This window comes from Humulus lupulus, chromosome 1 (assembly GCF_963169125.1).
Source record: "Humulus lupulus chromosome 1, drHumLupu1.1, whole genome shotgun sequence".
In the NCBI taxonomy this organism is placed as follows: Eukaryota; Viridiplantae; Streptophyta; class Magnoliopsida; order Rosales; family Cannabaceae; genus Humulus; species Humulus lupulus.
In genome coordinates this window covers 77307581-77379669 of record NC_084793.1, presented here as the reverse complement: position 1 = coordinate 77379669, position 72089 = coordinate 77307581, and the positions used below count along the sequence as shown (strand labels likewise).

General features: G+C 40.4%; 2 protein-coding genes across 2 annotated transcripts; both read left to right on the top strand.

Annotated features, from left to right (window-relative positions):
• Window positions 1-34140: 34140 nt before the first annotated feature.
• LOC133794837 (bifunctional protein FolD 2) lies at window positions 34141-43835 on the top strand. Its single transcript, XM_062232267.1, has 5 exons — window positions 34141-34322; window positions 34450-34633; window positions 35855-36012; window positions 36238-36450; window positions 43404-43835. The coding sequence occupies exons 1-5, from the start codon at window positions 34203-34205 to the stop codon at window positions 43632-43634; spliced, it is 906 nt and encodes a 301-aa protein (XP_062088251.1). The 5' UTR covers window positions 34141-34202; the 3' UTR covers window positions 43635-43835.
• A 1273-nt stretch (window positions 43836-45108) lies between these two features.
• On the top strand, window positions 45109-46801 carry LOC133794832 (ferritin-like catalase Nec2). Its single transcript, XM_062232260.1, has 3 exons — window positions 45109-45548; window positions 45672-45897; window positions 46016-46801. Exons 1-3 carry the CDS (start codon window positions 45238-45240, stop codon window positions 46397-46399), a joined length of 921 nt encoding a protein of 306 aa, XP_062088244.1. The 5' UTR covers window positions 45109-45237; the 3' UTR covers window positions 46400-46801.
• The last annotated feature ends 25288 nt before the right edge of the window (window positions 46802-72089 follow it).

The window sequence follows — 72089 nt, the reverse complement described above, 5'->3', positions numbered from 1 at the left end:
ATATAACCAGGTCCTAAAACTTAGAAGTTAGTTCAAATTGATTGATCGATGTTTTTCTTAAAAAGCACGAGATATCGATAAAGGATTAACACGAACTAAGTTTTTAAAATTAATGTCTGGGATATAACCAGGTCTTAAGACTTAGAAGTTGGTTCAAATTGATTAACGGATGTTTTTTCCTAAAAAGCATAAGATGTCAATCACAACACCAACAAAAACTAAGTTCTCACCAAAAATATGTAAATAGATTAAAATAAATCTGGGGATGCCAATTGTTTCGAGGATAAAAAAAATCCTCGTAATGTAAAGTTACAAATAAAAAAAATATAAAAAGAAAAGGAGCAAAAGTCCTAAGCCCCGCCAGGCCGCTCTGATGAAGTCACCCCCTCGCCATCCTGCTCAGTGGCAGTGGAAGTCTCCCCAGTCTCGGAGGGCGCCTCTTGTTGAAGGCGAGCTTTAAACTTCTCCAAGAAGGACCCCCCACATGCCCGGCCCCAGGAAGGAAAAGTCACCATCCTGGTTGAAGGCCCAGCAATGGTACAGCATGGCCTCCATGGAGGAACTGGAAGCTGCACTCTCCGCCACAAGGGTGGCCTTGGCCTCTTCAAGTTTGACCTTCGCGGCGTCCTGGGCAACCTTGGCAGCCTCGGCCTCCAGCAGCTTGGCCCGAGATGCCTCCAGCTCGACCTGCACAGTGACCAAGGTAGCCTACGCAACCCTCTCGCTTTCCCGGGCAGTCGCCAGGGCAGCTTTGGCATCCTGCTCTTGTTGTCGACCAAACGCGAAGGCGGCCTGGCCAGCCTAGTGCTCGCTCCGAATCTCGTCAATCCTGGCCCTGGACCGGGATATGCTCCGGTGGAGAGCCAAAGCCGCCTGCAAGACAAAAAGATAATAAGGCAAGTGCTTTAAAAGAAAAACAACAGAAAGAACCAGCGGTAAAGCGAACTTACAGTGAGGGTCATCCCCAGTGAAGACTCCATCACATTCTCGGGGCTCTTCGTCTCGATCTCCCGCAAGTCCCTCGAGCTGGCGTTGTAGCAGTGGTCCACCATGTAGGTCGTGATTTCGTAAACCGTCCCCCTAAAGACCTCGAGGATTTTCTCCAAGGCCTGAGGGTTGACTGGGACGCGCACGCCAGGAATCGAGGCTGGCAAGGTCCCGGTTGGTACATCCTGTTCCTGATTAGGGACAGGAGGTCGCGGGGGAGGTGGAGCCATCTTCTCCACTGTAGGAGGGGGTGGAGGCCCCTTCTCTATGGCAGGAGGACCCTGGTTTTTCCCCTTGGCAGGAGACTTGGAAGAAGTCCCAGGGGTTTTCTTGGCCAACCGGAGCCTCTTCATCAAGGGCCCGGAAGACCCGGAGGAGGGATTTCCCCCCTGGAACATAGACCGCAGAACATTGTCCCCGGGCTGGGACATCTCCTCGTCTGAAACAAAGTCAACGAATCATTAGAATGCATGTAAAAATATTTGATTGGAAAACAAAAAAAAAAGCTAAAGTATGTATTGAAAAGGGTCCTACCCTCCGAGCTAGAGAGGAATCTATTGTCAAGACCTCCGACCCCGGAGCTTCTACGGGGGAGTCTAAGATAATGACTTCACGAGTGAGAGGAGGCTCTAGGTCCGGATCTGCCTCAAGACTGGACTCCTTTACATACTGCCTAAGACCCGGAGCTACACACCTTCCAGAAGGGAGGGCCACGACCTAAGGTTGGTCCCGTACTCCTCAAAGAAGGACGACCTAAAGGCCAGGGTATCATCTACTACTACAGTACCCCTAGGGCGGCCCATGTCATGACGCAACACGAGCTGATCAACACACTAGAGTAGAGTGATGTTGCGGTCTGGGTCATTTTGGTGGCGGTGAACGAGTTGGCTGGGCTTAAACCTAGCAAGTCGTAGGTCTGCGGCGGCCCTGTCTACGTCCCTAAATAAGTAAGGGTTACCTTGGCCAGAAGGGCCGGCTGCTGCCCCGGACTAGGTCCGCTCTGCATTGACCTCCTGGGCGACCTCAAGAGCCCGCTTCCGGCGCACGAAGGGCACCTCGTCCTCGTCCTCGTCCTCATCCGCAGCCTCCTCCTCGGGGATGGGCGCCATCTCGCGAGCTGCTGGGATGGTCCGCGGCCTCCTCAAGGCCAGAGTCTGGCCCAGAGAAATTAACTTACATGCTAGCATCGCTCATCAGACACGAGCTGGCGGTAGTCTTTTTCACTTGGGGGGAGCCCCGCCAAGGTTTCGTATTGACCCCCAAGGGTCACCGACTTAGCCGTCCTTGCGAAAATAGTTGCACGATGGTTTTCAAGTCAATAATGAATGGAAAGAAACTAGTCAGCGACGATCTTGTGAGCTAAAGTTAGAAGGAACTTATGAGGACAGTTGAAATAATGGTATTCGCAGTCGCGAAACCCCGTTGACATGAAGAATTGATCCTTGAAGTCATTGGGGTGGCTGGGTAGCTCGATGACCACAGCCGAATTGGGAAAATGGGTCAGGTAATAGAACTCGTCACCTCGCCCCCGTTGCTCCAGGCTGGCTTTGAGGCAGAAGAAGTAGAGGATGTCCGCCGGCGTGGGGACCTCCCATTCCTGCTTCGGGGAACAAGTACTTCAACCCCACTAACAGACGGTAGGAGTTAGGGGGAGCTGAAAGGGGGCCAGCTTCAAGAAATTTAGGAAGTCCGTGAAGTACTGGTCTAAGGGGAGAAAGGCCCCAGCCTTGAGGTGTTCGTCGCTCCAGGCCGCGAACTCCTCATTGAGCGGTGCGCAGCTCCGCTCGCCCTCCAGGGGAGGACGGACGACCAGGGCGCCCTTCCCTATCTCGATGTTATGGGAGAGCATGATTTTATTGACTTTCCCCTGGGTTGTGACCTTTGAGGCAATCCTCTCGGCCTCAAAGAAGGCATCAGGTCCCACCTCGACCTCCTTCTCCACGGTGGGACCGAAGTGGGGAAAAGGGGAGTCTGTTGCCACCTTTTTTCCTTTGCTGGCCTGCTGGGATGACGAACTGGCGACACTTTTCTTGGACATATTCTTCTTGGGTCCCATCTGGTCGCCTAACGAACAAAGATGAAGAAAGTTTAGAAAAGGTGACCTAAGCATAAGAAAGAATCTAACACGAAGAATGGTTTCCTTTACACGGGCTGAGGTAATCTCAGCCCGCGGCGAGTGAGACCACGCGGTTCTATGAACGCGCGCCTATGCTCCCAACGGGTCCCCGATTGCTCGGGATCCATGTGTCAGGAGGGTTAGGATAAAGTTTTCCTTGGAAGGAAATTTTCAAAAGGCAAAACCACCTGTGAAGCGTGTCCCCTAAGCTACCCGGTTTTTGCACTCCAGAAACTTGTTGTTCCAAATAGGCCTAAAAAAATTTTACCCAGAAAATTTTCCTATGAGTCATGTTCCTAAGCATTCTCTTTCCTACGGTCGATACCCCTAGGATAAAAACCTACGCACAAAATACCAGCAAAGAAAAACAATCTACTGCATGCGGCTAAGAAGAAAATTTACCTAAGCAAAGAAAAATGGAAACGTTTAAAGCATACAGCAGGCAGAGGACTTACAGAAGTGTTTTGCTGCGTGGAGGTTGAAAAGAGCGTAGGAGTTGGAATATTGGTGGAATCTCTGGAACCGGAGTCACGAAAGAACCCTCGTGTCTGAAACTCAGGAATGTTTGGAACAGTGACCGGAAGAAAGAAAGGGTTTTGATACTAAGAAGAGAAAAGAAAGAAGATGAGTAAAAATTTCAAAAAAAATGTGGCTCATGCGAAAGGTGGCCAACCTTATATATACGGCAAAAGAATGAGGGTCGTTCGATTGTCTTGATGTGGGATACGAGGATCACAACTCGAAAGATGAAACAACGGCCGAAGATAGGCTAGGCCATTTAATGCAGTTCTCGGAAGATGGACCGTCACCAACCACGATGCTCCATGTATCCAATACCAGCGCAATGGGCAGGACATGAAGAGTCGACAAGGAATTCTAAAAGCCCCCACAGGTGATGTCATATGCCACGATCAGGGGCTTGGGGGGCAAATGTACGCCCTAAATATCCATGGGTTATTAGCGAGCTGGAAAAGGGCATAATCATATCAGCCACGTGGAAGCCACCTACCCAGAGCTGCTGTTACAAGTCTCTACCTCTTTCGCTCGAGGTAGCCAAAGGTTTAGTAAGAATACTCAAAGGCATCGGGTCAGAAGTGTGGACACCACGAGCTGAGATTACATCAAGCTCAAGGTACGACCTGGAGCTGACACCTCCGACCCTTTATAAAGTCAACCACACAATGTAAACGTCCGCATATCAGACATCACGTGTCTACTCCATTCCTGAATTCTTGGACACTCAGCATAAATGTGCGTGTTCAGGCACCCCACGACTAGTTTGGGCCATGCGGCCCATTATCCACCTTACCTATTGATTAGACCACACTTCATTGTCACGTTTTAGGAATTAATCATAAATGTCACAGAAGTGACATGATGGGTAAGAAGGTCACGGGATGACCTCCTTTTCCAACACCCAGGTGTCCTCTCCCTATAAATATGGAGACCCTGGGTGTTGCAAAGGGTTGGCTTCTAATTTGTAAGGAAATACCCTGTAAGGAATATCAGAGATATATCAATAATATTTACTGGTGGACTAGAGGGATTTTAACCTTCGAACTACCTAAAAAATTAGACGAGTTATAATCTTCCTTCGAGATTATTCATATACTGCGGTTCATCATTTAGCACTAATCCATCTCTTTATTCATATAATTATCTATTGCCGAAGAACCGCGTCAACACCCTCCCACTTATAACTAAACTTTTAAACATCTTAAGGGCATTTTAGTCATTACACCCAATTCCTGCTAATTCCTCGAATGTCCCTAATATTTACTGCTTACTTCCCGACACCTAACTAATCACCAATTATGTTCCTGAATATCAAAATAAATTCCAATATATTTCCTAAATTCTCATAATTACCCCCAGGCTCGCCCCGAGCCGGGTATAAATCCCCGCCGTGACTTTTTCGCTAAATCGCTCACTAAGATCGCCTCGAGTCACAAATTACAAATATATCCACATAATAATGTGGTCTCAACAATTTATTACAATTATTTACATTTATGCCCTCAACGAGCTAAAATTACGAATATGCCCTTCTAACCTAATTAGGGCCTACATGCATACTAATACACATAGTCATGCATCGCAGATATTCAAATAATCATATAACATGCTTTTAATCATTAAATCACATATAATCTAGTTATGCCCTCCCGGCACACTAATTAAGGCCCTTAAGCCTTATTAGTAAATTTGGGTCGTTACATAGCTGGTCCTAGAAATATTATTTATTATAACCTAGGGTTTAGATAGAATAACTAAGAATGTGACACTTGTCACATGTATGATTATGAAGGATTTAAGGATTTTAGATGAATAAATTAATAAAAGATAGATCTAGAAGCTCTAGAATCTTCCAACATCTGTTAGAATCACGTTTTACTCAGTCAAAGTGGTTTAAACAAATTCAAGTTTGTTGAAAGTGTGCAAAAACGTGTTTAAAATATCAGTGTATGCCGATATATCACAGCTTTAGGGGCCAATATATTGCCTATGTTGATACAGAAAACACGCTGATTTCGCACGAACGAAACTACAGGCCCTCGGGATTATGGTGTAGGCGATATATCGCCTGTAGGAGGTGATATATCGACTCCAGTAGCCATTTTTTAATTTTTGTGGAATCCGAAACTAGAAACAATCCTCAACAACTTTGACTCATTCCTAAACGTTTTTGACCAAGTTTTAGGCATCTGTTGAACTGAAAATTCAAATTTATTCAATTTATATTCATTTATTTATTCATTTTAAAAGGGGTTAGTTTCACTCCTTGAACTCTATAAATAGGACCTTTCACTCAGCCATTCTCTTCATCATTCAAGCACATTTTAGAGCCTTCAAGCTGCTAAGTTCGTTCTAGAGAGAAACACTAGGATTTTAGGGTTAAAAGCTTTCAAATCTAAGCTTTTCTAAACACTTGGGAAGTAAGCTTTTGTGTGATTTCAGTGTTTGAGGTATAGATCGAAGCTCTAAGTATCTAAGGTGCTGTTCATCTTCAGGTTTAGTCCATTTCCATTCTTCTTATTCTTTCCTTTTATTTCAAAACCTAACTTGTTGTAATGACTTTTGGTTAAGTGTTCAAACCTAAGGTTTTTGGTAAGTCTTTTTCTGATGGTTTAGATCTTTTCTTCATCTTCTTTTCTCTAGAGGACTTATGGTTTCTTTATGTTTGGTTTTAGGAGTTTCCAATCCCACTCTTGTCTCCAATATCCCAGTTTTTGGTAAGGAAAATTAGATAGTTTAGTTTATGATCTAGGCTATGTTTTTTTTGTATAACCTAACATTTCAGGTACAATAAAGGAGTGAGTGTGTCTAGACCTAAGGTGTCCAATGATGGACGACGGACTTATGTCCGGTAGGCTCGGTTGCCAAAACTTTATGACGGACCTAAGTTGATGTCCGGTGTATGACGGACTATTGTCCGAGGCTTAATTGCCACCCCTATATAATAAGCACTTATCTTTTTATTATATTTGACTTGTTATTATGACCTATAGTTATGATTATGATCTATGACCTATAGTTACGATTATGACTTATGACCTATGATTTATGACTATGATTATGACTTAGATGATGATTTATGATTATGACTTAGGCTATGATATCACCTATGGTTTTTTGATGTGATATGATTAGTATAAATAAGTTTTTGTTATGACTCTTGTGTAATTTAGGATATGTTGATTAAACAATTATATGACTAACTCTTGTTTGTATTTTCCTTACTGGGCTTAGAAGCTCACCCCTTATGATGTTGTTGTACAAAAAAATGATGATAGAAAGGCCGGTGACGAGTGGGATCTAGGAGCTTCGTGATGTACTCGTGGGGACCATATAGTCGAGGAAGATCAAGCGGGCCTATTTTTTTTTAATTAAAGCATGTTTATTTTAAATTTTTATTTAAATGTTTCTCATTTTTATGTTAAAGACAATTATTTTATTTTTGTAAAACCATGGATCCATGTATTTATTTTTAAGTTTTTATTCAATAAAAGAGCAATATTTATGATTATAATCCAATGATGTGTTCTCAGTAATTAATGAGAAATTAGGGCGTTACAATCGCCCATCATCCACCCCGATATCCTTTACAAGGGTAGACCCTCTTCCTGACCTCGTTTACCAACAAGGACTTGAACAGGTGGATTCAGGGGGATCCTACCTCGGCTTACATTTGTTCTAATCCATCCATATTGACCAGGCTATCCTCTAGACACATTAACAGTTTGCTCATTCTTCTTAATGTGTTCAGGTCGGTCGTTTTTGGAAATTTTCCTTGACAGCACAGTGCTCGGAGTGGAAGTCCAAATTGAACGGCTCATGGACCTTCCTTCATGATATACTCCCTCGAGATCTCATCAATGCGCCTGGTTACATGAGCGAGTTGACCTCTGAGCTCAGCATTCCTTTGTTCAACCAATCCTATATAATAAGAATTTTCATGATGGTGTTGTGACGATGAACTGCCTGTTTCCTAGTTATTTCCGGGATGAAACTAAGGTTTTTATCCTGGATGCCTAGGCATCGAAGTGCCTTCCCTAGTAGGACTGACCACTCAAACATCTCTCTGGTCTCCAGGCCTTTCTAACTCTCCTTCACAAGCAGACTTTCGGCTTCGGGCTACCACTATGATTGCAGAGAAAGCTTTTGGATGAAAAAGTCGCAAGCCTAATTTTTCCTCTTAATGAAAGCACTAATTTGTTGACATTGTTTTTCACCAACGGTGAACTAAGAAGTTCGAAAATGAGGAATTAGGCTTTATCTAAACTGTAAGTAAAAATACTCGGAAGTTTACGTGGTTCATTGATTAAAATTCACCTAGTCCACAAGTCTACATTATTGCCTTGTGATCTCGGGGAAAATTGTTTACGAGAATTTTAGCAGATTTTTGACATACAAAAGTTCAGTCCCTTTTTTGGTCCATTCCCCCTCTATTTATAGTGGTTCAACAGAAAAAATTTAGTGACATTTGACATATGAGTAACGTTCAAGTTTAAGTAACTCACCAAATGTAAAAATAAATGTAATAAAAATATTGACTACCTGGTCTCATACGTTTATCAGTCAGGGGTTACAACAGTTACAACATGCGCTCCTCGGAGAAGAAGAAGAATAAGAGATGCCAACATGGTGGCCTACAAGCTGATCAAAGACAGCCAATAACTTGCATTCTGACCTCGAGGTCCTACCAAAATGAGGACCTTGGCCATTTTGGAGGAGGTCCAAGAAGAAGAAGAGGCCGTACCCTTAGTGCATAGACGCCCTTCTCAAAGCGGTCTGAATGATGACTTAGGTCGGACTCAGTCGAAGGCCAACACCTCTGTGCAAGGTAATGATGGAAATGATATTGACCAGGCTACTGATAGATCAATGTTAGCTCAGCATGACCCGAGGGCAATCGTGACTAGACATCCAGAGGATCTAGACAAAAATGTCACCATCCAACAGTGTGTCGACCTATTAGTTCCCCATTACGACCGGGGTCTCCCTGTTAAGAAAATAATTGTATGTAATACCCTACACATTAGGAGCGCCACTTTTCAACAATATGGCACATTTATTCATCTTGGAATAATTTTAGCCCCTGGTCACTCTTTCCTATCTCCACGCACCTAGAGTATGATTTGAGCTCATAAAATGAACACGAGATCCTACCTGATGTCGTGCCTGAGATCATTATGTTAGATTATCCCCCAGATCCAGTCATTGAAGAAGTAGCCAATCCTCCCTTACTTATCTCAGTCCCCATTCCAAATTCGGTTATTATAGTTTCCTCCTCTAGCTCAAAGGGTAGGAGTTTCTGTTAGGAATTGTTCCTTGTGCGCAGCAGAAATTGCGGTAATGGTCGTATTGTATACAACAACAAAATTCATATAAACAACTTTATATGAGGATCCTTTAATATGCAGTATGTTAATCAACAAAAATATGTATACGTAAAAATTAATACGATATGATTTACCTCTTGTAGCCTATCAAGAATCCTTGAATATTTTCGTATATAATTTGATCTTCTTATACTCGCTAGAGTGCTCACATCAAGATCTTCCAAGACGTTCTCTACACCTTAAGATGTGGGTGGGCACATAGAGAAAAAGAATCAAATTTGTGAATCAAAATTATTCTCAACACATGAGACTCTTGATTATATGCTAGAGAGAAAGGTTTTTCTTTTGTGAGAAAAATATGAATTCTTTTTCTGATGCTTCTTGTTTTTATTAAACTTATTCTCCTATTTTCTGTCATATTGAATATATAGGTATTATTATCATAATAATAATCAAATAAAATTGATCATCTAAATAATAAAAAAAATAAATGATAATTAAAGAAAACTCTTACATTCCTTTTTAAAACTATTTTCAAAATATTTTATTAATTAAATAAATAAATGAAATAAGCAATAATTCATCATTATAAGTAGTGGTACATGCATAGGGCAGTCCAGGAAGCCCTATGTGTGTAACACCTCCCTAAAATAAAGGGATTTAATTTTTCATGCATATTTATTTTAATTAATTAATAATTATAAATTCATATAAGGTATCATCTTTTTAAGGAAAAGATAACAACTTAAATTTCAAAATTCAAAATTCAAAATTTGAATTTTCATTATCATCTTATTATTAATTAAATAAATATAATAATCAAAACCAATTTTGAATATTCATATTTATCATTTCTCACTTAAATAAAATAATTAATTAAAATCAATTTCTTTTATTTCTACACAATTTTGAAAATTGCATTAATGAAATAATAAATTATGCAACTTCAATTATCACATAATTGTATATTTATCCTGAAGAATAAATATTCTCTCAAATAGCACATTCATATTTTGACCATTGTATCAACTCTTACCTTGAATAGTGTTGATAGAGTCGCCTCGAGGACCTATGGACCAATAATTCCAAGCTCCAATAAATAATAGATTATTAACCAAAACCCTTTGATTCAATAATCATATTTATTAATCTCATGATTATTCCACTATAAATCTGAGACTGGACTCTTGAGAATTAAAGACATATATTTACTGAGTACTTTATTGTAACTATAAATTATGCAACCATTGATATTGTCGTTTTACCTTTTTAATTATATCTCGATTCCTACTGTACCATTGACTTTACTAGTGAAGGTTAATTCATAATCTGATGACGTCAATAACTTTTTCAATTCTAAAAGCTAACCCAATAGGGAACCACTATTCAATCTATAAGAAGGTATAGATTCCATATCTGTTAAGTTATGTCCCTAGCCATATACATCATTGAGTCCCCAAAACAATAGTTCTTAGTGTTGGTTTTTATTGATCAAATCAGAGATTATGCACAGCGGAACAACAATCAAATTGTCAGATTAATCCCATAAGATTTCTAGATCTACTTCTTCACACTCATATATATATTGAATCAAGGACAAGAATAGAAAAATTACCTCAGGTCATTCCTTGCTGCTATCTTTTCGTATGGCTGAATCCTTGAGATCTCACACCAAGATCTACCAAAATGTTCTCAGGCACACAAAGAACGAGTGTGGGCTCGCTATACAAATAATAGGCAATAACTATTTGTCAGATGTTCTCAACACATGAAATCTGATAAAGTTTGGACCTAGGTTTTGTGAAGAACAATGACCTTTGTTTTTGTCACTGTTCTCTTTTCTCTGAGAGAATCCTAAATATTTTTCTATCCCTGAAAAATTACGTTCTGTGAAAATTGATATCCAATATTTAATAATATCCAATATATTAAAATATTTGTTATTTTAAACAAATTCAAAATAACTGATTAGTTATCAGATTTTTGTTTAAATAATAATATTTTAATCATATTAAAATATCTCATTATTTATCTAATATTTAAATAACTAAAATTGTGGAATCAAGAGACTATGTCCATCTCTTATGCTTGTAGCACAGTGCCTGTGCACTGTGCCACACGTGTACCACATGCCTGTGCAGGCATGTGATTTTTCCCAATTTTTATTATTATTTAAATACCAAAAATCCCAAAAATAAATTAATTCAAAATTAATTATATTTTTGTTAAATCAAATAATTAATTAATTCTTAATTAATTAATTACACATAATTAAACAATAATTATGTTTGATATATAGAAAAATATTTTACTTATCACATGAGTCCTTTTTGCCCATTTTTTGTATTTGCCTTTGACAATGATTGTTTGAGACATTTCGGGGACTATGGACCTATAACATTAAGCTCCAATAAATTGAAACTAAATAATTAAACTCTTTAATTATAATAGTTAATTTATTAATTTTGATATTACTCCACTATAAATTCAGAATTGCACTCTTTATGTTATAGATATACTTTTACATAAATCTTTTTCTTAAGTCGTCCATTGATATAACCATCTTACAATAGTTCAACCCTCTAATTAATTAGTTCATAAATTAGAATGGGAGAATTACCATTTAACCTTTCTAATTTACTTCTTATTCCTTAAGTACCATTAATTCACTAGTGAATAATTAATCTATAATCTAATTATAGATTTGAGCTCAAAATCATTCAGTTCCAGAATTAACCCTTAAGGGAACTAATATACGATCTGTTAGGAAAGATTAGATTCCGTATTGTTGATACATGTTCCCAGCCATCCATGATATTAAATCTCCAAAACAAAAGTCATTAGCCTCATTCTTTGAAGAGACCTTAACGAATGAATCAAAAGATTTAATAAACATGAACAGGAGTTCATGAACACTCAGGATTTAGGTTGATCTATAAATGATCATCAGTTATGATATGAATTACAAGTCTTTATTGTTAAATGGTTTTTGGATAAAGACTTTAATTCATATCGGTCCATGTCATATATAATCATATTATATAAAGCACCTTTACCGAGATGTCTTACCACATCAATAATCTGAATCTAGATTATTTGTATCATTATGATACTCAGTAAACCGTACGTACAACTCCAATTAAAGAATTCCATAACTTTAATCTGTCATTGTTGACTACTTTTATTCATTCATGTGATCTTAATTCTTTCGTACTAATACAAGATCACATCCTCAATAATGAATATGGAATTTTTCTGATATTTACAAAATTATTCAAACAATAATTTAACAATCTAAATATGACAATAATAATAAACCATTGTATTTATTTATTCACAGAAAAAAAAATGTCTTTATATGCTTTTAGGACACACTCCTAACACTTAGCTTGATCATTCTAACAAACCGTAACACATGAATCAAATGATCAAGTGACATATGTAGGAGTTCATAGTAACTTCAGGATTAAGATAAGTTTGTATATGATCATCAGTTGATGTGTTTTATAATACTACTAAACGGTATTTAAACAAGTATTATAAAATCACATCTAGTCCAGTTCTACATACTCTCAGTATGCAAAGTACCTCCACTAAAATGTCCTACTACACTAGTAACCCGGATTCCAAAACTTTATCTTACTGCGAACTATTTAAGTCCATTATCGCAATCTTGATCCTCTCATATCAATATGAGACTGAGACCACATAGATGAACTTGAGAATTTTTCGATATTTACTTATTATTAACAATAATATAGTACATAAGCTACATATACACAATAATTCAATTCATTAAAACCATTGTCAATTATAATTGCTTTAAGGGCACAATTCCCAACAATTTCTTCTTTACCTTTTATTTTTCAAGTTTGAATAAAGTTTATCTGACTCACACTTGGCTATTTTGTAGAGGAAAACATGAATGATTTAACGGCCGCCATCACCAGCTCTCGTCCAACCATAAGAATCCAGAAGTTGATAAAGAAGAGCATAGTTGGGGCTAGAGGTTCTTCTTCAAGGGTCCAAACTAAAGGCAAAGAATTGCCCTCTTCCTAACTCCGACCTTAAAAGGAAACTATGGTCACGGTCTAAGATGCTCCACCTCCAGCTCCCCGAGTTGATCCTCCAACTCCTCAAGTTAACCCTCTAGAGGCTCCTCCAAGCCTCTTCCCATCTCCTTGTGTGTATGTAGGCAAATTCCCAACTCGTCTCCGAGGCTCGATCTAGGTCTTGGCCAGTGACATGATGGGCCACGTCAACCAACTCACCGATCGCGAGGTGGTGAAAGTAGAGGATTAAGCTCCTGAGGACGTGATGGACTCAATCTTGGGGATGCAACTGACCATAAGTTTTAGCCTCAAATGATTTTTCTTTTGCTTATTCCATACTTGGCATAACCTTTGACTGTTTCTGTTGAAAGCCATTCTTGGTCCAGATCCGAGCAGGGGCCAAGATCATGGACAAATGCAAGCATCTCGAGGACGTTAACTCCCTGCTAGTGGAGGCCAAGGATAAGTGAAAGCAGCTCGAGGACGCTAACTCCTAGCTTGGAGAGTCGTGCCCCAAACTTCAGGCATAGCTTGAAACAACTCGAGCCAATGAGAAGAGAGCAAAAGAGCAAGCCCTCAAAGTGATCAAAGCTTTGAACCAGCTTTAGGCCAGAGTTGACGATCTCCAGACTAAATTTGATGCCAACAAAGCCAAGATAAACTCAATTGTAGATGATTTATTCTACAAATTTTGGTGCTTCAACCAGGAGAGCGACTTCTCATTCTTGGGGGCAGAGCTTTGGGATCGCTATTGTAACGTCCCAAATTTGCTAAAAAGGCTTAGTGCCTTGATTAGTGTACCAGGAGGGCATAATTGGATTTTTATGTGTTAATATGATTTATGTGTGATAATATGTGAAATTATGTGAATTATATGATTATATTATGATATGGTTGCTTATGCATGTGTTAAGTGTGTTAAATATGCTCGTGGGCCCATTTCTGTTAGAAAATATATTTTTTTATAATTTTGACCTGTTGAGGGTATATTGGTAAATTTTATATGTTATATGATTGTGACCACATTATTATGTGGATATATTTGTGATACAAGGCACGAGGCGATTCTAGTGAGCAATTTAGCAGAAAAGTCACAAATGGGACTTATACTCAACTTGGGGCAAGCCAAGGGGTATTTTGGTAATTTCTGTATGTTGGGGATTATTGGAATATTATGGGGAAAATATTGGTGATTTGAAGATTTGAGAATTTAATTGGGAATTTTAGGTGAATTTCGAGGTTTAGTGGGAATTAACGCCAAATGACTAAATTACCCTTAGTGCTAAGCTTTGAGGGCTAGTGGGGCAATGGATAATCTAGTTGTTATCCCTGTTTTCCACCCGTAACATGTGGCATCATCCAAGGGGTCCGTGGGCCCTCTTAAGGAGGTCTGAGTCCATCCTGAGCCCAATGAACAGGGAAGGAAGAAATCCTGATAGCCTAATCATTATCGAGCCCAACAACGTTCGATGGGTGTGACCATAATAAGGGAACCGAGACTAAGATGCAGGCCCGACTCATCTTCCCGGTCCCAACCTACCTGTATCCTCCGAGATACCAATTAAGGTGGCAGACTAACTAGTCGTATCAAGAATCCAAGAGAGTATTCAGTGTCACAATGTTCATCTTGGTGAATGAACCCGAGTCCTGGTGAACAAACTAGGACTCTGGTAAATAAACCGGGACATTAGTAAACGAACCTGGGCCATACGTCTGGATAGAGTAAACCTGATCTTCCCTGATGCTGACATGTCCCCGAGAAATCTGAAAGTTGGTCTCCTCAACTAACCTGCAGAAGAGTGTACGCACGGAACGTACACTATTCCTAGGAAACGATACTGCCATTACTCTGACAGATCTTGTCCCCATGATCCCCTTAGAAGCCTACGTAGACCAGTCCGAGCTAACATACAATGGGTAGCTGTAAGGCTTGGCCACGCCTGAGCCGGCCCAATGGGCCCAGATTAACTATATTTTACTATGTAGCATTCTTTGTATTATGACTCCATTAGCAAGCAAAGTGTGATTACATCCCTATTGGGCCCGGATTAGTCCGGCCCAAGCCTACATCCCTTGACTGCCTATAAATAGGGCCAGTTGTGCACTGTAGCGAGGATCCCATATTTTCTCTCGTAAGCAATTACTCTACTAAAACTTGCAGAAAACTCCATTGTCAAAAGCTCTCTAAAGTTTAATACAATAGACTCGTGGACTAAGGCTCATTAATGCCCCAACCACATAAAAACTCAGTTTGTTCATCTTTTATCCTTTCTTTCCAGATCTTATTTCTTTATCTATTTATAGTTTCTAAAAATCTTTGTAAACAATTTGGTGCTTTCATTGAGAGCTGAAGGAAGCATGAATCAAACTTGATCATCTACAAAAATGGTGAACACTAGGCACACTGTGTTTGATCCTACTCACTAGCAACAACAAGACAATGGAGAACCATTGCCCAACCCAAACATTTCCTCAAGCCTAACCCAAGGATACGCCTTATCAGGGCCCTCTGCCCGACGATTCCTAGAACTTTGGGGATGGGGGTGACTACGATGAAGGCTATTACGAGGAAGACGAAGGGGAATATGAGGATCACGAGGCCGAAAATCCCGTTGATCCTGACGAGAAGGATGTAGATCCCGAACAGGAGGATCTGGAGGTGATCTGCCTGAGACAATAGGTCCTGGATCAAGAAGCCAGGATAACTGAACAAAAAGAGGCTACCCGCCAAATGCAAGAGTCCCTCTTGGCTCTTCAGGCCTTCATTGTTTCCCAAGGATTGGCAGCCAATCCTTCAGTCGTTCCACCTCTAGGAACGCAGCCGCTTGTCCCACCTATCAGGACTAGAGTACCCAACAATGCTAGCCTTACTCTTCCTTTGGGATCACATCTCAAGGCCTGCCAGTCGAATCCTGCTCATGAGAAAGGAAAAGCAAAAATGGCCGATCCTATGGGAAAAGCGAACCCCCAGAGAAAGCTCATCCCATTCCAAAAACCGAGGCTAACCAAGGGAAATTCCCTAGGAAAGAATGGATGAATCCTATCCCAAGACGGGATCATCCGAACGATCCGCAGGGGAAGCGCCCGCAGGGTATTAAGCCCTGAAACGTCCCAAGACAGGACGAACAGGAACGACGCTTTTATCTCAGCGCCTCCGTGAACAAGGATCACGGAGGGCACAAACGTGAAGAAGAACCAGAAGCCATCAGTTCAGAAGATGATACTTCCCGAGTAGACTTGTTTGATGGCCTTAATGCTCAAAAGAAAGGGGCCCGCAAAGAAAAGATTCGCCCCCGAGGAGGCGACTTGAGGAATAACCTCAATGATAGGAGGAACGAGAGAGTCCCCCTAGATGATGGAATGGCCAAACAGTTCGTGGAACAGTGGCCGCTCTTAAGAAGGTCATGAATCGCTTGGTCTAGAAACAAGAAAGCGGAGGTTCCGACTTCGAAGAAGAGGAAAATGATCCATGCACCAAACACATACTAGATGTTGTACTACTAAAGGGGTTCAAGGTGCCGAACCTACACGCCTACATCAGACAGCGCCTTGTGGCTCTCCAATTCGAGATCAGAGATGGATCCGCTCTCTGGGACAACATGCAGTAGCAAGGCAGCCACCCTTGAAGAATTCATCAAGAGGGCACAAGGTTTCATCAACTGGGAGGAGCCCCGAATCCAAGCCTTTGGGTGGCAGCCAGTGACCCAGTCGACCGCCCAAACCTTCCCCAGATACGGAGTGTAGTATCTGAAAAATCTCTATCTGGCACCCCCAGCGGCGTTCGGATCTGCTAAACCCATGGGATGCCATTCATGACCTCGATGGTCTATGGGCCCACTTCGACAGGGTACGTTCTATTTCCGCCGACCCCATTTTTCAGGTACGAAGTGGCACCCGCCGGCTACAGTGTCGCACTTGGTGGTATCCAACCGCTTCAATTCGGAGGAGCTGAGGCAAGTATAAACCCTTCCCAAGGAAAGAGATTGGGCAAAGGTCAAAACCGATTTGAGCCCTCGAAGAAGGGAAAAACAGCTTACGAACCCCAATACACGGAGTATACCAACCTGGTTGACACCCGGGAAAACATTTATCTAGCAATGGGCAACGTAGTACATTATCGGAATCCAGCCCCCATGTTCAAAAAGGGAAAGAATTCGAGGGACACCAACAAAAGGTGCGCCTACCACAAGGACGTGGGTCACACGATCGAAGAGTGTCGTCAGCTGAAGGACGAGATTGAGAACCTAATCAATCTAGGGCATCTCCACCAAAGGGTCAAGATGCCAATAGGGGTTCCGGGACTGCCAGCAGTTCCCGGATAACCTATGGCCTCAGTTGCACCTTGATCGTACCGACCTCCTGAGGGAGGGTACGCTACAGGTTTGGAAGCACAGGCCCCCAGGGGGCCCCAATAGTGCAAGCACCTGGACCTGGAATGCCATATCCTCTTGGAACCGCGCCTCTGCGAGTAGATGGTCACGTGGCCACCATATCAGGAGGCCTGCATCTGGGAGGGCCATCCCAGAATGATAAAAAAACGATACCTCAGTGAGCTCAATCACAACCATGAGGTATGCGCCTTGGTCCAAACTCCAGCCCAGCGCCCGAAATTGATGAATCTACCCATCACGTTCACGGAAGAGGGTGCCCGAAACTTTCATTTCCCGCATCATGATCCCTTGGGCATTGATGCCCAAATCACCAACAAAAGAGTATCCTGAGTGTTGGTGGATGTCGGGAGCTCCGTCAATGTACTGTTCAAGCTGTCCTTCACAATAATTGGGTTGACCGAGGCAGATCTGAATTCATGCCCATCATAGATCTATGGCTTTAACGGGTATTCATTGCTCTCGATGGGTAAGATTCAACTACCCGCGACGTTGAGGAATGAGATTCAGAGCTCGTTCAAATATTGCACTTTCGTAGTGGTGGACTGCCCCACTGCGTACAACGTTATTTTTGGGCATCCCGCATTGGTCGATTTTGGCGCCAGCACCTCCATCTGCCATCTCTGCATGAAGTTCCCATGCGATAACAGAAGAGTGGGAACCATGCAGGGAGATCATAAAAGCGCTCAAAATTGCTATCACGTCTCTGCCCGACCAATCTACATGGTCCATGAAAAACCTCTTGAAGAGGAAAACGCTGATCCAATCCCACCACCACAGCCAATGCAGAGGGTGGTCCGAGAGGAGGAATGAATTGGATCCGTGGATAGAAGCGGATAGTGTTGGGGTTTTATGCCCTAATTAAAACCCAAATTCTTTGTAATCTCATTTTATTATCAATAAAAGAATAGAAATCATTTTTGGACTTGGTCAATCACTTTGATCACATGTTTTATTTTCATGATTATTTGTTTAATATAAACTTCTATTAAATCCCGAGCATATAGCTAATCTTATTTATAGTGACGTAATCACAGTGGAATATAAATATGATTATATGTTCAAAATAAGTTAGTCCTAAGATTAGTCAGTGCCCAGGATTTACACTGACTTGCCAATCTACGATATGATCTACTTACACATTATAGTGTTATGTTCTTTCCAGAACATTAGCAAAGTAGATAAGATCGGATGTATTTGTTACATCGGACTGGACCGATATTGACAGTTGATAAGATAAGTAAACATATTGTTATTATCTATTCTAGTCATATCATATAGTTGACCATAGGTCAATTCAATCTCAATTCTGAGTGGTTAGTATTCTAACTGATTGTATTATTTGAGTTCTTTGACTTGTTCTTTACCAGCTTACCCTACGGACTAGCCCATACTTACTTCTTGGGAACTTGGTAGTATAATTAAGTGGGAGTGTTAATCATAGATATGAACATTTATAGCTTCTGATGAAGAAGTGAAACGATGGTTTTCTTTTAGTTTGGTTCAAGGTGTTAAATGATAGAGATCTCATTTCAGTAATTAAATTAGTTTACTGAAATATCATTTACAAGGAACTAAGTGTTTTAAGGATAAAATACAATGAGGGGTAAAACGGTATTTTAGTCCTATCTCATTGTAGACCGTCTATAGAGGATTGAGTGACAATTATGGTTGTAACAATGGATAATTAATAGCGTATCTATATTTGTTATAGAGCGTTCTATGAATTCAAGAGTGCAATTCTAAGTCTATAGTGCAGTCACGAGGAATTAATAAGTTAGTAAATTTATTTGTTAGATTTATGATAACTTATTGGAGCTTGATTTCATAGGCCCATGGTCCCCATTATACCTTGGATAAAATCATCTAGATATTCTCAATTAATGGATTTAATTATCAATTAGAATTATCAAAGTTGACCAGGTCAATTTTGGATAGTTTCATGGAGTTGTGTAATTTTGAGAAGAAAAGAGAAATTATGGCAGATTTAATAAATAAGTTTAAATCAATGTTCAAATTATAAATAATTAATTTGATAAAGGATTTAAATAATTATTTAATTAATTAAATCAATAGAAAATAATACAGGCCTTGATTTTAAGTCCAATGGGCTTATAATCAAATGGGAAATTTCACGGGCCTATAGCCCATGATAATTTCGACCTAGGGCTTCAAAATGGCTGTTATTTTATTGATTTTTTAATTAAATTAAATGACCTAATGGAGTCTATAAAAGGAGTGCTTAGAAAGAAATCAAAACATAAGTTTGATAAGTCACAAGTGAGATTTTCTGATAGTTTTAGATTCTCTCTAAACACAAGTCATTTTCTAAGCCTCTTTGTTATTTTCTCTTCTTCTCTCTATACCTATCTCATGTGTTGAGAATTGCCCACACTAATCTAGGTGGTTCTAAGGATACATTGGAAGATTGTGAAGAAAGTAGAAGATCGATTCAGTTTCTTGATAATACTCTGCGACAGATAGGATACAAGAGTTAGAGAAACTGAAGGAATGACTATTTAATTCCGCTGCGTATACTGTAAGTATTCTATTCTTTGCTTCTCTTTGAATTCAATTTTAGAAATATGTTTTAGGCTATCTCGTATTAATTTGTTTAATATTAGATATACATGAAAATAAATAAAGATCCTGTATAAGCTAATCCAACAACTAGTATCAGAGCATTTGGTAATCTTTATTTTCATGCATGAACATGTTTAAAATTGGATTATTTGATATGTTTGAATAATTGGATGGTTTTTCATGTTTTTATGCACATATTGATTTTATGTGAATTTTAGCAATTTAGGTTATTTTGTTGTGTTTTCTATGTTATTAATTTTTATATATGCTTTATTTTGTGTAAAACATGTTAAAAATGAATTAGAAAATGCTTTTTGTTTGAAAAATTGCTAAAAAAAAATTTGTACTGTTCATCCAGTTTTTTTTTTTTAGAATTAAAAAAAAATTAATTTGTGGAAATAAATTATTTATAATCAAAACTAAAAAAAATATCTTTTTTGTTTTATCATTTAAATTTTTTTTTTTAAATAAGATATTTTTGTTAGTTGAGATTTAAATAATTATATATTTTCTACAAAGATTCAAATTCAAATTTAAAAATAAACTAACAACTTAATTTTAAATCTTTTAATATATTAAAATATTATAATTGTGATATCAGATATTTAAGATATTTTTATTTAAATTCTTGATTTTTTTATTAAATCTTTATTTGAAAATATAAATATCTTTTTATTCTATAGTTTTTTTTTAATATTTAAATTATTTGAAATTTGAATATTGTTAGTTAGATATTTTTATGGATATTTGAATTTGTATAACTATTTTGAGATATTTTAGGATTGTTACAACTATTTATATATATTTTTTTAAATGGTTAAAATATTAGCAAATAGTTGTAACAACACAAGATATTTTGGAAAATAGTTAAGGTATTGATTTTAAAATTTAAAATTGGTTAAATTTTGAAAAATATCATTTTTTTTCAGCCAATTAATAAAATATTTTTTTTAATAAATGGGATTTAAATTAACTTTGGTTAATTGTTGATAAATCCTATTTAAATTAAATTAATATTTTTTTTATCAAATTAACCTAAAACCAAGTTGATTGTTGATAAATGAAATTTAAATTAACTATTGTTAATTGTTGATAAATTTCATTTAAATTGACTTATTTTTTGTAAAAAATTAATTAATTTGAATTTTTTGATAAATTCTAGATAATTAATTGTTGTATTTTTGCAAATAAAATAAATTGTGGTATTTTTGCATAAATTCATAGAACTGCTTATATAGTGACATGATTATACCCATCCAATTATAACATGTCTGTTTGCACTATATGTGGTATTTTTGCAATTGGGCATAGATGCATATAGTGGCCCATATGTTTGCTAGATATATGGTATTTTGCCAAATAAAATATTCATAAAATGATAGGTTTTATTTGGGCCTATTAGAAAATGTAAAGTTTAAATTCCTCTCTTGTGGGTGATTCCACTTGTGAATGCCCATTTGCTTTGCATGACTATAGTGGGCCTAATCAATTAATAACAATTAATAAAACGAAGGTTTAAATTCCTGTCTTTTGGACCTTGTATGGAAGATAGGGGGCCTTTATAATAGGAACGACATACTGGACCCAGCCCTCATCCATACAAGCCCAATTGTTAAGACTCATTTACCTAAGTTGGACTTAATTGTATAGGTTCATTATATTAGTTAAACCTAAATATTGATTAGCAACAAATTAATTATAAATTAATTGAATTTGTTTCAATGTGACATTTTAGAGTTAATAAGAAATTATAGGACTTTGGTTTTAAAAATTTTAATCTGTTTAATTTTTTTTTGGGAAAACCATAGTCATTAATTTTCTAAAAATAAATAATAAAAATACTATTGTTAATTTAATAATGAGCTTATTTTAAGATTTTTATTCGATCTCTACCGTTGGTTTAACATAGTCAATAGCTTAATGAGGCCTCGAGACGCTTTGATTCGTCCACCTACGGAAGGTGTTCATTAGCTATTTTGACAAGGTTAGATTTCGAAAGATAGATAATTATAGGTCAAATTCTACTAGACTCACCCCTACGGTGACTACTAGGACTAAATCTATGATTATTGAAACCGTGGGTCTAGCTCGTAAAATAAGAGATTTTATTTTCTTATTTTGATCGAATAGTAGGTTGTTAATAATGGTGTCCATTATTAAATAAGTTTACAACTCTATTTAACTAGTGGTATTTTTGACTCTCGCCAACCGGGACAAGGATATCATAGATTAGTTAAAAACCTAAAGAAATAGAGATATGATTGTTTTTTGTATTTTTTTCTCATATCTTACATATTTTGGTATATGTTGTGTTATTTCTTGAAATTTGTGTGAATAGAAGTTTTATTGAGCAAATGTGATTGATTTCTATTTTATTGGTAATTTGTAGTATTGAGTTATGGTTGTGTCTACTCCCATCCTTTCTCAACTTTCGATGGAGAAACTCACTGGAGAAAACTTCCTTAAATGGAAGCAAAACATCAACATTGTGTTGATAGGTGACAACTCCAAGTTTGTCATGACTAAGGAATCCCCAGAAGTTCCAGCTGAAAGAGCTACCAAGTCTGTGAGGGACAAGTATGAGCGTTGGCAGGCGGCTAACAACAAGGCGCGGTACTACATGTTGACTAGTATGGTCGACACTCTCAAGACAAAGATGGAGAATGTCGAGACAGCCTGCGAAATCATGGATCAGCTCCAAGACATGTTTGGTGCCAAGTCAGCGCAGACTCGTTTTGAGGCCACCAAGAAATATGCCAATGCTTCTCAACATGTTCGTGATCACTTGATCAAGATGACAAAATACTTTTAGGAAGCTGAACTGCACGGAGCCATAATAGATGAGGAAACTCAAGTTGGCTTAATCCTCAATAGTCTTTCTCCAGCTTTCCTTCCATTCACCACCAACTATGTGTTGAATAAACTCAACTATGGTCTGAAGCAGCTCATGAATGAGCTTCAGAATTTTGAGTCTATCATGGGTGGACCTAGTAAGGGAGGAGAAAAGAAGACAACTACTTCTACTATTGCTGATCCAGCTAAGGCTGAAGCTAACCAAGCTTCGTCTTCAAAAGCTGGAAACAAGAGGAAAGGTGGACAAAACAACAACCCCAAGCCTGCAAAGGCGAGTGCACAACCAAGTGCACAGACGCCTAAGGGGAAAAACAAGAAAGGTAAAGGTAAATGTTTTCACTGCAAAGAGAAGGGGCATTGGAAACAAGATTGCCCCAAGTTTCTAGCAAATAAAAACAAAGGTAATGATTATAGTTCATTTATCTTGGAAACATGTGTTTTAGAGAATGATAACTCTGTTTGGATTATTGATTCTGGATCTACTAACCATGTTTGTAACTCTTTACAGCTTCTTTAATCGAGGGAAGAAGTGAACGAAGGTGGCTTAAAGCTTAGAGTTGGGAACGGAGCGTTCGTTGTGGTCCAAGCTAGAGGAAGAGCTCGTCTGAAGTTCGGAAATAAATTTTTAATTTTAAAAGATGTATTTTTTATTCCGGATTTTAGTAGAAATTTAATTTCAGTTTCCATGTTGCAATTAGAACGATTTGTTATGACTTTCACAAGTTTTAATATATCTATTTCTTTCAATGGATCACAATTGTATACTGCATGTTTGGAAAACGAGCTTTATATTCTGCGACCTAACGAACCCCTCGCTCTTAATAATGATTTATTCAAAGTAGCTAAACCTAGGACCAATAAACGTCAAAAGACCGATAACAATAATATGACGTATTTAATGCACTTGAGACTAGGTCACATTGGCTATGATAGGATTCAAAGACTTACAAAGGACAGACCTTTGAGGGAACTCACCTTAGGTGAATTACCTGTCTGTGAATCTTGTCTAGAAGGCAAACTGACCAAGCGTCCATTCTCTGCAAAGGGTGATAGGGCCAAAGAACCACTTGGTCTTGTGCATTCAGATGTTTGTGGACCTTTGAATGTACAAGCCAGGGGTGGTTTTTAGTATTTTGTCACTTTCATTGACAATTACTCTAGATACTCATGTCTTTACCTAATGCATAGGAAATCAGAAACATTTTCAAAGTTTCAGGAATTCCTAGCAATGGCTCAGAACCAATTAGGTAAAACGTTACAGATCTTGCGATCTGATAGGGGTGGAGAATATTTGGATATGCAGTTCCAAGATCATTTAACTGAACTTGGGATTTTATCACAACTTACTACCCCAGGTACTCTGCAACAAAATAATGTAGCGGAACGTCGGAACAAACTTGATTGGAAATGGTTAGATGCATGCTTAGTTACTCAACTCTACCAACTTCATTCTGGGGACATGCAATTGAAACCGCGAATGGCATTCTCATTGTCGTGTCGTCAAAATCAATCCCCAAAATACCTTTAGAACACTGGAATGGTCGTGAACCTAGTTTACGCCATTATAGAATCTGGGGGTGTCCCACTCGCGTCCTGAGGAAAAAGGAGGGAAAGCTAGAGCCGCGAGCTGAAGTTTGCATGTTTGTTGGCTATCCTAAAGGTACTCGGGGTGGACTTTTCTATAGTCATTCAGAAAAGAAAGTGTTTACTTTTACAAATGCTACTTTTCTGGAAAATGACTATGTCCAAAACTTTAAATCTCGCAGCAAAGTAGTTTTAGAGGAGATGGTTAAAGAATTGACTCCAACCAATGTTCCATCATCATCAACGCAAGTCGATGATGAAATTCCCACTCTTCATGTACAACCGACGCAAGTCGATTTAAATGAAGAAAGTACCACTGTTCCTAAGCAAACAGTCACGAAGCCTCGTCGTAGTGGGAGGGTTTCTAGAAACCCAGTTCTCTATGGTTAGGATGGTGAGACCAATATGGTTGTTGGTGACACTAGTGATGATGATTCGTTGTCTTTCAAACAGGCAATGACTAGCCCTGAAAAGGAACTATGGCTCGAAGCCATGAAACAGGAAATGGAGTCCATGTACTCAAATTCCGTCTGGGATCTTGTGGAAGCACCTAGTGGCTTTAGGGCCATTGGGTGCAAGTGGATCTACAAGAAGAAACGAGGTGTTGATGGAAATATCGAGACTTATAAAGCTCAATTAGTGGCAAAGAAGGCGTGGACTATGAGGAAACTTTTAGTTCGATAGCCATGCTCAAATCCATTCGCATCCTTCTATCCATAGCAGCCGCTCTCGACTATGAGATCTGGCAAATGGATGTCAAGATAGCTTTTCTTAATGGAAAGCTTGACGAAGTCATTTATATGGATCAACCAGAAGGATTTAAAGTATCTGGACAATAAGGAAAAGTTTGTAAGTTAAATAGGTCCATCTATGGACTTAAGCAAGCTTCTTGTTCCTGGAATATTAGGTTTGATGAAATAATCAAAACCTATGGCTTTGAACAAAATATTGATGAGCCCTGTGTTTACCAACTGAAGGAAAATCAAATAGTGGTATTCTTGGTTCTTTATGTAGATGATATCTTACTCATTGGAAACAATATTAAGAAATTATCAGATGTGAAGAATTGGCTGAGCACTCAATTCCAGATGAAGGATTTGAGTGAAGCAAGTTATGTTCTAGGTATCCAGGTCATCAAGGATAGAAAGAACAAACTTTTAGCTCTATCTCAAGCAGCTTACATTGATAAAGTGCTTGAACGTTTCTCAATGACAAATTTCAAGAAAGGGCGTCTACTGTCCCGCCATGGAATTCATCTTTCAAAGAAGCAGTCTCCCCAGACTCCTGAAGAGGAAGATGCAATGAGAAAAGTTCCTTACGCATCCGCAATTTGAAGTCTGATGTATGCCATGTTGTGTACTAGACCAGATATTTGCTATGCAGTGGGAGTAGTGAGCAGGTATCAGTTAAACCCAGGACTGGAACATTGGATAGCATTTAAGCATATCCTGAAGTATTTGAGACGGACTAGGGATTATATGTTAGTCTACAAGGGTGGTGTTCTGAACCCTGTAGGCTACACCAATTCAGATTTTTAGACTGATGTCGATGACAGAAAGTCTACTTCTGGAATGGTGTTTATTCTTGGGGGTGGAGCATATAGCTAATCTTATTTGTAGTGACGTAATCATAGTGGAATATAAATATGATTATATGTTCAAAATAAGTTAGTCCTAAGATTAGTCAGTGCCCAGGATTTACACTGACTTGCCAATCTACGATATGATCTACTTACACATTATAGTGTTATGTTCTTTCCAGAACATTAGCAAAGTAGATAAGATCGGATGTATTTGTTACATCGGACTGGACCGATATTGACAGTTGATATGATAAGTAAACATACTGTTATTATCTATTCTAGTTATATCATATAGTTGACCATAGGTCAATTCAATCTCAATTCTGAGTGGTTAGTATTCTAACTGATTGTATTATTTGAGTTCTTTGACTTGTTCGTTACCAGCTTACCCTACGGACTAGCCCATACTTACATCTTGGGAACTCGGTAGTATAATTGAGTGGGAGTGTTAATCATAGATATGAACATCTATATCTTCTGATGAAGAAGTGAAACGATGGTTTTCTTTTAGTTTGGTTCAAGGTGTTAAATGATAGAGATCTCATTTCAGTAATTAAATTAGTTTACTGAAAGATCATTTACAAGGAACTAAGTGTTTTAAGGATAAAATACAATGAGGGGTAAAACGGTATTTTAGTCCTATCTCATTGTAGGCCGTCTATAGAGGATTGAGTGACAATTATGGCTGTAAAAATGGATAATTAATAGCGTATCTATATTTGTTATAGAGCGTTCTATGAATTCAAGAATGCAATTCCAAGTCTATAGTGAAGTCACGAGGAATTAATAAGTTAGTAAATTTATTTGTTAGATTTATGATAACTTATTGGAGCTTGATTTCATAGGCCCGTGATCCCCATTGTACCTTGGATAAAATCATCTAGATATTCTCAATTAATTGATTTAATTATCAATTAGAATTATCAAAGTTGACCAGGTCAATTTTGGATAGTTTCACGGAGTAGTGTAATTTTGAGAAGAAAAGAGAAATTATGGCAGATTTATTAATTAAGATAAATTGGTATCTAAATTAATAAATAAGTTTAAATCAATGTTCAAATTATAAATAATTAATTTGATAAATGATTTAAATAATTATTTAATTAATTAAATCAATAGAAAATAATACAGGCCTTGATTTTAAGTCCAATGGGCTTATAATCAAATGGGAAATTTCACGGGCCTATAGCCCATGATAATTTCAACCTAGGGCTTCAAAATGGCTGTTATTTTATTGATTTTTAATTAAATTAAATGGCCTAATTAAGTCTATAAAATGAGTGCTTAGAGAGAAGTCAAAACATAAGTTTGATAAGTCACAAGTCAGATTTTCTGATAACTTTAGATTCTCTCTAAACACAAGTCATTTTCTAAGTCTCTTTGTTATTTTCTATTCTTCTCTCTATATCTATCTCATGTGTTGAGAATTGCCCATACTAGTCTAGGTGGTTCTAAGGATACATTGGAAGATTGTGAAGAAAATAGAAGATTGGTTCAGTTTCTTGATAATACTCTGCGACAGAGAGGTTACAAGAGTTAGAGAAACTGAAGGAAGGACTCTGTAATTCCGCTGCGTATACTGTAAGTATTCTATTCTTTGTTTCTCTTTGAATTCAATTTTAGAAACATGTTTTAGGCTATCTCGTATTAATTTTTTTAATATTAGATATACATGAAAATAAATAAAGATCATGTATAAGCTAATCCAACAGATAGGGCATTAGAACCCATGGAGGAGGTGGAAGAGGTGTGCATCAATGACAGCGACCCGACCAAATTAATCTGAGTTGGTAGAAACTTGAACCCGGAGGTTAGGGCTGCCATAATTGCCTGGGTGAAAGAGAACCAGGATGTCCTAGCCTGGTCTCATTCGGATATGACTGGGATTGACCGCAACGTCATATGTCACGCCTTGAACATTTACGTGAATGCAACTCCCGTCCGGCAGAAGTGGAGACCCCTAGGGACGAAGAGGACAGAAGCCCTCAAGTTGGAAGAAGAAAAGTTGTCATCGATCAAGTTCATTTGAGAGGCCCTGTATCCCGTCTGGCTGGCTAATCCGGTGTTCATACCAAAGTCGAACGGGACGTGGAGGACTTGCATCGACTTCACCGATCTTAACAAGGCCTGCCCGAAAGATTGTTTCCCCTGCCTCGGATTGACCAGATGGTGGGTGCTACATCCGGGTATGAGGTGTTGAGTTTCATGGATGCCTACTCCGGCTACAACTAGATCTCAATGCATGTAGCAGACCAGGAACACACCAGCTTCCAGACAAACAAAGGTGTATACTACTACATCGTCATGCCTTTTGGGGTTAAGAACACTAGGGCCACCTATCAGAGGCTGGTCAATAGGATGTTCTGGAATCAATTGGGGGAGGAACATGGAATTCTACATAGATGACATGTTGGTCAAGTCCAAGACCTTGGCCGAACACGCAGATGATCTGGCAGAAGCATTTGCCATCATCCAAAAGTATGGGATGGAGCTAAACCCAAAGAAGTGCACCTTTAGCGTGGCATCCGAGAAGTTTGGGCTTCATAGTAAGCTCGAGGGGAATAGAAGCTAACCCGGACAAGATCAGAGCGTTAATCGAGATGCCTTCGCTACAAAAGCATAAAGACATTCAAAGCTTGACGGGAAGAATAGCAGCTTTGAGCCGCTTCGTCTCGAAGTCCATGGACAAGTGCATCCCATTCTTAAGAGTAATTCGCGGAAGCCAGGGGTTTGAATGGATGACCGAGTGTGAAGATGCCTTCTAGAAGCTAAAGAAGCATCTAGCCCAAGCGCTAATCTTCTCAAAACTAGTGGACGGGGAGCTATTGTACCTGTATTTGGCAGTGTCGAGACACACCATCAATGCCGCTTTAGTGCGAGAAGAAGGAAAGGTCCAACTCCCGGTCAATTACGTGAGCAAAAGGTTGCTGGGCGCAGAGTCCAGATACCCATTAATCGAAAATTTGACATTCTGCTTACTGATCGCCTCCAGGAAGTTGAGACCTTACTTTCAGGCCCACGCCGTTAAGGTACTAACGAACCATCCCCTACGACAAGTACTACAGAAACCCGAATCATCAGGGAGACTCTTGAAGTAGGCAATGGAGCTAAGCCAGTTTGACATAGAAAATGTCCCCAGGATTTCTATCAAGGGATAGGGCGGGACCGACTTCATCTTACAATGCACTGGGATAACTGAAGATGAAGAGCCCCCTATGGAAAATCTTCATAGATGGAGCCTTAAATGAAAATGGGGTCGGGGCCGGGATCATCTTAATATCCCCTCAAGGTCATTAGTTGCAAAGCGCCCTACACTTCCAGTTTGAAGCGTCAAACAACGAAGCTGAACACGAGGCCAAGCTGGCCTGACTATGCCTGGCCTGGGAGGTAGGAACAACAAATATAGAAGTCCACAACGACTCCCAACTGGTGGTCAGGAAAATTTCAGGGGGTATCAAACAAAGCGGGAGAAGATGGCCGCCTACGTGACATGAACCCAGGAATTACTCCAATCTTTCAAGAAATAATTCATCCGTCAAATCCCCAAGGAACATAATGTGTTTGCAGACACATTGGCAAAGTTGGTCACGAATGTTGAAGTAGAACTCTCTGGGGTAGTACCAATCGACCATCTACCCCTGCCTAGTATTCAAGCCCCCGCAATCATCAACGCCATAGATTACTCCACATCTTGGATGGGCCTTCTCATCCAGCACCTAACCACTGAGGAATTGCCCGTGGATAGGGCTGCCACCAGGAAACTTTAGTACCAGGCTCCTAGATATATCATGATTGATGGCAAACTCTATTGCAGGGGGTTGTCTATACCCTATCTTCGATGCGTATCCGGGACAGAAATGAGTGCAATCAGGCATGAAGTGCACGAAGGTTTTTGCAAAGATCACACAGCCGGACTCAGTTTGTTAAAGAAAATCCTAAGGCAAGGATATTTATGGCCAACGATGAAGAAGGATTGTGTTGATTACGTCCGAAAATTTGAATAGTGCCAAAGGTATGCAAAGATCCCATGAGCCCCTCCAATGGAAATAACCTTGATGACCAGTCCCTGGCCTTTTGCAGTATAGGGAATCGATTTGGTAGGATCGCTCCCGACTGGGAAGGGTGGAGTAAAATATGTCGTTGTAGCCGTCAACTATTACACCAAGTGGGTCGAAGCAGAACCAATGAGCACCATCACCTCCAAAAAGGCCATGGACTTCTTCATCATCAACATTGTGTGTCGATACAGCCTCCCTCACAAAATTGTGTTCGACAATGGGAAGCAATTTGACAGTGTCCACTTCACCGACTTCTGTGAAAGACTTGGCATCATCAAAAGCTTCTCCGTAGTCGCAAGGCCTCAAGCAAATGGGAAAACAGAGGTCGTGAACAAGATTTTGAAGGGAACACTAAAGAAAAAACTCCAAGCCTGCAAGAGCAAGTGCTCGGAAGAGTTTCCCCACGTATTATGGGCCTACCAGACCATAGAAAGAACATCGACCGGACATACTCCCTATTCAATGGTATACGAATGTAAAGCGGTCATCCCTGTCTAAACGGCGGTCCCGTCACATAGATGAGACGCATATGATCCTGTCTGGAACCACGCCTTACTCCAAGAATCCCTAGATCTCATCGAAGAGATCCGGGAGGAATCACAGGTGCAGCTGAAGATGTATCATGGTAAAATCGCTAGGCATTTTAACTCTAAAGTTAAAAGTCAGAGGTTCAAACCGACGATCTAGTCCTTAGAATAGTCTTCCTTGCAACTCAAGATCCAGGAGTGGGGGTTCAGGGACAAAACTGGGAAGGACCCTATGAAATCCAAAATGAAATATGTCCGAGAACGTATCGCTTAAGGCGACTAGACGGAATGGAGGTCCCGAGGGCCTGGAACGCGGAACACCTCCGCCGGTACTATTAGCAGTCAGGAGGATCTAACTCTTTCTTTTTAACAATTTTTATTTCTAGCAATGTATGCCCCAGGGTGATTTCTTTTTAATAGAAATGGTGTATAAAAAACACCATAAGAAATGTTGTAAGGAAAGAAAAAGTTCGCGTCTGTCTTCAATTTTTACACAAACAAGTGGCCTAAGACTACACTCTTTGGTCACTTGGGGGGTAAGGTCATCTATACAAATCCAGAATTAAAAACAAAAGATGATGCAAAGCCCAAGTCTTAGTCCAGATCCGAATTCGTATAGACAGGGTTCAAAACCTAAAAGGATACAAGGATAAAAGCCCAGTCCTAACTCGGACCCACATCGTACGCGGGGTTCAAACCCTAAAAGGATGCAAGGCTCAAAGCTCAGTCCTAACCCGAACCCACATTGTCCGGGGGGATCAAAACCTAAAAGGATACAAGGCTCAAAGCCCAATCCTAACCTGGACCGGTATGGTCTGGGGGTTCGAAACCCAACTCCTAAGAATTGGTCTAGACCTAACGTGGTCCCGGATAACCAAATCCTTATTCATGTTTTCCTTTGAATGGCCTAGAACCACCAAAACATGAATCTTAGGTTCAAATTGGTTAAAGTTAGTCTTATAAAAGATCCAGGCCGTTGGAACCTGAACCTCATGATCGAAATAAGCTAATCAAATAATCTATGATGTTCCAGACCATTGGAACCTGAACACCAGAGCCAGGACAAATAAATCAAATGACAGTTATTAACTCCTTAATGGTCCAAGCCGTTGGAACCTGAACATTGGGTTTGGAACGAGTTAACTAATTATGTCATATCTAAAACAAATATCTAATGGTCTAGGGTATTGGAGCCTGAACCATAGAGTCGGGGTAAATAAGTTAAGTTATATTGATAAGTCCAAAATGGTCTAGGTCGTTAAGACCCGAATGTGGGTCTCAGGACAGGTTAAATACCTTCTACATTATTTCCCCTAATAATCCTGGCTGTTGGAACCAGGACCCAGCATTCAACCTAGATTCATGCAGAGTGATAAAGCACTTAGTGAATTTTGAGGAAAAATAGATGAATGTAAAATGGAAATCATTGTGCAGAAAATAAAATCAATATAACAAAACAGATAAATAAAAATTGTCTTGGATGCATCCACGTCCATAAACGTGATTATTACAAAAACAGAAAAGAGAAGAGAAGCCATAATCCAAATACAAAGGCTCAGGCTTGGGATTCATGTTGATTCGGGGCTTCTGGAGCATTCTCATCTTGTTGATCCCTAGTGAGTAGAGCCGCATTAGCCTTCTCTTTGGCTTCGAACTCAGCCCTCTTCGCAGCCGGATCCGGATAGAGGAGGAGGTTCATGTCCTTCTCTTTGAGCCAGGCCATATAAATGGCCTCGTCGAAAGTGATCTCAAACATTTCATCGGCTTGCTCCTTCTCGAAACGATCCTCCTCGCTCTGCTTCATCTCCAACTGTACCATGGCCCCCAAAGTTTGGTTCCAGGACCCAAGGTTTGCCACCTTTTCCCGCTCTTGGCGAAGTTGGGCCTCAGTTGCCTCTAGAAGAGCTTTGGTCGAAGCCTTCGAACTGCGGACGCAAGATAGCTCTACCTCCAGATCATCTGCCAACTTCTTATGTTCGGTGTCTTTCCTGGACATCACTTCCTAGTGCGGAGCTCGAACCCTGGCAGCCTCCTCACGCTCAGTTGTAATCAGGGCAGCCTCCATGGCCAGAGCCTCCCAGGCAGCTTCCCGTTGGTTAACGACCCCCTCTAGCTCCAACTAAGCCGTCTCCAGCTTCACTGCCATTTCTGCCACCAGATCCGTATTCCTATGGCCCAACAAGGCACCCTGGAACAAGTCAAAGTGAGAAAATCCTAAAGAAATAATGATGATGGAAGAAAAGACAAAACATATATGTGATTTACCACGGTGGCCTGATGACGAATGGCCTGGGAGACGAATAGGGCATCTTGGCTGGCCAAGGTAGCGTACCGCTTCAGCTGGAGGGTGGACATGGTAGTCCCCACCTGGGCCAGCAAATCTGCAGCCAACGGAGCCGTATCTTGACCCAATTTAGGCCGAAACCCGGTCTCGGCTACCAATCGGTCCATGATGGGTTGGGGAGCATTGAAGGCCTACGGACGATTGACAAAATCCACCTTCCGCCAGATGAGTAATGCCCGGGCCACTTCGTCCTGTTGGTCCCAAATTTCGTCCCAAGACCAGGACACCACCTTCATCCTCTTTTCCCGAAGGATCAAGTCCCCTTCCTCGGGAAAGGCTGGGTTGATGGGAAGCCTGGGCGCATCCGGAAACTGCTGTGTGACGATTAGGCTCTCCCCAGAGGAATGCTCCTCGACCAAGGCAAGATCCATGGTCCTGGCCCTCTTGGCCTGCTTTGGGGACTCTACAATGACCGAGTCCGCTGCCCTCTTCTCCGCCCTTCCACCTTCAAAGGGCTCCTGTTCCATGACATAAGTCCAACAGAAGCCCATGAGGCAAGAACACGACACGACGCAAAAAATATGGCCCTGGGTTAGACATGACATGTTACGTATTGCGTTGGGCCTATATATTGGGCCAGAATAAGAATATGGATTGAGCCAATAAGAAAAATAAGTTGATTTAAATTTAAATATGGCACGCCATGAATGGATCATACTAGGTTCATCATTCTCAAATGCGGACTCACATGACCAACCCACATTCTTAGATGGCCGAGTCTGACTCCGCCTGTTTTTTTCGAAGGCATAAAAATGTGAGCTATGTCAACCACATTTACATTTTAATCGAAAATAATTAAGATGTAGTAATTATTACTTAATTATTACTATTGCTTTGAAAATTTTATTCTTACACTAGGAAAAATTACCTCAAAGAATTTCATTTTGTGCAATGTTTGCAAGATAATTTTTTTGGACGGTGGGATCTATCATCTAAGTCATTCGTTAAAAAAATAGAATAATGATATGTGCACTTAAATTATGTACCAAAATATTACACACAGTGACGTGTCACTGCTTTTTAAAACAATAAGTCTGAATTTTAATAAATGTGAATGGTTAGGTTAAACTGATATTTTATTGTATGTAATATTTGAGTGTATATATTGGGAGTATATTTTGGATGTCCATGTCATTAAAAAAAAAATAAAAAAAAGGTTATCTAAGTCTTCTTAGTGGTGGTGAATTTCAAAAGGAAATAAACTTTAATATAATAAGCTCACGTCAATTCAACTAAAGAAGTGAGTTTGTCAGTCGGCTATAAGCTAACAGAAATCCACTCTCAAATGGCGTCATCCTTACCGTCCGTTCACTCGGCTAAGGTTATCGACGGCAAAGCCATCGCCCAGACAGTCCGATCTGAAATCGCAGACGAAGTTCGTCAACTCTCTGAGCAACACGGCAAGGTCTTTTTCTATCTCTCAAAATCGCATAGTTGCAGATTAGCAATTACAAATTTAAAAACCCTAGATTTTGTGGAGAACAAACGGAAAATTGAAATTTGGGAATTTTGAATTTCTGTCTTTTTTTCAGGTGCCGGGACTGGCAGTGGTAATAGTTGGGAACAGGAAAGATTCGCAGAGCTATGTGGGCATGAAGAGGAAAGCTTGCGCCGAAGTTGGGATTAAGTCCTTCGATTTGGACCTTCCCGAAGACGTTTCCCAAACCGAACTCATTGCCAAGGTCCACGAGCTCAACGCCAATCCGGATGTACACGGTTCTAATTCTTACTTACCCTCTTTTTTTTCCCCTCAGTTTTCTATAATTTGTTACTTCATTACTGATAAATTTTCATGGGTTTGTATCAATTTGAGAGTAATGGTAGTACATCATACAGCAACAAAGCAAAAGTATTGGTTATTACTTAATTTTCTTTAGAACCTTTATACTTTTTCAGGATTAAAAGAAATGATGAGCTTTTAAGCTGTTTAATTTTTTTCTTTCTCCTTGCATCTTTTTGCTCAACTTTTATTTATGTGTTTTTAAAAATATATTATGTTAATTCTGTTGATCAGAAGGAGAATGTAGCTAAGTGCCGAAAGGAGTAGAAACATGTTTTCACTTGAATATCGAATTTTTATTTTTTTTTTGAAAAAAGAAAAAGAAAAATTAAGCTACAAAAGAGGGTGGGTTTTAATAAGTGAAGCAGTAACATGCGCAAAACAAGTGTGAAGTGTGTTGTCTGATTGATTTGGAAAAGAAGAAGAGGTGGCAGGATATTAAAAAGGACAAATTGTAATTTTTTCCATGGACTATAGTGGTTGTAGACTTTTGCCTTCAGAACTATTTTTTGCGGCAAAAATGTCTCCTTGAACTATGGAAATTATAGCAAACATGCCCATCTTGTTATATTCTATTCATTTTTTAAGAAGTTTGTTATTAAATCACATGTCACATATAGTTACAACAAGAGACAACACGAGGGTCTATTTAACTAATTGAAATTAGTCGAAATCAAAATCATCGATGTTAAACATACAAAAATTAGTTCTAAGAAAATAAATATATATTTACAAAATTTGTCATTATAATACTACATAGGTATGTATTTGCTTATTAGGACTGTTGAATTTCGTCATATTAGCGCAGCATCAGTGTTATATAAGCAAATTGTTTCAAAAAATTGAATGATATGCAATATAAAGGGCACATTTACAATAGTTGTTATAGATCAGGGGATTTTTTCTAAGAAAAAAAGTTCAAGAGGCAAAATTTTACCACGACCATAATTCAGGGAGAACATTTCCAATTTACCCTGTTAAAATCGAAAAGTTAACTAGTATTTTTTATTTTATTTTTTAAAACTTTATAGGAGGTGCATTTTACTATTTTTATAAATACAAGTGTTTTGTTTTTATACTCTTTCTGATTGAGAAAAATTGTGGTGGTTCTGTTAAGACTGATTAAGTGTTTGAGAGTGGTGTTTGTTGACTGACAGGAATACTGGTTCAGCTTCCATTGCCCAAGCATATAAATGAAGAGAAAGTGTTGAGTGAAATTAGCATCGAGAAGGATGTAGATGGCTTTCACCCGCTCAACATTGGCAAGCTTGCAATGAAAGGCAGGGATCCTCTATTCCTTCCTTGTACTCCTAAGGTGAGACGGTTTTTTCTACTATATCTTATATCTTTATGCATATATATTTATATATATATGTTGTGTAACATGCTTGTGCATTTTCTTCATGTCGTAACGTACTTTTTAAGTGTCTGACAAAGTAAGAAACAATCACGAATGTGTGTATAATATACGGCAATTAAACAAGAAATTCATTTGCTCTGTAGGAACATTTCATGCTTAAATCATGGTCATTCTCTGCAGGGGTGCCTTGAGCTTCTCTCACGAAGTGGTATAAGTATAAAAGGTAAGAAGGCTGTTGTGGTGGGTCGAAGTAACATAGTTGGGTTGCCTGTTTCGTTACTTCTTTTGAAGGAAGATGCTACAGTCACCATTGTTCATTCACGTACTTCTGAGCCAGAGAAAATCGTTTCTGAAGCGGACATTGTTATTGCAGCAGCAGGACAGCCAATGATGGTAATTCTTTAGATTTCTTAATATTTATATTCATTAACAAAAGTTATCAATTTTTTCTTTCATACTGCCTCTTCTTGTTTGATCGTGCCTTCTAATGGAAAGATGAGAACTTAGTGCCTTTGTAGCTAATTCTTCCTTGAAAGACGCTATAAAATAACAACAGTGAGGAAAATAGGAGGACAAGCTTTCCACTTCTCAGAATTCCAACAAAACAAACTAATTATAAAGGATTATGATACATTTATATATGCCGGTTTTTAAGCTAGATAACCTTAAATGAGCTTTTGAGTAGGTCCATAACTTTTTACTTTTTAAAATATTTTTTTTTTGTATTGGATTGTGACCTTTCACTTTATAATATTCGTATAATACCTTAATGAACACTTTTAAAAGATAAAATTGATCTAATAAAAAATAGAAAAACGTACAAAAGCCCCACAAAGGCCAATGACCCAAGACTTGATTGGAGAGAAGATCAACAGTCACACAACTAGACTAGGGGCTAGTTTGGTACACCTGAGCGGTAGGGAAAAACAATTGTGTTGTGGGGAATTATTGGTGAGAGTTTCGTAAATTATACATTTTAAAATGTTGCGAGTTGGAAAAGTCGTATCAGTTTGTCATTTATTTTATTAAAACAAATTTACATGTTTACATTAAATATGTTTTTGATAAGAGACTAATAAAATGATCATGAACAAAAATATTATATTATACAATATATATTATTGTGTATATATATTATAACTAGTCGATGTAGCTAGCTAAAATTCGAATTATAATATTGTTCATAATATAATCATAAATATGTAAAACTTAAGTTATTTCAAGACTCTCACTTCTTATGTCTTTAATTATTATATTTTTTTCTTAAAACATGAAATTGATATCTTTTTTTATAAATTATAATTTAAAAATATTATGAGATACAATAATAATGTTGCAATGTATAATAAACTTAATATTAAAATAGTTTGTTAATTTAAACTGACTAAAGTAAAATGATATCTAATAAATATAAATTATAAAATATTTTTTGAGCAAAAGAATTTAAGATTTAAATATTGTTTATTTTATTATAATATTAATTTATTTTAAATATTTTTATCTAAATTTATATATAATAAATAAGTTTATTGTAAAAAAATTTCAAAAAGGTATTTTTCAGAAAAAGTTAAAAGTTGAGTTTTGCCAGTTTAGCTTCTGCAAAAACTATTCAATAAGTTGTTTTCTGATAGTTTACCAAACACCATTATTGTACAACTTTTTGAGAAAGTAACTTTCAGCTTTTTTTAAAGCTTTACCAAACTGGACTTAGACCTAGTCGAGCCTGGACTTGGCCCCGTGAAGACATTAGACTAGACTTGAACATTAGACTTGTACCGGTCACGCCTCGATTGGGTCTGGTTGAGATGTTAGATTGAACTCAATGGAATTCTATTGAGACAATGTTGTCTCTAGAAAACTTGACTGGACTCAATGTAAGCATAATCGGCTCCACTCTAATGTCTCGACTAGTTCCAACCAAGTCTTGGCTAGGTTTAGTGGAGCTTTCTAAAGACCCATTATGGTAGATTGGACCCAATCTAGTACATTGGATCGAGTCAAGACCATCTATGATATAGATTGTATCCACTTGAGCATAGATTAGATCCAGTCAAGACCATTTATGATGGTAGGCTGGAGGCAGTCGAGCATAGATTGGATTTAGACAAGACCATTTATGGTGGTCGACAGCATTAATTGGATTTTGTGAAGATCTTTTGTGATGGTAGACTGGGTCTAGCCGAATGTAAACTGGATCCAGTCTTATATGATGCATTTTAGGAAGAATGGATGTTAGAATAGATTTAATCAATGTCATTAAAAATCATTAAACGATCTAATCATAATATTTTTTATAGTGTTGCACTATAATTAATATCAATATTCCCACTACATTACATTAACATAGTCTGACTTTATATTATATACTAAGCACATTAACACCAACTACAATGTGAAATAAACTTATATGTTATATTCTAAAAATATTGAGATTAACTATAGTGTGACAATTAGATTAAATAAAATTATCATAGTACCATTGTTTTAAAAACATTTGATGCGTACACCTTGAGGTGTGCCTCGGGCCGAGGCACTCAAATTTAGCCTCTGAGGCTAAGCCTCAGATGTTCGTAGCGGTACCTACGCCTCAAGGTCGCGAGGCGTAAGCCTTGAGACTTTAGCTTCTGAGGCGTGTCAGGTTTAAGCTTCACTTACCATATAGTTTTGGGCTGTTTTTTTATTCTTTTTGGGATGTTTTAAACTTAATTTTAACAAATGAAAAAGCCTTACTAAAAGAAGAAAACCCCTATTCATTCTTTTTCCTCTCTCCATCTTCACGGTAACCGTCCTCCTTCTCTTCACTCACGGCTGGGAGCTCTCCTCCTCCCTCTTCTCTTCAATCACTTACGTCAAGGCTCTCTCTCCCTTCCCTCTCGCACTCTCTCTCCCTTCCATCTCGCACTCTCCCCATCTGACACTCTTTCTCAGTCCCTCCACTTCCCAATCCAGTCCCTCTTGGCCTAATTCTAGTGTTCTACTTGTTTTGGAGGTAAATCATCTTCTTCATTGATTTATGGTGTTTCCTCCCTTCATATTTACATTGATTTTAGTTTGTGTTGCTTAGTGTTTTTTTTCTTTATAGTTGCTGAATTTTTTTATTAGCTAAATTTCAATTCCAATTTGGATATATAGGATGGTTGGATGTTAAAAAAATAAGGGCACTTGAAGGGATTCTGTTTGGAAGTATAGTGTTCAAATTGATGTACTGGTAGATGGTGCTAAAAAAGATATAAATACTTGTAGTGCAATTTTTGTAGTAAGGAGATTAAGGGGTCGTGAGGAGGGTGAAAGAGCATCGTGGGTGTACACACAAAAATGCGAGATCGTGTCCTAAAGTACCTCTAGAAGTGAAGGAAGAGGTGATTGCATATTTGAAAGAATTTGATAATGCAAAACATATTGCTCAACGAAAATTTGATGAGATGATACATTACGAAACTTAGTTTGGTTGTGGTAGTGGTAATGGCACCCCATTGGAGGAGGGCATGAATTCTTGCCCTAGCAGTAGTTTTAGAAGAGCCAGGGGACCTATGGATCGATATATGGTGAATGTAGGAGTAGGAGATGATGAGCAATATTCATCAAGCTTGATCGGTCCACTTTATAAGCTAGATTGGTCAGTCGCTGTGCAATATTCATTAATCATGACTAGTCTAGTGAAGACTTGAATGGACCTAGTTGAGGTTCTTAACAATGGTAGAATGGACCTTGTCTGGTTGCAGACAGTACTTGAATGGACCTAGTCTATGCTTCCAATCGATGCTCTTTACAACAGTAGATTATGTTCAATCAAATCTTTAAATGGCGTAAAACTTCTTAAATCAATTTGCATGGAAAATGTAACATAAACATGACTTCATTAATGTTATTGATTGGATTCAATTTCTGCTTAATTTGGTACTATAGGACTTGACTAGATCTAGTCTACCATCATAATGGGTCTCGATTGGATCCCGTACATACTCGTTTGGGTCCAACTTATGCTTGACTGGGTCAAGTTTATACTCGCTCAAATCTAGTCTACTATCATTTAAAAGACAAGATTGGAAAGTTAATTTAAAATCACAAATACATATTCACTTTACTATTTTTAGTTTTTATCTCTTCAATTTCTCTTATCGTTGACGTCGTATTTTTTCTTTTTCTCAGTCAAACTTGTTTGGAGAAAGCTTCTTATTAAGTCACCTGTCCTTCAACTCAAAACATTTTATTATTTTTTATCATTTTTTTCTTAAAAAAATCAAATCAATTATTTTATTCTAACTTTATTTTTACATTTTTTTAAAGATCATGACTATTATTTTTTCTTGTTTGGGTTAAGTAACTAATAACAATCTTGTTTTGATATATGATTTTTTTTTCTTTTCAAATTTGAATGTTTAGTTCAAGGTAATTGGTTATCCATTCATGTTTTTTGTATGTATCTTTTTCTTTTCAAATTTGGATATTCCTATTAGGTTATTGGTAACTCATTCAAGTTTTCATATATTTTTTTTTTCAAATTTGAATGTTTCCACTAGTGTAATTGGTTAACCATTTACATTTTCATCAGATTTTTTTTTCTTCAGATTTAAATGTTTCTATCAGGGTAATTGGTTACCCATTCACGTTTTCATATCTATTTTTTTTATTTCCGAATTCGGATGTTTCTATCAGGGTTACTAGTTACCCGTTCAAGTTTATATATTTTCTTTTCCAAATTTGGATGTTCCCACTAGGATAATTGACTACTCATTCACATTTTCATATAATTTTTTTTTCTAGATTTGAATGTTCATATTAGGGTAACTGGATACCCATTCATGTTTTCATGTTTTTATTATTTTCTTTCAAAATTTGGAAGTCCCTACAAGAGTTACAGTAAAGAAAATGCTGAAAATTTTGATTTGATTTTTTTTTACATAGGAAAAAACTAAATAAAAAAAATTACAATAATAAAAGATAATTAATAATAAAATAGTAAAATAATTATGTGATGTTAAAATATGTTTGAAAAAAAGAAAATAGGAGAGAAGAATAAGTACAAAAAAAAGATAAAATGGAAAAAAATGAAGAAAAAAGAAAGAAAAAAAACAGAGGAAATAAAACTAAAATAGTATGAAAAAGAAGCAAAAGAAATGACCAAGGAGAAAAAAGAAAAAAATAGATAAATTGATAAAAATGAGAAGAAGAAGAAGAAGAAAAATAATGGAAAAATAGAAAGAAAAAAATGTAGGAAAAATTTGATTGAAAAAAATTTAAAAAAAGAAAAAAAAGAAGAAAAAATGGAAGAAAAAAACAAAGAACAAAAAAGCTCACAAGTGAAAAAGAAAAAAAAATGGAAGGTGGAAAGAATAAATACAAAAATGAAGAAAAATAGAAAGAAAAAAAATGAAAGGTTAAAAAAGAGGAAATAAAACTGAAAAATATGGAAAAAAACAATACAAATGAAAGAAAAAAATAGATAAATGAAAAAACTTGAAAAAAGAATAAAAGAAAAATATTGGAAAAATGAAATGAAAAAATTTGTAGAAAAAAATGAAAAAGTTAAAAATTGAATTAAAATAAGTAAAAAAAAAAGAAAAAAAACTGAAGTGAATGAAAAAAATAAAAATAAAATTTCCTTCAAATTCAAAAAAAATATAATTATGATAAAAAATGTGGCATAATTATATAATTTTTTAAATTTATGAGAAATAAAATCTCATAAATATGAACATTTAAATTAAAAAACTATAAAAAAAATCTTAAAAACTCATAATATGAAGAAATCCCCTCGAGATAATAGATCGGATCCAATGAAGGCTAGCCTGGTCCAGGGTTTTACTTTTCTTCTTTTTTTTTTAATATTTTAGCAAGGTTAGTTTAGTAAATATACCCTTAAAACAGTAGTTTATTTTTTTTATAAAAAAGAAGTAAATAAAATTAAAATAAATGAAGGTTAGAATTTAATAGTGCCTTCTAAGGAAGATCATGCAACATAAAAGCCCATTGTATAGGTCTCATTTGGCTAAATTGTTTTTTAATGTATTTTTAACTTTTTGGAATTAAAATAAATGGGAATGAAAATCTATTGTTTGTAACATTTGTTTATATCTAATAGGGAGAAAAGTAAAAATTTTAACTTATTTTATGTTTGGAAAATTATAATATAAAGTTTTTTTATTTATTTTTAAATGAAAAGTTCTTTTAAACTGTTTGGATAATCAATTTTAAAAAAAATTTTGGTAGTAAATTACTAAATTATGAATTATGAAAATTATTCTAATTTAGAAAATAGTTTGTGAAAAGAATTTTAGGAGAAGGTAAGAGGGCAAAAAGATTTGTTTAAATTAACAAATATCTTTTTATGTTTTACCCGAATGCTTTTAAAAAATATTTTTTTTAATACTTAAACTAAAAAAATATTCACTCGCATTTTAATGTATAGTTGAAGTGGGGCCCAATTGTATTGGAACTAGTAATTAAGAGGATCCACCACTTTTGAGCAAGATGAATTGTCCATATGATCTTTACTTGTATAATTAAGGTTAAATATACATGATTATGGGTAAATAGTATGCCTTAATTATTATATATCTCTTTTATATAAGAAATGTGTATATATATCCGTTATTCTTCGTTTCAAAGATTTTTTTTTTCCGTTGACTATATTTGGGATAAATCTCACAGGACTATTTTGAAGAATTTTATTCCTTATATGACAAGAAACTTGTGGCAAGGATAAATAATTCTTGTTTTATAGTTTATGTACCAAACAAATCCTTTTTGTGTGCTAATTTAGAGGATTTAAATTTACTGTCAAAATGCTGTCTTTATATTAAAAATAATTTATAAAAAATATAATATTTATTCAAATCCAGTTGTTCTAATGCAATAATCATATCCAACTATTTCATTATCTGCATGCATATTTTTAAAAGGTCAATTCAGTACATTTTACACATTTTCTACAATTAGGATTGTTTCATAATATTTGAAGTAAAACAATATAATTGAAACAGTGTTTCTTAATTTTTTTGTTCCTATCTATATACCCCTTAAAATTGCGGATTCCTGTTCATGTCATTAGATGATAATTACAACCTACAGATACCCCCTTTTAGTCAAGTAATCATGCTGGGAAGACAAGGGAGAGTCGATTTGGCCGTTCGATTCTGTCAAAGTACTCCTATAATTTTAAGAATCAACAATCAAATAAGTTGATACTCTCTTCACAAAGAGGAAGAAAGGGTATTCCAGGACCTCATTGCAGGTGCTAAACAGCAGATGGGTGCATGCATGTCATCAGTATTGTGTGTTTGGTACTTATATGTGTGATTACATATGTTATATTATTTTAATGTACACATTCATATATGATGCAGATCAAAGGCAGTTGGATTAAACCTGGTGCTGCAGTAATCGATGTTGGCACAAATGCGGTGGATGACCAGAGTAGAAAGTCAGGGTATAGGCTAGTTGGAGATGTAGATTTCCACGAGGCATGCACGGTAGCAGGATGGATTACTCCTGTTCCGGGTGGCGTAGGCCCAATGACTGTTGCAATGCTTCTCAAGAACACTTTGGAAGGCGCCAAGAGTGCCATGGCAAAATAAAGCTTGTCTTCCCAAATCGTGGCATGGTCAGATGTAAGACGTTCCAAACCCGATGAAAATGTCACATTGTAATATTATGTCTCATAATCAAATGTTGGAAATTTTCTTTTGCTAATAAAATTTCAAGTTTTGTAAGGTTCATTATAGAGACATTTACATGAATTTTTATCAAAAATAATAATGATTTTTTTTTTTGTTTTATTTTTTTGAAATTTTATTTAACGATTTTGGTATACGTGTAGCAGATGTTTAATATATGTGAGGTCTATGTTTGGAAAATCATATTTTTGTAATAGAAAATGTATTATTACAAAAAAAAAAATTAAAGTTATATAAATATTAAAGTCATTTTTGAGGAAAAAAAACCCTTGATTATATGTTTAGGAGTGCTCAAAATTTAATTAATTCATTCTAATCCACATTTGTTCTAATTTAATCCACAGGATGTGGATATGCGTACAAGTGCGGATTGAAATTCATCCTATAAATAAATTTATATTTTAGATTTTAATATATTTGATAAAAAATAATAATAATGATATTATAAAAAAAATATATTGAATTTATTTTAAAAAAGCATATATATCTTAATTGATATTGTATATATTATTAATTGAGTTTCTAATATATATTTTAAATGATTTGTTTTATAATTAAATGTTAATTATTAAATTTATTTTACAAAAAGTGAAATTATAAAAATGAAATCCATACTTCAAAATAAAATTTTTAGTGATAAATTAAAATTTAATCTTTTTTATACATTTTAATGATAAAAAATAAAAGTTAATGAATAATTTAATCGTAAAAATAGTTTAATATGCACTAATGTGGATTGAATTGAATTGGATTGATTTTGGTTATGAACTACCTAGTTGATTATGATAAAGAAGACTTCAGATTCTGTGATCAAATGCATCACATACTTGAGTTTGAATCCTTTCTCCTTATTGACACTTCGTTCTTCAAATCATTTCTGTTTTCTTGTTGTTTGTATTACCAAAAATGGATTATTTAGAGACTGGTAGCTGGTTAAGCTAGATGGATTAACAGGCGACTGGTAGCCGGGTATTATTTTGAAGGAACGAGAAAACGACGGGTGGTTATTACATCCACATCAAGTGTTTCCATACTTCTTTTCCTCTTCCTGTCATTCCACCAATGAAGAAAGTGCTTTGCAAAATCAAAAGAAGAAAACATTAATTACAGACGTGGATTAAAGACACTCACATATATAATAACACTAGTCAATTACGTAGAAGCAACACTTGAAATTTTCTATCTTATTCCGGAAGTGCAGTACTGAAATATTACGTAAACAATAGTTATGGCTCGTACAACCATCATATAGATATAGTCAATTATATAGTTTGGGGCGTTAACTTGGAAGGCCATTCTTAACTACTCCAGAGTATATTACAAGACATGCATTGAAATTACCATTAGTTACTTTCAGACATTTATCAGCAATTTACGTAACCAATAAGCAATAAGATAAGCCTAATGAGCTTACCCTCTTTTTAAGCAGGTTGACAATTGGTGTTTTACAACTTCATGCAACATTCAACTCAACTGTTTTCGTCTCTGTTGCTGTGAAGAGAAGATGGCTATTGTACCATCGATTTTCCATGTTTGTCTTTTCCTTCTTGCATTCGAACCTGGTCTGATATGGGGCACTCCTTGCTGCGAACCAGTTCAGGCCACTGATAATGATAAGCTTCAGTTTGCTCTCAACTTGGAGTTCTTGGAGGCAGAGTTTTTTCTTCGTGGAGCGCTTGGGGAGGGGCTCGATGCAATAAATTCATCTTTGGCAAAGGGTGGTCCGCCTCCTATTGGTGCCAGGAAAGCCAATCTGGACCCTGTTACTCATAGGATAATCGAGGAGTTTGGTTATCAGGAAGTTGGTCATCTCAGGTATCATGTTCAGTTTTACTTCTTTTCGAGTTACGTGCTATAACTTTTGGCAGTATCAAGTACTATTTATTTAGATGGTGTCTTCAAATGCTTTAAGATCACCTTGATATGGAATACATGCAGGGCCATTGTTAATACAGTTGGGGGATTTCCAAGGCCTCTGCTGGATCTCAGCCCTGGGAATTTCGCAAAATTATTCAATCAAGCGGTTGGTTTCACTCTGAAACCTTCATTTGATCCTTATGCAAACTCACTTAACTATCTCTTGGCATCTTATGTAATCCCTTATGTGGGGCTGGTAGGCTATGTTGGCACCATCCCAGACCTCACCTATAATACAACTAGGCGTGTAAGTAACCAAACTCCTGAATCAAATTCTATCCCATTATTTCATTAACAATTTTCCTGAACAGTAACTCTATATATACATATCATATTTATACTCACGAGTATTTATTTCATTGCAGTTGGCAGCTTCACTTCTGGGAGTGGAGTCTGGCCAGGATGCAGTGATAAGAACATTACTGTATGAGAGAGGCAAAGAAGAGGTATATCCATATGGGATAACAGTGGAAAAGTTTACTATCTATATATCAGCTCTTAGGAACGAGCTTGCCATGTGTGGCATAAAAGACGAAGGCCTAATGGTACCTAAGGAGCTTGGCGCGGAGAATCGGACGACCAGCAACATTTTGTCAGCCGATGCTTATTCGCTATCTTATGCGCGGACACCACAGGAGATATTGAGGACAGTTTATGGAACCGGTAATGAGTCTTGTCCCGGAGGATTCTACCCTCATGGTGCCAATGGGAACATAGCTAGGAGCTTCCTTGTCCGAGATAAATATTAGGAGAACCAGCAGTTTTGGAGGGCTATTATGAAAGCATATCACAAATAAGTGAAATAATTACAATCGTACGTGCAACTAATTACCCAAAAATATATTTTAAATAAGATAATAATGGCAAACGAACTTGAAGAAATCGTGAAAATAATTCACAATTGTCGATCAACATCATTTATATATGTGTGTGTGAACCAAATTTAAGGTAGGAATATTTTATGAGTTGTCAACTTCCCTAGTTAAGCTTTTTAAACTTATACCTAGTTCAGCTTAATGGCAGTGGTGTTGACACAAGAATATACAGTCGATCATTTATTGTCATCTTTCCTACTTAATCTTCCTTTGTTTGTTATTTTGCTATTTTTAGTAATAAAATCTTAATAATATGAAGGAGTTTCCTTTTGTCTACTTTTATATTACCTTCCAAGAATCTTCAAGTTTTGGGAAGTTGATATTATTGACCAACAAGTTCCCAAAAAATGGCCTAGTCATTACGAAGACGTTTTAGCTGTTAATCTGTGTGTCTATCGTTCGAACAGCTTTGGTGGCATTAAGTATTTCCTTCAATATATATATGGGAGTCAATATTTAATGAGGTAAATAATTAACTATATCACCATCATGAAAACGTAATTAGTAACAGCGGTTTCATATGAGTTGACACGTGGATTTGTCTATTACTGGATACAAACAAAGTGTAATACACGTTTGTTTACTTTTATTTATAGATTTTATTAATTATTTTTATTAGATTTATATTAATGTAATATAAATTTTGAAATAAATATCCTATTTTAATTAAATAATTTATTTATTTTTGCTTAAGTTTATGTTTGTTCTAGTTTTTGAATTTGGGAGTGACAACAAAATATTATATATTATATGTTTAATGTAATATTAAATATTAACGTGGATTTTAAATTTAAGTTTCTTGCTAGATTTTTTTTAAAATAATTTGTTATTAATTCACAGTAGATTATATTATATGTTTCATATGATATTATTCTAATAAATGAGTTTAAGTTTAATTAAATTTTATTTAATTTTTAAAAAAACATGATTTTATTATTTTTAAATAATTATCATGGTAAAATATCTCAAAAATATCATATTTTAATTTGTTTAATTATTTATTATTTTAAAATAATTATCATTGTAAAATATCTGAAAAATATCATATTTTAATTTGTTTAATTATTTATTATTTTTAAATAATTATTATTGTAAAATATCTCAAATATATCCTATTTTAATTTTTTTTAATTATTTATTTTATTTTATTTAAGTTTAAGTGTTTACAAACTACCGTTAAATATAAGAATATTCCGTTAAATATAAGAATATTCCGTTAAAGTTAACATTAAAAAAATAGAAAAACCGTTAAAACCAAGAATTTCCGTTATCTACGCACTTATTATATAGAAGAGATATTTTTTTAATTTAAACAAAAAATAATTTGTGTAAATAATATACACATAATGTAAATAATATCATGTAATTACTAATACAACAATATAGCTGTTGACGCGGTTATTCGCCAACAGGTAATTAAGAGAATATGAGAAACAGATTAGTGCTTAATAATGAACCGAAATAGATAAACGATCTTTTTATGGAGTGATGACACCACTATGTTTTTAGGTGGTTCAAAGGTTAAAATCCTTCTACTCCACCAGCCAATATTATTGCTATATGCCTGGTATTCTTTACAGGGTATTTCCTTACACAATAGAATCCAATCCCTTGAAACTCCCAGGGTCTCCATATTTATAGGAGAGGGCACTTGGGAGTTGGTAAGGGGGGTCATCCCGTGACCTTCTTACCTATCATGTCACTCCTGTGACATTCATGATTAATTCCTAAAACCTGACAAATGAAGTGTGGTCTAATCAATAGGTAAGGGGGATAATGGGCCGCACGGCCCAACCCAGTCGTGGGTGCCTAAATACGCACGTTCATGCTGCGTGTCCGAGAAGTCAGGGATATATCAGACACGTGATGTCTGATATATGCACGTTTACCTTGCGTGGTTGACTTTATAAAAGGTCATAGCTTCCAACTCCAGCTCGTACCATGAGCTGGATGCCTCCTCGACCTGCGGCCGTCACAGTCCTGACTTGTTCCTTAAGTAATCTTGACGAACCTTTGGATACCCCGAGCTAACGAGGTAGGACCTGGCGACAGCAGCTCTGGTCATGGGGGATCCACGTGGCTGATATAATTAGGCCATAACTCAGCTCGCTAATAGCCCGTTGGAAATTTAGGGCGTACATTTCCCCCCCAAGCCCTTGCTCGTGGTACACGACGTCGTGTAGGGCCACAGTAGGGGCTTTTAGGCTTCTCCATGGACTCTCCATATTCCACTTTTTACGCAGGCGCCGAATACGTGGAACATCGTGGTTGGTGACGGTACGTCTTCCGAGAACCGCATTAAATGGCCTAGCCTATACTCAGCCGTCGTTTCGCCTTTCGAGTGGAGAGCCTTGGATCCCACATCAGGGCAATCCAACGGCCCTCCTCACGTGGCCTTTCACGTATATAAAAGGGGTGGCCACCTTACGCATGGGCCACTCGTTTATTTGAAAATTTTCCAAATCTCCCATCTTCTTCTTCCTTTTCGCCCTTAAAAAATCATCTTTTTCTCCCGGTTACCGTTCCCAGCATTCCAGAAGTTCTGGTGCAAGGGCTCCCTTGAGGCTTTGGAATCAGCTACTCCGACGAGGCCCCAACCCAGACGACCCCTTCATCCTCTTCTCAACCAGAATACTCCGTAAGTCTCCTGACTGTGCATGTTTTGAATTTCTTTTTCACTGTAGCCTAGGTAAATAATTCCTGTAGCTGCATGCAAGGTTTTGTTGGTTTTTTGTGGGTATGAAGGGAGAAAGCTTTTAGGTTAGGGTATCACTTGTAGTAGAAAACCATTTAGGAGCATGGTTTATAGGGTGCATTTTCTGGGGAAATCTTCTGGGTAGGATTTTTGGTATGCTTGTTTAAAATATCCAGTACTTTGGGTGCAAAACCGGGTAGCTTAGGGGACACGCTTCACAGGCGGTTTTGCACCTCTTGCCTACTGAAACTTTCTTTCCAAGGCAAATTTCTATCCTGACCCTCCTGACACATGAATTCCGAGTAATCGGGGATCTGTTGGGAGTACAGGCGCGTGTTCATAGAACCGTGTGGTCCCACTCTCCACGGGCTGAGATTACCTCAGCTCGTGCAAAGGAAACGCCTATTTTGATTCTCCCTTATGCTTAGGTCGTCTTTTCTGAAATTTATTCTTTTGTTCGCTAGGCGACCAGATGGGACCCAAGAAGAACGCTCCTAAGAGGATCGCAGGTAGCTCGTCCTCCCAACAATCCAAAGGAAAAGAGGTGATGACAGACTCCCCAATCCCCGTCTTCGGGCCGGCTGTGGAGCAGGAGCTCGAGGTGGCGCCCGATGCTTTCTTCGAGGCCGAGAGGATCGTCTCGAAGATCACTGACCAGGGGAAAGTGAATAAAATATTCCTTTCCCACAACATCGAACTGGGGAGGGGCGCCCTGATCGCCCGACCTCCCGCAGAAGGTGAGCGGAGCTGCGCGCCACTCGACGAGGAGTTCGCGGCCTGGAGTGACGAGCACTTCAAGGCTGGGGCTTTCCTCCCGCTGGACCAATACTTCGCCGACTTCCTCAACTACGTGAGGTTGGCTCCTTTCCAGCTCCCCCCCAACTCCTATCATTTGTTGGCGGGGTTGAGATATCTGTTCTTGAAACAGGAGTGGGAGGTCCCCACTCCAGCAGATATCCTATATTTTTTCTGCCTCAAGGCTAGCCCGGAGCAGCGGGGGCGAGGCGACGGGTTCTATTACTTGACCCGGTTTCCAAATAAGGCTGCGGTCATCGAGCTACCCAGCCACCCCAACGACTTCAAAGACCAGTTCTTTGTGTCCAAGGGGTTTCGCAACTGCGAACTGCACTACTTCAATCGTCCTCGTAAGTACCTTTTATTCTTAGCTCGTAAGTTAAGTATTGGTTAGCTCCCCCTTTATCCGTTTCTGACTTAGAATAATTTTGCAGCCATTTTTGCGAGGACAGACAAGTTTGTGATCCTCGGGAGTCAGTACGAGACACTGGCGGGTTTTCCCCCTAGTGAAAAGAACTATCGCTAGCTCGTGACGGACGAGACGATGCTGGCATGCAAGCTGATCTCTCCAGGCCAGACTTTAGCCCTGAGGAGACCCCGGGGGCTTCCCCCAGCTCGCGAGATGAGGCCCATCCCCGAGGAGGAGGTCGCGGGGGATGAGGACGAGGTGCCCCTCGTGAGGAGGAAGCGAGCGCTGGAGGTCGCCCAAAGAACGGATGAGGAGAGGATCCGGTCTGGAGCAGCTGCAAGTCCCTCCGGCCAAGGTAACCAATACCTTTTTAGGAACTTAGATAGGGCCACCGCAGACCCCCGGCTAGCTAGGTTTAATCCCAACCAGCCCGTCTAGCGCCACCGAAGCGACCCTGACCTTGACATAACCCTGCTTCATTGTGTCGACCGACTCGTGCTAGATTACGAAAGTAGCCACCCTAGGGGTACTGTAGTCGTAGACAACACCTTAGCCTTTACGTCAGCCTTATTTGAGGAGTACGGGACCAACCTTTGGTCATGGCCATCACTTCGGGAGGGTACCGTAGCTCGAGGTCTTAGGCAGTATGTAGAAGAGTCCAGTCCTGAGCCAAATTCGGACCCCAGAGCCCGAGCCAGCTCGCGTAATTATTGACTTAGATTCCCCAGCAGAAGCTCCGGGGCCAATGGTCGTAACCATAGATTCCTCTCCTAGCTCGGGGGGTAGGATCCCTTACGATACATGTTTTTGGATTCTGTTCTCCTTATCTTTGTTGTTTTTGCATAAATGCTAACTTGTGTACTAACAATGTCTTTGTTTTGCCAGAGGAGATGTCTCAGCCCGGGAACAAAGATTTGCGGGCTAAGTTCGCCGGAGGGAGCTCCTCCGCTGGGGCTTCCGGGCCCATGGTGAAGAAACTCCAGATGTCAAAGAAAGCCGTCGGGACACCATCCAAATCCCCTGCAAAGGGGAAGGACCAGGGCCCGGCTGCCCTGGCCAAGGTACCTCCTCCTCCACCAGTGGAGAAGATGCCCCCGCCCCCTCCACGAGTTCTGTCCCCTGCTCGGGACATGGAGGCGGAGGCCGGGACTCTGACGGCCGTAGTCCCGGACGTGCGCATCCCTGTGGATCCCCAGGCCTTGGAGAAGATTCCTGACATCTTCCGGGGGACGGTGTATGAGACGGCGAGCTACGCCGTCGACCACTTCTACCGCGCCACCGAGAGAGACCTACGGGCCATCGAAGCAAGGAGCCCGGAGAATGTAATGGATTCTTCATTGGGAATGGCTCTAACGGTAAGCCGACTTTACCCTTTTATGATCTTTGATTACCATGCCTTGCCCTGTTTCTCTTTTTTTTTTTTCTAAGGCAGTTGCCTCTTTGTTTTGTAGAGTTTCTTGGCCCTTCACCGGAGCATATCCAGGTCCAGGGCTCGGCTCGAGGAGATGAGGGGCGAGCATCAGACGGTTTTGGCCGCCCATCAAACTGCCTTGGTCGCCCTGCAGACGGCCCAACAGAAGGAAAAAGAAGCCAAGGATGCTTTGGCGGCCGCGCAGGCTGAGCTGGACGAAGCCCATCCTAAGCTTCAAGAGGCCAAGGCCACCAAAGCCGCCCTTGCTGCCGCGCTGGTCGAGCTAGACTTTGCGAAGGCTGGGGCCGAGGAGGCCAAGGCCGCCCTGGAAACGGAGAAGGCAGCTTCCAACTCCACCATGGAAGACATGCTCTACCACTGTTGGGTCTATAACTCGGACGGCGACTTCTCCTTCTTAGGAGCGGACTGGGAGGTCTTCCAGGAAGGGTTCAAAGCTCGCCTCCAGCAAGAGGCACCTTCTGAGACCGGGGAGGCCTCCGCAGCGGCCGAGCAGGAGGGTGAGACGGCGACCTCAGCGGGGCAGCCCGGAGGTGCCTAGGGCCCTTTCCCCTCTTCTTTTTTTATTATATTTTATTTTTGTAACTTTGCATGAGGTTTTTCCACCTCGAGACAATTGGTTTTATCAATTTTTACTTTTAATTGGTTTATTTCCTTTTGCCTCTACGCATTTTGGTCATTGCTTTGAAAAACTTAGTTCGTGTTAATTCTTGACTAATATTTTGTGCTTTTTAAGAAAAACACCGATTAATCAATTTGAATTAACTTCTAAGCTTTATGACCTAGTTATGTCCAGGATCTTAGTTTGAAAACTTAGTTCGCGTTAATTTTTATCAATATCTCGTGCTTTTTAAGAAAAACGACGATCAATCAATTTGAATTAACTTATAAGTTTTTAGGACCTGGTTATATCCAGGACGTTAATTTGAAAACTCAGTTCGTGTTAATTCTTGGCTAATATCTTGTGCTTTTTAAGAAAAACACCGATCAATCAATTTGAATTAACTTCTAAGTTTTGGACCGACCTGGTTATATCCAGGGTAGAGCTTAGTTCGCATTAATCCTTTATCAATATCTCGTGTTTTTTGAGAAAAACAATGATCACTTGATTTGAATCAACTTCTAAGCCTTTAAGGCGACCTTAAGGCGACCTGGTTATATCCAGGCACCATATGCCCCCCAAGTAACTAGGAAAGGGTCTTTCGTGGTTACTTGAGATTATACCCACAAATATTCACAATGAAAAACAAATATTTAACTTTCATTGCTTAAAAAAAAAAGGAAATGGCTTTTAAGCCTTACAAGGGTGTTACTGATAATATCTCTTCAAATGGATGGTGTTTCAAGTTCGTGGGACTGTCCCTCCATTGAGCCGAGCTAATTTGTAAGTTCCTTCCTTAATGACCTCGGTGATTTGATATGGCCCCTCCCAGTTCGGTCCCAATACTCCATCTTTGGGATCCTTACCGGCTAAGAAGACTCTCCTGAGGACCAGGTCGCCAATGCTAAAGGCGCGTTTTTTTGACCTTTGAGTTGAAATAACGAGTGATTTTTTGCTGGTAATGCGCGAGCTGAAGCTGCGAATCTTCCCGTCTTTCATCAATCAGGTCGAGGGAGGCGCAAAGTAGTTCGTGGTTGCGGTCCTGGTCATATGCCTGGACTCGATGCGAAGATACTTTGATCTCGACGGGGAGGACTGCTTCACTCCCAAAAGTCAAAGAGAAAGGAGTATGACCCGTAGGATTCTGATGCGAGGTCCGGTATGCCCATAGAATCTGGGGGAGCTGTTCTGGCTAGACCCCCTTGGCTTCGTCTAGTATTTTCTTAAGGCTCGCCTTTAGCGTCTTATTGACAACTTCGACCTGACCGTTCGCCTGAGGATAGGCCACGGAGGAGAAACTTTTCACGATACCGTACCTTTCACAAAATTCGCTGAAGAGGTCGCTCTCGAATTGAGTCCCGTTGTTGGATACGATTTTCTTCGGCAGCCCAAATCGGCAGATAATGCTCTTGACCATGAAGTCGAGGACTTTCTTGGAAGTTATTATTGCCAAAGGCTCTGCCTCAGCCCACTTTGTGAAGTAGTCGATAGCCACCACGACGTAGCGGACCCCGCCCTTTCCAGTAGGGAGGGCGCCAACCAAGTCGATTCCCCAAACTACAAATGGCCATGGGAAGGAGATCATCTTCAGCTCGACGGGGGGAGCTTGGGCAATTGTGGCAAATCGCTGACACTTGTCGCACTTCTTGACATACGAGATCGACTCCTTTGACAGAGTGGGCCAGCAATACCCTTGCCTTAAGACTTTTAGGGCCAGGCTTTGCCCCCCAGTGTGATCCCCGCAAAAACCTTCGTGCACCTCCTACAGGATGGCCTTTGCTTTGCCTGGTAGAACACATCGTAGGAGAGGTAGGGAGTGCCCACGTCGGTATAGCACCCCATCTACCATCATATACCTTGGAGCCTGGTACAGTACCCGCCGTGTGTCATTACGTCCTTCGGGTAACTTCCCCTTGGTGAGGTACTCGAGGATGGGAGTCATCCAGGTCGGTCTGGCGTCAATCATCTCGACCTCCGCCCCGACCTCTTCTATACTTGGTTTTTCCAGGAATTCCACCGGTACTAACCCCAGTGTCTCTGGCTCCCCGTAGGTAACGAGTTTGACGAGGGCGTCTGCGTTGGCGTTCTGCTCCCGAGGTATCTGCTCGATTGAGCCTCGCCCGAACACAGACAGTTCTACTTTTACCTTGGCCAGGTATGCAGCCATCTTGGCTCCTCGTGCTTAATATTCACCTAGCACCTAGTTTACCACGAGCTGGGAGAAACTGAAGCACTGAACGGAGCTCGCCTTCAGCTCCTGGGCTATTCTTAGACCGGCCAGCAAAGCTTTGTATTCGGCCTCGTTGTTGGAGGCCTTGAATCCGAATCTCAGCGCCAAGTGGAATCTATGCCCTTTTGGGGATATCAAAATGATCCCAGCCCCTGAGCCATTCTCATTGGATGAGCCGTCCACGAAGATCTTCCAAGACGTATGGGTCGAGGTGACTTGGGGTGAGTCTTCCACAGGATCCTCCCTGAATCCTGCGCATTCTGCCACAAAATCGGCCAGGGCCTGAATTTTTATACCAGTTCGTGGGGTGTACAAAATCTCGAATTGACTGAGTTCGATAGCCCACTTTAACAGGCGTCCCGATGCTTCAGGTTTTTGCAAAACCTGCCTTAGAGGCTGATTGGTCATGACGTGTATTGAGTGGGATTGGAAATACGGCCTGAGCTTTCGGGAGGCCGTGATAAGACAGAACGCCAATTTTTCCATCAACGGGTATCGGGATTCAGCCCCGAGAAGTCTCTTGCTGATGTAGTAGACCGGTTTCTGAACCCGGTCTTCTTCTCTGACCAATACGGCACTAGCTGGATCCTCTGTGACAGCTAGGTAGAGGAAAAGGGGCTCCCCTGCCTTTGGTTTGGACAATACGGGTGGTTCGGCCAGATGTGCCTTCAGGTCGAGGAAAGCACCTTCGCACTCCTCTGTCCATTCGAATTTCTTATTTCCTCGGAGCAAGTTGTAGAATGGCAGGCACTTGTCGGTGGATTTTGAAATAAACCGATTAAGGGCTACCACCCTTCCTGTCAGGCCCTAAACGTCCTTACGCGACCTGGGTGAGGGAAGCTCGAGCAATGACCTGATTTTATCAGGGTTAGCCTCGATTCCTCTAGTGTTGACAATGAAACCCAGGAATTTTCCAGACGCGACCCCGAAAGTGCACTTCTGGGGATTAAGCCTCATGCCATACTCCCGTAGTATCTTGAAGCATTCCCCCAGGTCGGAAACATGGTTATCGACAGTCTTTGACTTGACCAGCATGTCATCAACGTACACTTCCATGTTCTTCTCGATTTGGTTGGCGAACATTCTATTTACTAACCTCTGGTATGTAGCACCGACATTCTTCAGCCCGAATGGCATGACCTTGTAATAATAGACGTTAGTCGGGGTCATGAAGCTGGTGTGCTCTTGGTCCGCCGGATTCATGGCGATCTGATTATAGCTTGAGTATGCGTCCATAAAGGACATGAGCTCGTGCCCCGCCGTGGCATCCATCAATTGCTCAATCCTTGGCAAGGGAAAACAATCTTTAGGGCGGCTTTATTCAGGTCGGAGAAGTCGATGTAGGTCCGCCACTTCCCGTTGGGCTTCGGGACCAGCACGGGGTTGGCGACCCAAACCGGAAACTTGGCTTCACGGATAAAGCCGCATTTCTTGAGCCGGGCTACTTCTTCCTCTAAGGCCTCAGCCCGAGTTGTTCCCAGGCGCCTCTGCTTCTGGGACTTTGCAGGAACGCTCTTATCCAAATGAAGGGTGTGCATGATGACATTTGGACTGATTCTGTAACGACCCAAATTCACTAATTAGGCTTAAGGGCCTTGATTAGTGTGCCTGGAGGGCATAATGGGAATTATGTGTGATTTTAATGATTAAGATGCATGATTATGATTAAAGCATGTTATATGACTATGTGTATTATGTTATGTGATAGTTATGCTATATGATTTGTACCACGTGGGTGTGGTGGTATCAATGTGATGCACGTGCTGAGACGGTCTTAGAAAGCTAGATAATGGTAACTGGTGATTTGGTAACCTGTGTAACTGTTAGTAACCATAGAAAGTAATAGGTTTTGTTGGAGAAGTGGTAGAATTGTAAAGTAAGCAAAAGGACAAGAGTGCCCTTGAGGTTTAGTTAGAAATGGATATTAGTGGAGGGATAAGGTGGTCTTTTGGAAGTGGTATAGATGGCTTTGGCTGAGGAAAATGGATATATATGATTATTTTATGCTAAGTGTAAATGAAATTAAGGTTTGGAGGGCTAGAAGAATCAAGAAGGAAAGGGGGAATCAAGAACCTAGAAGGCAAAGTGGAAGAGGAGTTGAGCTGTGTTCTTTGAGGCTAGTAAAGGGCTTAAGGGTGTGGAATCAAACACATATCAAGGTCTATATTGAGGTAAGGATTTAGTCCCTGCTTTTTTAAGTTCTAAATTTGATTTTGGAAGGAATTGAAAGATAGCCATGGCTTGTTTTGCATAGAAATTCAGCTGGTTTGTCAAGGGGAAATTCAGTTCAAAGCTTGGATTGGAGGAAGCTCAAGTTGAATTTCTGATTGAGGTAAGGGTATTAAACATGTTTGTAATCTCGTAGCTGTTATGGTTTAAGAATCTAGAGGCCTGGTTTGTACTTTTCTCAAGTTTTGGTTTAAGTGCTTGAATTTGAAACTTAAGTATGAATTCTGAGAGTGGTTGTGTAATTGAGCTAGATTATGATGTTTATAGGTTGTTGTATGGTCTATTTGGGGATTTGAATTGGTTTTGGGACTTAGGTATGAGTTTGGGGTGATTTGGAGTGATTTGGGTTCGGGAAAAACGCAGGGGAAAACCCAGATTTCTGGGCTCGCGAAGGAGCGCCGCGGCCCTGTTCTTGGGCGCCGTGGCGCGAGGCTGTTTCTGGGTAGAGCAAGTTCTCTGACTTGCTGGGCGCTGCGGCCCTATAGGGCAGCGCCGCGGCGCTAGGCCAATTTCAGAGCATGGGATTTTGCAATTTTGAGCCTTTGCTCCGGGGGTTCGGGGGATGTCTTCGGTGCATTATTTTAGGGATTTGGGGGATTCCGAGAGTGTGGGATTGGTTTCGGGAAGTAGTTTTGGATTGGTTAGTGACAAAGGATGTTTCATTTGTGTTGTGACTAGGTATTTGGAGAGGCTCGGGGTAGAGGACCGCGCTCGCGGCTTTGAGGCATCGGAAACTAATGAATTGAAAGGTAAGAAAATTGCACCCGGTTGTATGATTGTGATGGGACTAAGTGCTCTCGAGAGTTGTATCGTGTCAATGTTGGTATTACGCCATGAGACATGTAAAAGCGGTCTAAGAGTGCCGTACATGATTTTAGCGCACAGGGCGCGGATTGACCACTGGTAGCCAAGAACAACGGGATAACGGAGGGGGCAGCCTGAGGGCGCTAGCCCTAGTTATCATTTGTGAATTGTGTATGTTATGAACTGATATGCCTAGTATGTGGAATACTTGATTATACTGACTGATGATATGTCCGAGGTTATGTGATGCAATGTGAGATGTTGACTTGTCCGCTAATTGTTTATGCTCTGTTGTTGCTGTGTTTTCTTGCTGGGCCTTGGCTCACGGGTGCTACGTGGTGCAGGTAAAGGCAAGGGCAAGCTGGACCAAGCCTGAGGTGGAGAGCTCCGAGGTGGAATGTACATAGCCAGCGGTTCGACCGCCACGGTCGAGGAGTGGACCAGGACAGGGATCACTTAACTGCTTGTTTTGCCTTAGTATGGCCGGTTGTTGTACATAAACCTTGTGTCTTTTGTAAACGGTCTTTGAACTTAATATTTTTGGGATCCCATGTAACAGATGACGCTTATTAATGAAAATGTGGCTTTGAGACCAAAACGCTTTTAACCCTAGTTCCTTTACAGTTTCAATAACACGATTTTATTTAAATGACTCGATTAGCAAGTCTGGCACTTTATAAACACACAGTGTAACGGTCTTGGCTATCCAGGGCATTACAGATTCCCACCATGTCCTCGTGTGACCATGCAAACACATCCAGGTTATCCTGCAAAAATTTGATTAGCTCCGCTTTCCTCTTGCCGCAGAGGTTTTTCCCGAGCTTGACCGTCCGTGAAGGATTTTTTGGATCGATGTTTACTTCCTCGAGCTCTTCAATAGCCTGAAGCTCAGACTTATCCTTGCCTATTCGGGGGTCAATATCCTCACTTAGGATGATACCTTCCCCCTCGGCGCTCTGAGGTTTTTCAATCTCAGGATTAGTCAAAGGTTCCTGAGATTCCTCTCCTCCACCTTGGATGGCCATCATTAGCTGCTCGGGTTTCGATTTTCCCTTCATGGAAATGCTGTAGCATTCCTTGGCAGTAAGCTGATCGCCACGGATCGTGCATATCCCCGTGGAAGAAGGGAATTTCAGCGCGAGATGGCGAATGGAGGTGATGGCCTCAAAAGCAATAAGTGTGGGTCGGCCCAAAATAGCATTGTATGCAGCGGGGCAGTCGATGACCACGAACTCGAGGAGTTTGGAGACTGTCCGAGGTCCCTCTCCTAAGGTGATCACCAGCTCGATCGTCCCTATAGCTGCTGATCCTTCTCCCGAAAAACCATACAGCATCATGGAGGTCGCCTTCAGCTCGGCGACAATCAAACCCATCTTCTCCAGCGTGGACCGGAATAGAAGGTTTACCGAGCTCCCATTATCGATCACCACTCTCCTAACTCTCCGATTAGCGAGCTGTACTGCTACGACCAGGGGGTCGTTATGAGGGAACTGAACATGGCCAGCATCTTCTTCCGTAAAAATGATTGGTTGCCTCTCCAATCACTGTTGCTTTGGCAGATACTGCTCCGGGATGAACTCTACTCCATTATGCGCCTTGAGTTCGTTTACGTACCTCTTTTGTGCACCCCTGCTCGTGCCGGCCAAATGCGGACCTCCCGAGATTGTGGATATCTCTCCTCCTATCATTGGAGGAGGGACGTCTTGATCGACCCGAGACCCGGGCTAACTGACCGGGACTTCCGGAGCAGGTCAACTTGTTGGAACCCTGTTCCGCGTGTACTGAACCAAGGGACCGGCTCTGATGAGAGTTTCGATCTCATCTTTCAAATGCCTACAATCATCGATATTGTGGCCAACGTCGTTGTGGAAATGGCAAAACTTGGGGGTGTCTCTTTTCCCCTTCTGGTGTTTTAACGACTCTGGCTTCTTCCAGGGGAGACGAGAAGAGTTTGCAAGGAAGATGTTCTCCCTAGAGTGGGTGAGCTCTGTATAAGTCGCGTAGACCAGCTTAAATTTTTCTACGGACTTATTCTTCTTTGGGCCGTGCTGGTTGCCCTCGCCGTTCCTGTAACTCCCTACTACCTTAGAGCCGTTACTAAGTGAGTTTAAAACAGAAATTGTGCAACTAACTGACTCTTCGAGGTTTCTAAAACCAAAAGTGTGACTAAACCAGAGGTTAAGGCTGTAATCTTTGAAAATACTTAGTTTCATTGAAAACATTAAGTATCAAACATCCGGGATCCCAAAATAAGGTTTACAAAATATTTACAACTCAAAAATAGATTTACACTTGATTAACAATCAAAAGAATAGGTTAATACAGCCACATTCAAAACGCCCCCAACCAAAGCAGTCGGGCAGGCCGAACATGTACGCGCCGCCCCCACGCTCTCCATGCTCATGGCTGGTTGACTGACTCTTTGCTTTTACCTAACACACAGAGCACCCGTGAGCCGAAGCCCAGCAAGAAAACTCATACAGTATATAACATATGCATAGAATATAGCTGACATATAATCCACTGATAAATAGGAAAACCATCAGACTGAACAAACACGGCCATGCCGCCCCAGAGGCCCTACCAAAGCCTGGGGTCTCGGTCCTTATCGTAAGGATAACTCATGTATCCATTGGGTCCCACCCTGGCTTTAAGCACTCCATGTGCTAAGTGTTACTTCCGGCCCCAAGGCCGTACTCAGCCTTCGCCGCTCTCCGCCTTAGCCGTTCATTTCATTATAATCACACATATAGTACATTTCGAAATAATCATTCAAACATATAATAATTCATCTAAGGTTATACATTCGCACGTAATACAATCTAGGGCCATGCCCTGAAATAACACTGTGGGCCTATGCCCTGTTCTCGGGTGCTACGGTTTTCTTACCTTTCAATTCGATAGCTTTGATCACCTGACTCCTCGAGCACGATCCCACTCGAGCCCTAGCGCTCACCTAAACAAAATCCATAAGTCAAAGTCATTACCAAACCTCAAGTCCAAAACCTAGCCTCGGGACCAATCCTGAGCCCCTGGGAAGTCCTAGATCCACAAAACAAGGTGGTGGAATCGATCCCCGAACCCTAGGTCAAAATCCCTCAAAAATAGCCCAAAAACCCCTTTCTGGGAACAGTGCAGGGCTATAGCGCTCTAAAGAGGGCGCTATAGCGCTACAAGCAGAACCAAACATCCCCAGAAACAAGGCCTTGCGCTACAGCGCCCAAAGACTAGCGCTGTAGCGCTAGTTGTAGACAGGCAACGCCCAAATTTGTTTTCTGCGATTTCTTTCAACCATTTCAACCCCAAACTTGTCCAAATCTTTCCCAAACCCAAAACCAAACTTATCAACACCTCACACTCATCCCAAGCATCCCAAGAACTCATAACCCAAGCTCAAGCAACCCAAAACTCAAGATTTACCATAATGAACCCTAAACCCAGAAAATCAGTCAAACATCAAAGTTAAAGACTTAGAAATCATACCGTGGATGGAAATTCGACCTTGAATTAAACCCTAGACCTCCTTAGCTTGCTCCTTCTCAACCTTGGCCTGAATTCCCCTAAAATCCCCATCAATTCAGCTTAGATACACAGCTTAAACCAGTCAAACCCTAAAACTGAAATTTCTAAAAACTTACCTCAATGTTTGATGTGTTCTTGCTAATCCCTTGCAAATCTTCAAGTCTAGCTTAGGATCCTTGATGCTCAGCCTATCCTAGCTCATCACTGAGCTTAGCTCCAAGAAAAATGAAAGGAAATGGTGGGAGAACCACAAATCGATCCTTTGAAGAAAACCCACATTGCTTTTCTCTCTTTTCTTTTTCTTCCTTCTCTCTTTCTTTTTCTCAGCCTTATAACTCTATTCTACCAATCCCACTAAATATAAAGCTTCATTTAACTTATCTCTAAAAAGCCTAAAGACCAAAATGCCCTCCCTATTAATTCTAAACCTTTTTGTCCATGTAGGGCCATTTTAGTCATTTTACCCAATTCCCACTAATTCCTCAAGTGTCTCTAATAATTTCCCGCTTGCTACCCAATACCTGATTAATCACCAAATATACATTCCTCACCATCAAGATTAACCTCAATATATTTTCCAAATTCCCATTTAAACTCCCCCGGCTTGACCCAAGCCGGGTATAAATTCCCGCTTTGACTTTTCCGCTAACCCTCTCATTCTAGGATCGTCTCGAGTCACAGATCACAGATATCATCACCGTCATGCCCAAAATGGCCAAATTACAATTATGCCCTTTATAACACAATCAGGTCTACATGCATACTAATACACATAGTCATGCATCTCAAATAGTCAAATAGTCATATAACATGCTTTAAATCATAATCATGCATTTTACTCATTAAAGACACACACACAATCCCATTATGCCCTCTAGGCACACTAATCAAGGCCCTTAAGCCTTATTAGAGAATTTGGGTCGTTACAACTATCCCCTCCTCATGAAAATTTCGTCCTCGAAATTTACCTGAACAACTCGGGATACCGCTCCCGCATATCCGACTCCAGTTCCCATGTCGCCTCTTCACCCTTGCTATTCCTCCACAATATTTTAACCAAGGCGATGGTATTGCTCCTTAAGACTTTGTCTTTTCTATCAAGGATCTGTACAGGCTTTTCTTCGTATGATAAATCCCGATCCAACTCCAAGTTCTCATAGCTCAACACATGAGTAGTATCCGATACATACTTCCGGAGCATGGATACATGAAACACGTCATGAACCCCTAATAGAGTTGGAGGCATTAATAACCTGTAAGCCACCTCCCCAACTCGTTCTAGAACCTCAAAGGGACCAACAAATCTGGGACTCAACTTGCCTCGGACGCCGAATCGTTTCACTCTTCTCAGGGGTGAAACCCTGAGGAATACATGATCACCGACCTGAAATTCCACGTTCCTGCATCTCAAGTCTGAATAACTCTTCTGGTGATTCTGGGAGGCAAGCATACGAGCTCTAATCTTCTCAATTGCTTCATTGGTCCTCTGAACCATCTCAGGACCTAAATATTTTCTCTCCCCTGCCTCATCCCAGTGAATCGGTGATCTGCATTTTCTTCCATACAGCATCTCATATGGAGCCACTCCGATAGTCGCCAGATAACTATTATTGTACGAGAACTCAATCAGAGGGAGATACCTACTCCAAGATCCCCCAAAATCCAACACACAAGCTCGCAACATATCCTCCAGTATCTGAATAGTCCTCTCCGATTGTCCATCTGTCTGAGGATGATAGGCGGTACTAAACCGTAGCTGTGTGCCCATTGCCTTCTGTAGGCTCTCCCAAAACTTGGAGGTGAAAGTGGGGTCTCTGTCGGATACTATTGACCTCGGAGCCCCATGAAGTCGAACAATCTCCTTCACATAAAGCTCAGCATACTGCTCCACAGTATAAGTTGTCTTCACAGGTAAGAAGTGGGCGGACTTAGTATACCTGTCCACAATCACCCACACCGAGTCATGCTGACCCACGGTCTTCGGCAATCCAACCCCAAAGTCCATGGCAATATCTTCCCATTTCCACTCGGGAATCCCTAGAGGCTGTAATAATCCCGCTGGCCTCTGATGTTCAGCCTTAATCTGCTGACAGGTTAAGCATCTAGCTACATAGTCCACCACGTCCCTCTTCATGCATGACCACCAATACAAAACTTTCAAGTCATGGTACATCTTCGTAGAACCTGGGTGCAAAGAGTAGGGAGTGGTATGAGACTCATCCAGAATCTCTCGCCGAATATCTGGATCAATCGGAACACAAATCCGCCCTTTGTACTTCAATAAACTCATCTCAGAAATAGAGAAGTCCTTAGTTGCTCCAGTTAGGACATTCTCTCTACGTTCAATCTCTCTACGTTCAACTAACTGGGGATCCATTCCCTGTGCTTCCTTAATCCTCTCAAGGAGAGTTGACTGAAGAGTAATGTTGGCTAACCTACCAACCACTAACTCGATACCTGCTCTAGTCATCTCTCCAGCTAGTTTGTCAGATATCTGTCTCGAACTATACAACTGTCCTGGGCCCCTCCGGCTCAATGCATCAGCCACTACATTAGCCTTCCCAGGATGGTATAGGATATCACAATTGTAATCCTTTACCAACTCTAGCCACCGCCTCTGGCGCATATTCAAGTCCTTCTGGGTAAAGAAATACTTTAAACTTTTGTGATCAGTGTATATCTCGCATCTCTCACCATACAGATAGTGTCTCCAAACCTTAAGTGCGAATACCACTGCAGCTAACTCCAAGTCATGCGTGGGATATCTCTGCTCGTACTCCTTTAATTGCCTTGATGCATAAGCTATCACTTTTCCAGCCTGCATCAACATGTATCCCAGGCCCTGTCTAGAAGCGTCACAGTAGACCACAAACTTCTCATCATCTGTCGGCAGGCTCAGCACTGGTGCAGTAATCAACCGTCGCTTCAACTCTTTAAAGCTGTTCTCACATCAATCTGTCCACACATACTTGGTCTTCTTTCTTGTCAATTCTGTCAATGGAGTAGCAATTCTGGAGAACCCCTCTAAAAACCGCCGGTAGTAACTTGCTAGTCCAAGGAAACTTCTAACTTCATGAACACTGCTTGGTCTAGGCCAATCTCTCACTGCTTCTGTCTTACTTGGGTCGACCAGTAACCCATCCTTACTGATAATATGGCCCAGAAATGAAACTTGCGATAACCAGAACTCGCATTTGCTAAGCTTAGCATATAGCTTATGCTCTCTCAGCTGCTGCAATACCAGGCGCAGATGATGCTCATGCTCTGTCTCTGACTGGGAGTACACTAGAATATCATCAATAAATACAATCACAAACTTATCCAGATAATCTTTGAAAATTCTGTTCATCAAATCCATAAATGCTGCTGGGGCATTGGTTAATCCAAAGGACATAACAAGAAATTCATAATGCCCATACCGTGTCCGAAAAGCAGTCTTTGGTACGTCCTCTTCTTTGATCCTCAACTGATACTAGCCTGATCGGAGATCAATCTTTGAAAACACTGTACTCCCTTGAAGCTGATCAAATAAATCGTCAATCCTAGGCAATGGATACTTGTTCTTGATGGTCAACTTATTCAACTCCCTGTAGTCAATGCACATCCTCAGCGATCCATCCTTTTTCTTAACAAATAATACTGGAGCACCCCATGGTGAGAAACTCGGTCTGACAAACCCCAAATCCAGTAGTTCCTGCAACTGAATCTTCAATTCCTTTAATTCTGCCGGAGCCATTCTGTAAGGTGCCTTGGACACTGCCTCTGCTCCTGGAACCAACTCTATGACGAACTCAATCTCCCGCTGTGGTGGCAATCCTGGCAGATCTGCTGGAAACAAGTCTAGAAACTCACAGACCACTTTGGTTTCATTCGGTCCCACTACCGCCACCTTGAAGGAATCTACAATACTCGCTAGGAATCCTATGCAACCCTCCTGCATCAGGTCTCTAGCCTTTAGTGCTGAGATCATAGGCACCCGTGGTCCATTCACCGTTCCCACAAACACAAAGGGTACCTCGCCTTCTGGTTCAAAGGTCACCATTCGTCGCTTACAGTCAATTGTTGCTCCATACCACATTAACCAATCCATTCCTAGTATTATATCAAAATCGTCCATATCTAGTTCAACCAGATCAACAAACAACTCCCTACCGTCTATTACTACTGGTAATGCTCTAACCCACCTCCTAGAGACTACCAGTTCTCCTGTTGGCAATAAAGTCTGAAAACCCCTAGCATACAAAATACTAGGCCTACAAAGCTGATAAATTACCCTAGCAGATACAAATGAGTGAGTAGCACCAGAATCAATCAATGCAGTATACAAAGAACCAGCGTTAAAAATCTGACCTGTCACAACTGAGGGACTGGCCTCCGCCTCAGTCTGAGTCAAAGTGAAAACCCTAGCAGGAGCGAGGCTGTCTCCCTGCTTTGGCTCCTCTTTCTTAGCTTGTGGGCAGTCTTTCTTCAAGTGATTGGTGCTCCCACAAATAAAACATGCCCTGGTCCGGCAATCGTCCTGATGCCGTCGCCTGCATCGAGGACACATCAGAAAGCTCCTCCAGTTGTCATTTCCGCCCTGACGGCCACCAATAGAACCGCGGACCCTCCTATCAGAACCATAAGGAACAAATGAATCTAGTACTCTTCTTTTCTGCTCACTGGGACCACTGCCCCGACTAGGCCCAGAAGAAGGAGGCACCGTCCTCCTGGTATCGCGCCTAGCAGCGCTATCCTTCCAGATCTGATCCTCAGCCCTCTCTGCAGTAAGGGCCTTATCCACCACTTGTGCATAAGTAGTCTCTGGAACCAATGTAATACTCACATCACGGGCGATCATCACATTCAATCCCCATATAAACCTATCTCTCCTGGCCGCATCAGTCGGCACTAGCTTTGGCGCAAACTTCGCCAATCTGTCAAATCTCAGGGCGTACTTGGTGACTGATAACCTGCTCTGAGTCAGGTTGATAAACTCATCAGTCTTCGCAGCTCGAACTGCTACACTGTAGTATTTCTCATTAAAAATGCTCTTGAATTCTTCCCAAGTCATAGTTGCAGTATCCCTTCGCTGCCTTACTACATCCCACCATATTCGTGCATCATCTCTAAGCATATAGCTGGCACAATCAACCCTTTCCTTTCCTTCAACCCTCATGAAATCCAAGATTACAAAAATCATATTCATCCACTGCTCAGCCCGCAGTGGGTCTGTTCCCCCCTCAAAGGTAGGAGGTTGCTGTTTTCTGAATCTTTCATACAGAGGTTCCAACCTGTTCTCAACCACAGGCTGAACCGGAGCTGGTGCTACACTCGGCTGTAGTGGTAACCCGGTGACTGGTGGAGGAGCCTGTTGCCTCAACTGACTAAGCTCATCCTTTGTTTTCTTCAATCTAGCCTCCATTTCGGCTAATATCTGCTGCCAGTTCTGAGGAGCAGGTGGAGGGTCCTGACCCTGATTGTCATCCTCGGCCCGAATGCCGCGGAGTCTCGATGATTGCCGAGGCATTACAACTAAATGCCTGCAATCAGTGACACCGCTCATCAGGCATGATAACAAGATCCAATTCCACCTCTCAATCTCAACAACAACCAAGATCAACAATCCAAATAACATACAGATATCATACAGCACACAACGGGCCTTGCCCTGGCATCATGCATATGTTATTTCACTCATCATGCTCATAATAACCTAAGCAGGCACACAAGGCATTCAAACACATATTCAGATATATTAATCAACCATACCAATCAACCCTGAGTCGAGCTTTTCAATGGCAGTGTGCGTACATGTTTGGTCAATCTCCAGAACCAATAAACCTTGGCTCGCTCTGATACCAAGTTGTAACGCCCTACTACCTTAGAGCCGTTACTAAGTGAGTTTAAAGTGGAAATTGTGCAACTAACTGACTCTTCGAGGTTTCTAAAACCAAAAGTGTGACTAAACCAGAGGTTAAGGCTGTAATCTTTGAAAATGCTTAGTTTCATTGAAAACATTAAGTATCAAACATCCGGGATCCCAAAATAAGGTTTACAAAATATTTACAACTCAAAAATAGATTTACACTTGATTAACTATCAAAAGAATAGGTTAATACAGCCACATTCAAAACGCCCCCAACCAAAGCAGTCGGGCAGGCCGAACATGTACGCGCCGCCCCCACGATCTCCATGCTCATGGCTGGTTGACTGACTCTTTGCTTTTACCTAACACACAGAGCACCCGTGAGCCGAAGCCCAGCAAGAAAACTCATACAGTATATAACATATGCATAGAATATAGCTGACATATAATCCACTGATAAATAGGAAAACCATCAGACTGAACAAACACGGCCATGCCGCCCCAGAGGCCCTACCAAAGCCTGGGGTCTCGGTCCTTACTGTAAGGATAACTCATGTATCCATTGGGTCCCACCCTGGCTTTAAGCACTCCATGTGCTAAGTGTTACTTCCGGCCCCAAGGCCGTACTCAGCCTTCGCCGCTCTCCGCCTTAGCCGTTCATTTCATTATAATCACACATATAGTACATTTCGAAATAATCATTCAAACATATAATAATTCATCTAAGGTTATACATTCGCACGTAATACAATCTAGGGCCATGCCCTGAAATAACACTGTGGGCCCATGCCCTGTTCTCGGGTGCTACGATTTTCTTACCTTTCAATTCGATAGCTTTGATCACCTGACTCCTCGAGCACGATCCCACTCGAGCCCTAGCGCTCACCTAAACAAAATCCATAAGTCAAAGTCATTACCAAACCTCAAGTCCAAAACCTAGCCTCGGGAACAATCCCGAGCCCCTGGGAAGTCCTAGATCCACAAAACAAGGTGGTGGAATCGAGCCCCAAACTCTAGGTCAAAATCCCTCAAAAATAGCCCAAAAACCCCTTTCTGGGAACAGTGCAGGGCTACAGCGCTCTAAAGAGGGCGCTATAGCGCTACAAGCAGAACCAAACATCCCCAGAAACAAGGCCTTGCGCTACAGCGCCCAAAGACTAGCGCTGTAGCGCTAGTTGTAGACAGGCAACGCCCAAATTTGTTTTCTGCGATTTCTTTCAACCATTTCAACCCCAAACTTGTCCAAATCTTTCCCAAACCCAAAAACAAACTTATCAACACCTCACACTCATCCCAAGCATCCCAAGAACTCATAACCCAAGCTCAAGTAACCCAAAACTCAAGACTTACCATAATGAACCCTAAACCCAGAAAATCAGTCAAACATCAAAGTTAAAGACTTAGAAATCATACCGTGGATGGAAATTCGACCTTGAATTAAACCCTAGACCTCCTTAGCTTGCTCCTTCTCAACCTTGGCCTAAATTCCCCTAAAATCCCCATCAATTCAGCTTAGATACACAGCTCAAACCAGTCAAACCCTAAAACTGAAACTTCTAAAAACATACCTCAATGTTTGATGTGTTCTTGCTAATCCCTTGCAAATATTCAAGTCTAGCTTAGGATCCTTGATGCTCAGCCTATCCTAGCTCATTACTGAGCTTAGCTCCAAGAAAAATGAAGGGAAATGGTGGGAGAACCACAAACTGATCCTTTGAAGAAAACCCACACTGTTTTTCTCTCTTTTCTTTTTCTTCCTTCTTTCTTTTTCTCAGCCTTATAACTCTATTCTACCAATCCCACTAAATATAAAGCTTCATTTAACTTATCTCTAAAAAGCCTAAAGACCAAAATGCCCTCCCTATTAATTCTAAACCTTTTTGTCCATGTAGGGCCATGTTAGTCATTTTACCCAATTCCCACTAATTCCTCGAGTGTCTCTAATAATTTCCCGCTTGCTACCCAATACCTGATTAATCACCAAATATACATTCCTCACCATCAAGATTAACCTCAATATATTTTCCAAATTCCCATTTAAACTCCCCAGGCTTGACCCAAGCCGGGTATAAATTCCCACTTTGACTTTTCCGCTAACCCTCTCATTCTAGGATCGTCTCGAGTCACAGATCACAGATATCATCACCGTCATGCCCAAAATGGCCAAATTACAATTATGTCCTTTCTAACACAATCAGGTCTACATGCATACTAATACACATAGTCATGCATCTCAAATAGTCAAATAGTCATATAACATGCTTTAAATCATAATCATGCATTTTACTCATTAAAGACACACACACAATCCCATTATGCCCTCCAGGCACACTAATCAATGCCCTTAAGCCTTATTAGCGAATTTGGGTCGTTACAGTTCCCCTTTATTTTGCCTCCACCAAACTGGTTATTCTGTGTAACGTTCTGGGTCGCTATCATGACCGCCGTTCCCACTCCAGCGGGCTGCTCAGGGACCTGGCTGGTTCCAGCAGCTGAGGCTTGGGCCTCCTCCAAGTTGATCCACCCTTGGGCCCTATTTAGGAACTCGTTTACTGAGCTGACTCCCTTCCTTTGTATTTCGTTCCAGAGTCCCCCTCTAACAAGGATTCTAGTTCTCTAAGCCATGAGCTTGGAGCTGTCATCTGCGTCTCTGGCCTGAGCAGCGACGTTCGCGAACCTGCTCAAGGAAGCCTTCAAAGGCTTGTCGGGTTGTTGCCTCACGTTAGCCAGGGAGTCAGCCTTGACGCGGGCAGCATGGGAGGCTCGGAATGCCCTTTTGAAGTCAGCAGAGAAAGTTTTCCAAGAGTTGATTGATTGTTTCTTGCTTTGTTTGAACCACTGTCTGGCTGGTCTAGTTAGTGTGGAGGGAAATATCAGACACCTCAGCTCGGGGCCAATGTTGTGGGCCATCATCAGGGTATTGAACATCCCCAGATGATCCGACGGATCTCCGTCTTCGTTGAATTTGGATAGGTGCGACATACGGAAACCGGGTGGGTATGTCGTTGCTGCTATGCTCGGGGCGAAGAGCTCAAGCTCGTCCCCCGAATCATATTCATCTTTCTCTTTCTTCGACATGAGCTTCCTCATTAGCTCCTTCATCTGGGCCAGTCGCTCAAGGGTTTTGTCCTGATTTCCTTGGTTACTCCGAGGCTGTTCAACAGCTCCAGATCCATTGTATACGTTGGGTGGGTTATTGGCCCTCCTATCTTGAGATAGGTGATTTGGGACATTCCTGCCGTTACGTACCTCGGACAGGTCTCCCCCTGAGCGAGCATGGTTGCCACCTCCTACCGGTTCCCCCCTATGAGAGTTAAGGCGATCTTGCAAGTCACCCCTAGGGGTGGCTTGAGGACTTTGCGCCGAGCTCAAGCGTTGACGCAGGTCTCCGCTAGAAAGGTCACTCCAGGGATTGCCGGTCCAGTAGCTCCCATTAGAGAAGCTCGGAGTCTGCCTCTAGGGGAGAGGATCCGGGCTCCCCCCGGGCGCCTTGCTACGACGGGAAGGTCCTGCGGATGGTGGGTTTCTTCTGCTTCTTCCATAAGCTGGAATATCTTGGATAGGCCGAGGAGGAGAAGAATACCTTATTGGTGATGGAGGATGCCTGACTGGGATGCAATCCTGGTTCTGTCAGGGCGGATCAAGTTAGGTGGGGGCCTTTCGGCCCTGCCAACATGCGGGCCCCGCGCCTGACGATCTGGACGAGACGCAGGACGGCTGGTGGGGACGGGCTGGTGCTGTGAGCCCTCCCCTGATCTCCTTCTAGAATTCCCTCGAGCCCTCCTGGGCACGCTTGAGGCTGGCTGTGAGCTGGGAGTTGAAGTTCGGACTGAGCGGCTATACTGTTGTTTGGCTCTATATATTTCTTCGAAGTTTGCCTCTCGACGGTAGGATGAGGGAATAGATTTGGATGTCGGAGGTCTGTTCGAGCGGCTAGGCCTGGATCGATTACTCCGATGGGACTTACGAGTCTCGCCTTGCCTCTTTCCGACGTTAGCGTCAGTTGTAAGAGGGGGTAGTCGAGCCAACACCTCTTTAATCTGCTGACTAGCTTTCGCCAGTTGACTCCTCAGCTGAGCATTCTCCATCTCTACCGCAGTGTAAAAATCCGGGTTCAGATTAGGTGGCCGGGGTGCCAAACTTCCAGTGTTATCCTGGCCTATTGGCTGCTTGCCCGGTCGCTGCGGTACTTCAAGATTTTGCTCACCGGAGATGGCGGCATGATGAGCCTCCTGCCCATCATGTTGTTCCGCCTCATTACCGTGTCTTGATCAAGTGGTCACCATAGTTGGATGTTTGCGATAGCACCAATCTAACTAGCTCTCAATGAAAGCACCAAACTGTTGATACGGTTCTTCACCAACAAGTAATTAAGAGAATAAGAGAAAGAGATTAGTGCTTAATAATGAACCGAAATAGATAAACGATCTTTTTATGGACTGATGACACCACTGTGTTTTTAGGTGGTTCAAAGGTTAAAATCCTTCTACTCCACCAGCCAATATTATTGCTATATGCCTGGTATTCTTTACAGGGTATTTCCTTACACAATAGAATCCAACCCCTTGCAACTCCCAGGGTCTCCATATTTATAGGAGAGGGCACCTGGGAGTTGGTAAGGGGGGTCATCCCGTGACCTTCTTACCTATCATGTCACTCCTGTGACATTCATGATTATTTCCTAAAACCTAACAAATGAAGTGTGGTCTAATCAATAGGTAAGGTAGATAATGGGCTGCACGGCCCAACCCAGTCGTGGGTGCCTGAATACACACGTTCATGCTGCGTGTCCAAGAAGTCAGGGATATATTAGACACGTGATGTCTGATATATGCACGTTTACCTTGTGTGGTTGACTTTATAAAATGTCATAGCTTCCAACTCCAGCTCGTACCACGAGCTGGATGCCTCCTCAACTTGTGACCTTCATAGTCCTGACTTAGTCCTTAAGTAATCTTGGCGAACCTTTGGATACCCCGAGCTAACGAGGTAGGACCTGGCG

What these genes read in the sequence shown, in the direction of transcription:
- LOC133794837 (XM_062232267.1), top strand. Translation starts at nt 34,203, where the DNA reads ATGGCGTCATCCTTACCGTCCGTTCACTCGGCTAAGGTTATCGACGGC. An exon ending in TCTCTGAGCAACACGGCAAG is followed by an intron (nt 34,323 to 34,449) that starts GTCTTTTTCTAT and finishes TCTTTTTTTCAG; the next exon opens with GTGCCGGGACTGGCAGTGGT. An exon ending in CGCCAATCCGGATGTACACG is followed by an intron (nt 34,634 to 35,854) that starts GTTCTAATTCTT and finishes GTTGACTGACAG; the next exon opens with GAATACTGGTTCAGCTTCCA.
- LOC133794832 (XM_062232260.1), top strand. Translation starts at nt 45,238, where the DNA reads ATGGCTATTGTACCATCGATTTTCCATGTTTGTCTTTTCCTTCTTGCA. An exon ending in CAGGAAGTTGGTCATCTCAG is followed by an intron (nt 45,549 to 45,671) that starts GTATCATGTTCA and finishes GAATACATGCAG; the next exon opens with GGCCATTGTTAATACAGTTG. An exon ending in CCTATAATACAACTAGGCGT is followed by an intron (nt 45,898 to 46,015) that starts GTAAGTAACCAA and finishes ATTTCATTGCAG; the next exon opens with TTGGCAGCTTCACTTCTGGG.